The sequence below is a fragment of the Andrographis paniculata genome, unplaced genomic scaffold (genome assembly GCF_009805555.1).
Source record: "Andrographis paniculata isolate CXL003 unplaced genomic scaffold, ASM980555v1 Contig57END, whole genome shotgun sequence".
NCBI lineage: Eukaryota > Viridiplantae > Streptophyta > Magnoliopsida > Lamiales > Acanthaceae > Andrographis > Andrographis paniculata.
This window is the reverse complement of record NW_026137592.1, coordinates 5,366,605-5,438,693: the sequence shown is the minus strand read 5'-3', so window position 1 is coordinate 5,438,693 and position 72,089 is coordinate 5,366,605. Positions and strand designations below refer to the sequence as shown.

Here is a 72,089-nt window from a genome sequence, read left to right as displayed (position 1 = left end):
GTCTTTAAGTCGGGAGGTCTGCGGCTGGACCAAACAAGTCGGGTGGTCTGCAAATCGGGGGGTTGGTGGTCGGACCAATAAGGTAGAAGAGTTACGTTCGGGCCAAAAGGGCGAAAGGTCTGCGGTCGGTCCAAAGAGGCGGATACTGTTGAGAGTAAGTAAGAATGATACTTTGGTCGGTTGAGGGCACGTGTCAACAAGAGAAGGGTTAGCAGAGGGTTGAAAAAGAGACGTTGTAACCGTTCGGGCGACGGTTTCCACTACTGTTTCTCAAGGGATATTTAAGAATTTGAATTTTTTTGGAGAAATTATCTTCAATCAACTTCAACAAAGCAAAGTCAGATTTGGGGATCACCACTTTAAATTTTCAGCATTTTAATTTCCAGTTAATTTCTTTATGTACCGTACAATGTTTAGAGATTCCTAATCTCAGACGCTAATTAATCAAGTTTAAGGATATTTTCCATATCTTTGAATTTTACTTTTGTTTGTTGAAAAAATACATCAACAAATTGGCGACCACAGTGGGAGAAAGGCAAGATTGCTGATCCTACATCAACAAAAAGTTTCATACGACTGAGGTCTGGCCGAATCATCAGAAAAATCAATATGGCAGGCACACAACCTCAATCATCATCAGCACCGGTGGGAGAAAATGTTTCACCACCAGTCATGCCAAATCCAGGGGAGATCCCCCAACCACCTACCGATTGGTTGTCGTATGTTCAACAAGTGAACAATCAGCATACTTCAGTGATGTAGAACATGTTGCGCGAGCAACAGAACATCATGTTGAGCGAACAACAAAATCTTATGCAGAACATGTTAGATCAATTATTATCAAGGGTTACTCTTCAACCCACCTAGACGCCGCCAGGGGTGTCACCATCAAGAATGGAAGCAAATTTTGCAGGGCCATCATATGTGGACAACACATTTCCAAGCGCCACAACATTCAACCGAACGGATAGGGGAAAACTCCTCTGACTTTCCCAAATAATATTCATTTAGGACCAAGGGTTGAAAATGTTCAACCGAACATTACAAGAGAGGAAAGGCCAGAGGGACATGTGCAGGATCCTATTCTTATTCCTGCGCAAAATCCCATCGATGTTCTTGATCATCAACATTTTCGTTTGGATGATGAAATTGCTCACGTTTTGAGGGTTCAGTTTGGTCTAAATCCTCAGATGGCCAACCGACCTACTTATCAGAGACCGTTTCCAGAAAAGATTATTAACGAATATCCTCTCCCAAGGAATTACAGGCCATCAGATTTCATGCTTTTTCTGGAGAGGATGGGTCCTCCACTATAGAGCATGTGGAGCGTTTTACAGCACAGTTAGGAGAAATTGGTAACAATCCTTTTTACAAGTTACAACTGTTCAGATTGTCCCTAACTAGGACTGCTTTTTCATGGTTTGTAAGTCTTCCACCTGGGCAGATACAAACTTGGGAAGGTCTGGAGATGGCATTTCATGCCAGATTTTTCAATCCCTTGCCAATGGTTTCTTTGACTTACTTATTGGAAATGAAACAATATCAAGAAGAATCAGCGTCACAGTTTATTGAAAGGGTGCGATTGATGAAAGGACGGTGTCCTACAATAATCAATGAGAAAAAGATGACCAACTTAGTGGTCCGAAACATGCATGGTCGCCTGAGGGATGCGCTCACTGCACATGATGTCGAGGATTTGGCAAGTCTTGCATCCAAGGCTGGACGTTTAGAATCTCTTTTCAGGGAAAGGGATCAAAATTTCAGGCGTAATAAGGGCCAACATATGGCTAGTATGGAAACAGAGGTATACAACTTTGATTATGATCAAACAAAAGAGATGACGGCCGAAATAATTTCAGGAAAGCCTTATGTATGCTCTAAGTTAAAGCCAGCACCAGGAACAGAAGCTAAAGGGCAACCGACCTTTGACAGTTCCAAGGCCGTTGAGATATTTGACATTCTGCTAACTGATGGTCAAATCTGAATTCCAAAGGGGCAGAGGTTGGCTACCAAGGAAGAAATTAAAGGGAGACCATATTGTAAGTGGCATAATTCCTTCACGCATAATACAAGTCAATGCACTCATTTTCGAAATGAGATCCAAAAGGCTATTAAGGCAGGTCGGCTCAAATATATCACTTTGGGGGTGGAGCAGCAACCATTTCCAAAAGTAACCACAACAATGGTTAATATACAAGCAGCTTCCAGAAAAGAGAAAGGGAATTCATCAAACAATGGCCGACCAGAGGAGAAACTCAAGGTCTGTGAAAAAACAGTGGCTGAAAAATGGAACAACCAAGATGGTTCTTTTAATGTGGAATTAAAAGACCAGGCTTTAGTTCGAGACCACCCGACCAAGAGGACGGGTGCGGTCGGAAGCAAATGGACTCGAAATAAGAAACCTTTACCGATTGATGTGGATCCTCGTTTCTCAGGCATGAATCGTACTCAGATTCGGAATGCCAAACGCAGGTATGCTGTGAGATACAAAGACAAGGTCGCCTCATCAAAGCAACCGAATGACACCCGAGGCGCTGTTAAGTATTCAAAGGGAGGTTGGTCCATCAGGGTCGTTTCGTTTGAGCAGCCGAATGAGGCAGAGGAAGGTCTGCTCATCGGGGCTGCCTCATCAAAGCAACCGACCAGCATACGGGACATTGGTAATTACAATGAGGGAGGTCGGTCCATGCAAAAGAAGGGTAAAGGCTTGTCTAATGAAAGAGTTAAGGGTTTCAGGTGTCAATATTGTGAGAAGGTTAACATTAACCCATCACTGGAGGAGTTTCGTTTGGAATCTTTGACTGTTCAACCCAAAATTGAAGTTGGAGCCGAGATTCCAGAGAAAGATTCAAGGTCTGTCAAATCTCGATTAGGGCCACGTATCCCTTGCCGAATGACAGAGATTAATTGGATTGAGGAAGAGCCTTTGTGGGCAAGTCTGGTCGATGAGTCTATAGAAGAGCCAGAATGGGCAAAAATTGCGGATCCTGATTTTCAATCAGAGGTCCCTCCAATAGTGTTCCCTCACATTCCAGAAGGCATGTCGTCTCATTTGAAGCCTCTGTACATTAATGCTCATATTTTTGGAAAACCAATCACAAAGGTTTTCATAGATAATGGCGGCGTCTTCAATGCAATGCCATTAAAGACTCTCAAGAAGTTAGGAAAGGGAATTCATGATCTATCTCCTATGGATTTTGAGATGACTAGCTTTACAGGGCAGCCGACCAGACCAGAAGGCATGTTGGTCGACACCATTGAAGTCGGTCTAAAGAAGATTTCTTATGTTTTCTTTGTGGTGGATGCAGATACCACATATTCAATCTTGCTTGGACGAGACTGGATTCATGCATCTAAATGTGTACCGTCAACACTGCATCAACAATTGATGTTCTGGGAAGGCAACCAGGTCTTCAAAATAGAGGCAAATGACAATCCTTTTGGAGCATCATAACAAGTTGAAGAATCAGTTTTCTATTCTGGTCATGTACCTGCAATGTATCAGTATTTTATGGCTAATGACTACCCAAAGAAGGGTTTTAAATTCATTGGCCAGAATTCAATGTTCTTTTAAAAGAACAGTTGTACTATATGGCTCTTTAGTTAGCCAAACTTACTTTATATAATACATTTCTTATGGAGGGTGCAGATTTACAAAATTGTAGTTTACTTATTAATCAATATTATTTAGACCAGCTCTTGAAAAAAGTAGAAAAAATAAAAAAGATACATGATGTTCATTTCCAAAAAGATGAACAATTTCGTTGGCCTGATCTTTTAGAGAAAATAGAGCCAACTTTCTCAGCACAAAATCCTCTACTGGATTTCAACTTAGGAACCGACCTGGTTCCAAAAGTAATCAGGATGAGTGGTTATTTGTCTAAAGAGCAACAAACATTGATGCTCGAGGTTATAAGAAACAATATTGATTGTTTAGCATGGATTATTCAAAAATGCCCGGTTTAGAGCGAAGTCTGATAGAACATCGATTGCCCATTAAGAAGGATTTCAAGCCTTGTAAGCAATCTCCAAGACGTATGAGTCCTGACTTGATGCCTCAGATCAAAGAAGAGATTCAGAAGCTTCTCAAAGTGGGTTTCATCCGACCTTGTCGTTATGCAGATTGGTTGGCCAATATTGTACCAGTGGTTAAGAAAAATGGTAAGATCAGGATATGCATCGATTTTAGAGATCTTAATATGGCCACTTCTAAATATGAGTATGTGATGCCTATGGCCGACATGGTAATTGACTCAGCAGCAGGGCACAGAATTCTCAGTTTGATGGATGGTTATGCAGGATATAACCAAATCTTTTTGGCAGAGGAGGACATTCACAAGACGGCATTTAGATGTCCAGGAGCATTAGGCATTTATGAGTTGACAGTTATGCCTTTTGGCTTGAAGAATGCTGGGGCGACTTATCAGAGAGCCATGAACTCAATTTTTCATGATCTCATTGGTAGGTCTACGGAAGTCTATATCGATGATGTTATTGTCAAGTCTTCTAGTTTTGAGGAACACTTGAGGGATCTTAAGGACGCTTTCAGTCGAATGAAGAAGTACAAATTGAAAATGAACCCGACTAAGTGTGCTTTTGGTATATCGGCTGGGAGCTTTTTAAGGTTCTTGGTTCATGAGAGGGGCATTGAGATCGACGCTAACAAAGCCAAGGAAATTCTTACCAGCCGACCACCTCAGACGATTAAGGAAATTCAAAGTCTGTTGGGGAAGGTGAATTATCTCAGGCGGTTCATTTCCAATGCTGCTGGCAAGGTCAGACCGATTACTAAATTATTGAAGGCAGGAGGAAGCGCCTTTGAGTGGGGACCTGACCAACAGATGGCTTTGGAGGCTATAAAGCAAGCACTGGCTCAACCACCTGTGTTGATGCCTCCCAAGGAGGGTCGGCCCCTCAAACTGTATTTGGTAAATACTCATGAAGTGATCAGTTGCTTATTAGCTCAAGATGAAAATGATGGAAAGGAAAGGGCAATTTATTATTTGAGCAAGACTCTCACAGGACCAGAATTAAATTATACAATGCCAGAGAAGATGTGTTATTCACTGGTGTTCGCTTGCACCATGCCCAGAAGAGTTGAGGTTATTTCAAATGTTGATCTCATCAAATTAATTTTGCAAAGGCCTACCATGCAGGGAAGAATTATGAAGTGGGCAATTAAATTAGCCCATTTTGATTTGTATCATTCTCCCTTGAGGGCGGTTAAAGGTCAGGCAATAGCAGACTTTTTGGCAGACTTCACAGGCCATGAAGAGCAACCGACTGGGTGTATATCTTATGTAAGCACCCGAAATTGTTTAATGTTTTTTGATGGTTCTACCTCAGGAAATAGATCCGGTGCAGGCATCTTGTTGGAAGGACCAGACGGTCAAAGGGTCAATTTGTAGTTGCAATTGGAAGATATGACCCATAATTCAGCAGAATATGAAGCTTTGATCTTGGGATTGGAGGCTTTGATAGCCGAAAAGTTCAGTCGGTTATTATAAAAGGGGATTCTCAATTGGTGATCAACCAAGTAAACAAACAGTATGTTTGCAATTATCCCCACTTACGGAGGTACAGGGATTTGGTAGGTCGGTTGCTATCAAAGATCTCCGAAGTGATAATTGAGTTCGTCCCTAGAAATGAGAATCATTTTGCAGATGATTTAGCTCAAAAAGCTTGCAAGAGAATTCTAAAAGATATGTGCGCAGAGATCGGCCCTGAGACTGAAATAGGAGCCGACTGGAGGACTAAAACAGGAACCGACTGGAGGGTAGAACTCGTTATGTATTTGCAAGATCCAAGAGCAAATGTGCCAATTGGAATTCGATTGAAAGCTTTGCGATTTCAATTGGTAGAAGGAGTATTATATAAAAGAACATTCGAAGGATTGCTCTTGAAATGTTTGGGTCCCAAGCAAGCTTTGGAGGTGATGACAAAAGTACACAGTGGAATATGTGGAGCTCATCGAGCAGGTTTGAACAGAAGATGGGCCACTCATCGCTTAGGTTTCGTTTGGCCAAATATTTTTGAATACTGCATACAATTTGCTAAGGGCCGCCAAGAATGTCAGAGGCATGGACAATTAATTCATTTACTAGTCACAGAATTGCAACCTATGGTAAAACCATGGCCCTTTAAATCTTGGGCTATGGACATCATTGGTAAAATCCATCCTCCCTCATCCAAGAATCATTGTTTTATTTTGATTGCAACAGACTATTTCACCAAATGGGTGGAGGCGGTTGCTTTGAAAAATGTGGATCAGAAGGAGGTGATTGATTTTGTGCTGAATAAGATCATATATAGGTATGAGATTCCTTATTCAGTAACAACCGACCAAGGATTGGTTTTTACTGGGGAGAAGTTTTTAAGCTTCTTGGCAGAGTTTGGTATTCGTCTGAATCACTCTTCGCCTTATTATCCCCAAGCTAATGGGCAGGCAGAAGCAGCTAACAAGATTATCATTGGGATCATCAAGAAAACGATTGAAGGGAACTCGAGGAAATGGCATTTGTTGTTATCTCGAGCCCTATGGGCACATAGGAATAACAGAAGTTCCGCCACAGGGTTTTCACCATATCAACTCACTTTTGGACAAGATGTTGTGCTGCCAGCCGAAGTGCAAGTCTCATCTGGACGCACAAGTTTTACCAATGACGAATTTACTGAGGAATATCAACAAATGATGTTGCAGCAATTGGAAAGTTTACTGAGGAATATCAACCGACTTCATGCAATTGATCAGATTGTGAAGCAAAATGAGATTAGGGCCAAGACTTATGGAAAGAAAATCTTTTACAGAACATTCAAAGAAGGAGACTTGGTCTGGAAGACTATTCTTCCAACATATAAAAAGGATGATCAATTAGGGAAGTGGTTTCCGAATTGGGAGGGACCATTCATAATTCAAAAGGAGATTGGAAATGGTGCCTTTATTATCATAAATCAAGAAGGTAAAAGGGTACACGACTGTATTAATGCTAGATATCTGAAGAGGTATTTTCCTGCCTTTTCAGATTACAAGAAAAGCATGAAACAGTAAGTTTTCAGAACCCATTTTCCAAGGGTTCGAACCTAACAAGGGTTCATTCATTATCAGATGTTGAGTCGTGCAGAGGATTGTTTTCTTCTGAGTCAGAAGCTTCATTCCAGTTATTAGGGATTACTTCTGGGTCTTCATCAATAAGGTCCTCTAAACTAGGTCGGTACTTCTCCCACTGATCTTGCATCTTCTCAAGATCATAGTAAATTCGGGCTTTCATGTCTGTTATGGCTTGGCGTTCACGATCAACAAGAGTGCGTAATCTTGAAAAGACCACACGTTGGTTGGAGAAGGTGTGATCCCAGCCAAGGTCTGGAAGTATGGCTGCCACATGGTGTTCAATCAAATCCATGTGATGATCAATGTCGGGAAGGCGACTTTGAATATCCCGAAGGGTCTCATATCCTTCTAGCACGTTTTCCATCAGGCGAATGACACGATGAATGGTCTTTCTACCTCATTGGGAAAATCTGAATTTGAAATCTAATTGTTTAAGGATGCATAGCAGGTCTTCAGCATGACCTCCAACTGGATGATTACCCACGAAAAAGGGTTGAATGATACCTTGCCAATTGTTTACAGGAACATGAGGACGGTGGGGTGGCATTTTAATTTCTGTTGGCAAGTGTGTTCAAGGTTTGATTTGTGAGTAAATATTTATCTGCTGATTTGTAAGGACTGCACATATTTATAAGGATGATGGATGGATTGGTTCCCCGGAAGGTTGGAATCTTGGAAGGTGATCCTTAATAAAAGGAGAGAAATTTTATTTACCAAGTCAAAATTTAGAAAAGAGACTCTAAAACAAGTTTTATTTGGGACCATTTATCCTCTGTCCTGGAGAGTCATCTGTTATTAGCAGCCGACTGGTACTGCTTTATGAGTTGGGATCGGGCGTGAATCTTCAACTCCTGGTCCAGGTCGGTTGCATTGCTTTGGTACCGATCAATTAGGCGTTGCTCGTTGTTGATATGTCCTTCCAGGACAGACCTTTCTTGATGAAGTACCCTCAGCTCTGCCTCTTTTTACTGAATTGACCCCTCTAGTTGTGCCTTGGCATTATTCAGGCCTTCTAGTCGGCCAAGTGTTTGTTGAATGGATTCCTTGGTTTTGGTCAAGGAAGCCTCTAGACTTATTCGATCCAAGTCAGGCAAGGGTGTCTCAGCCGTCAAAAGTTGGGCGAACAGAACTTCATTCCGGAGCTCGGATAGTCGCTCCATTAGTTGGTGAAGAATAGGGGCAGCAGCCGACTCTGAAGACATTTGGAACAAGAGACCACCAATGGCTTGAAGAAGCCTGTCAAGCAAGCCTGACCCCAGGTCGGGGAAAGATTGGTCAACAGCCTCTGCAATTACAGCTCGGACGTCCGTCGGAATGGGGACAGTTGGCAAGAGGGCTAGATCAGAATATCCCTGAAATGAAAAATGTTTATCTCAGACCGAATGGAGAATAAATGTTAAGAATCAATTGTGAAAGATTCCACGTACCTCTGGACGGATGGTGGTCGTGGAAGGTGCCAAAATAGCCATAAGTCTGGAGGGTTAGGCGGCTGGTACCTCGATAGCTGATTCGTTGGCTGCTTCGAGTGGATGTTGAGGTATGGATCTGGGTCCCTGAATGGTAGAAATATAGTGTGTCAAAGGTCATGTTAATATTAGCTTGTATTTTGGTACTCTGGAAGAAGGGATCTCAAGGGTTTACCAGATTGACAGAGGTCTCTGATTCAGAAGAGGGAATCTCTTGTAACTCCTGTAAGAGTCCCCTTGGTTGAACAGGTGCAGGTTCTCCGTCCTGTCTGTCCGCCTCTGGTAGAGGGTCGGCTGCCCCTGGGTCGGCAACCTCCAAATCGGCTGCTCTTGGGTCGGCAACCTCCAAGTCGGCTGCCCTTGGGTCGGCAACCTCCAAGTCGGCTGCCCTTGGGTCGGCAACCGCCAAGTCGGCTGCTCTTTGGTTTGATGTCTCTGGGGCGGTTGCATCAGAGGCAGCAGAAACGGACATGGGTGTGGCCACCGGTGCCATAGTAGGCATAGATGGGTCTGAAACAACATAAGGTAATCTTCCCATCTCTGAAGCAGTCGCCTCACTAGGAGATGAGACCCTTGTTGTCGTCTGCTTGGCGGATGAAGGTATTTTATTCGAGGCCCGGCGCTTGGTCGGGGGCTCAGGTTCTGGTAGCTGGTCGGTTGGTGGCTTCACTGTTTTAGTTGGTCTGGAAGCAGGTTGGGTGGTTGCTCGAGCCGAAGCCACACCTGAGTATAAAAATAAGGATTAATACCATGGTAAGGAAAGGATCAAGTTAAATTGAGAGTATGAGATTATACCTAGACGGGGTCGGGTCCTCATAGGGGGCCGACCTGATGGACATTTTGTTAAGGATGGTTGTTGATTGTCCTCAGAGGGAGGAATAGTTTGAGTCTGAGGGGCTCTTCTCTTCCTCTGTGGAGTATCCGACTCAGTACCTTGAGTAATCAAGTTCCTTCGGGTGTTGGTCAGAGGGGTCGCTCCTAATGCTATTGCAGGTGGGGGAAGAAGGATGCCCAGCAGACGATCCTTGTCAGGAGCAATCAAGGCCCAAGTAACCGACCACCACTCGCGAAAGGATTCAACTGAGGTTGGAGAAGATTTGTAAGGAATGTAAGAGTTGGAAGTGATGTAATTTGTGAGTTGGGATATGTATGGGACGATTGCATCAGGAATAGCTCTCCCATCTGGACTTTGAATTATTAAATAGGGATGAGCAATGGGACCAGGCAAGCCTTGTTGGCAGCCGAATTGGCGTGCCACAAATTGAGGCTGATAGTTGAAGGTATAAAATATTTTGGGACCTTTTTTTATCGATTTTCTTGCTAGCAAATAAAGACCTGGGCTTAAGAACAACATCCCAGGAGAAGGGGTAAGTCGGATGTGAAAGTGGATTTGGTTGAGACAAAGGTGATGGAACAGGGAATGGCCAAAACAAGCCAGATGCATAACCAATATACCTTTTGTGTGGGTAAAAATGGCTATCATTTCAATTATCAGTAAGGATGACAGTTATGATCAGATCAGACACTTGGAGGTTATTACAACCTAAACAAAGTCGGTTTAGGGCTACTCCTAGAGACTTCTCGAGTGTGGGGCAATGGGAGGATGGCCGAGTTGGAAGGCGTCGGGAAAATAGCGACGGAACCATAGTTCCAGGAACCAAAAAGGACCCAACGCAGCAGTGTCTAATTTTTTACCATCTTTATCAGTAAGGCGAGCACTGACCCTGGATAGCCCTTCAAAGAGATTGGCAAGGAAAAGGGTGCCTAATGAAAAGAACCGACCCGAGGCTATGTGTATAGCAAGATCAAGGACACATTTCGAAGGGGAAACTACTACATACTTACAGAGCCAAAAGAGCAGGAAGGCTGTGTGTTCTCGGTCGGTTACAGGGGTCCCATCTGCTCCTTGTTGGTCGATTAGAAATTTAGTCCAACCCCATTCTTTCACGTCTGTCAGAGACCAGCCCAAGTGGTCTGAGTTGGGCTCTTGCCCATCTAGGGCACCCATTACAGGGTCTTCCCCAACGATTGGCAGATGCGCGATCATGGCCACATCCATGAGGGTAGAGCCGATAGGGGCTATTGGAAGAAGGAAGGTACAAACCTCAGGGTGCCAGAACGCCGCCATGGCCAGGAGGACTTTCTCATGTAAATGACATGGGAGAGTCGACAGACGTATGGCTTGATCGATTTGTTGGGTTTTCCATTGACCCTGGCAATGCTCTACTACTCTCTGGTACCAGGTGCGGTATGGATCCTTGGGGTCCGTCAAGTGCGTTTTTATGTTGTCATGGAGACGGGTTGCGTGGTAGTTGGGGTTGTTGATCGCCAGCAGATTTCTTGCCTCTAGGACTTCTGTCATACGGTTGGAGTCTTCAGCAGTTGTGCAATATTAACGAACAGTTGGCGTGCGCATTTTCGTCGACACGAGAGTGGTTTCAGGGATTGATCCGTCGACAGGGAGTGCAGGGATGTATTGATTCGCCATGATTAGAGTTGTAGAGATTATGATTCACAAAGGGTCGTATTGAAGAAAGGAAAGTTTTGTGGAATCAGGAGTGTTTGCAGTAACTGATGCAGTTGCAGAAGCGATTTCTTAGTGAGGTTGTGATTTGTGAACTTCCAAACGACGATTGAGAGATGGCGTTTGAAAGTCCCTTGGCGGCGGGCAAGTTGTTACGTATGAAATTTAGAATTAGGTTAAAAAGCCCAAGGTAAAAAGAAAAATGGGCCTAGCAATCGAGTTGATTGAACTGGCCGAGGGGCACCGTGCGAAACTCAGGAAAAATAGATATATTTTTAAGAAAATAGCGGGTCGGAAGGTCCGCAGGTTGGAAGGTCCTCGGGTCGGAAAGTCCGCAGGTCGGAAGGTCCTCAAGTCGGGAGGTCCGCAGGTCGGAAAGTCCTCAGGACGGGAGGTCCGTAGGTCGGAAAGTCCTCGGGTCGGAAAGTCCACAGGACAGAAAGTCCGCAAGTCGGAAGGTCCTTAGGTCGGGAGGTCCGCAGGTCGGAAGGTCCTCAGGTCGGGAGGTCCGCAGGTCGGAAAGTTCTCAAGACGGAAAGTCTGCAGGTCGGATGGTCTTTAGGTCGGGAGGTCTGCGGCTGGACCAATAAGTCGGATGGTCTTTAGGTCGGGAGGTCTGCGGCTGGACCAATAAGTCGGATTGGTCTTTAAGTCGGGAGGTCTGCGACTGGACCAGCAAGTCGGATGGTCTTTAGGTCGGGAGGTCTGTGGCTGGACCAAACAAGTCGGGTGGTCTGCAAATCGGGAGGTTGGTGGTCGGACCAATAAGGTAGAAGAGTTACGTTCGGGCCAAAAGGGCGGAAGGTCTGCGGTCGGTCCAAAGAGGCGGATACTGTTGAGAGTAAGTAAGAATGATACTTTGGTCGGTTGAGGGCACGTGTCAACAAGAGAAGGGTTAGCAAACAGTTGAAAAAGAGACGTTGTAACCGTTCGGACGACGGTTTCCAGTACTGTTTCTCAAGGGATATTTAAGGATTTGGATTTTTCTGGAGAAATTATCTTCAATCAACTTCAACAAAGCAAAGTCAGATTCGGGGATTACCACTTTAAATTTCCAGCATTTTAATTTCCAGTTAATTTCTTTATGTACCGTACAGTGCTTAGAGATTCCTAATCTGAGACGCTAATTAATCAAATTTAAGGATATTTTTCATATTTTTGAATTTTACTTTTTATTTGTTGAAAAAATACATCAACAAGAATAAACCACTTTTAGAGAATTTGTTTATAATATATATATATATATATTCTCCTCTAACGGAGGATTTAACAACTCTTCATAAAATATTTGAGAAAATTAAAATTGAAAGGACAATTATCAACTTAAATATGATCAAGTCAACGTTAATAGAGTCAAGATAAACTTGATAGGGCAGAGATCTACTCTAGTCTTTATTAGCATAAAAAAACATCATCAAGTATCAAGATCTCGAGGTCAAAGATAGTCTTTAGCATAAAAAAACATCATCAAGTATCAAGATCTCGAGGTCAAAGAAGTAAACATTCGAACAATCAAATGTCCCACATGATCCACTTGCATTCATTGATCCAAAAATTCTTCCTGAATACCTTCAGAAAGCATTCTCACAATTGAAGCATGATAAATGGCCAGTATCCAAAAGACAATACATATCCTTAATAACGAAGAATATGTTATCTATATATTATATATATTCGATCAAAACTTTTTTCTTATTTTTCTAATTTTTTAATAAAAATAATTATATTAATTAATATAATTAATAGGTTACCATTAATATTATATAGTTATTATTGGTATAATTAATGAAATTATAGCTAATAAATATATTTATTAAAATTCAAAATTTATTATTATTATTATTATTATCTATATATTATATAATAGAATCTCTTTATTCAACTGACTTATCTAAATATATTAACGATATGAATAAAATTTATGTATTCTCTTAATTATTTTTTTCCTATTTTATTTATGATTTAAATTTATTTGAATATATATTTATTATAATATAACTATGGGGTTTAAATGAATTTTATACATATTTTTATTACAATATTCATAATTAATAAAACTATAACTAACCAAATTTATAAAAATAAAAAATTTGATATAAATTTTATGATATTGTATAAAGAATAGAATATTATTTTCTTTATTTTTCAATTAAATTATTTATTTTAGTTTAAAAAAATACGTATATACTATGTTATATATTTATATATTCAAATAAACATATATGAATTTTGAGTAATTTGTACAAATTTATTTGATTAAATTTTAAATTACTACTACTAAAAAACAACAATTATTTTAATATGAACAAATTGTTAAATATAAAGGTATATTTTGAACCTCATAACGAATTTTTTTTTTTTTTAATTTCTTAAATTTATTTGGGAAAAAATCAATTTTGGTCACAATATAAAAAATTCATCAATTTTAGTCCTATTATAAACAATTTCAATAAATTTTGGTCCCGTTATAAATAATTTCAATCAATTTTGGTTCCACCATTAAAAAATTAACGGAATTGCTGATGTGGACACGACGGAAGTGACATGGCGGCTGACTTGGAAACTACACGGTCATGTACAATTATACACGGTCATGTAACAACATGGCCATGTATATTTCAGTGTATAATTATACATGGTTATGTTGTTACACGCTACACGGCCGTGTACCTTTCTGTTTTGGTCTAAAATTTTATTTTTTTTTATTTTTTATTTTTTTTTATTTTTTTGAATTTAGAATAATTGATATAATTAAAATGAAAAAAAAAATAATCATAATATAATTAAAATGTATCAATTTTAGTTCAAATATAAACATTTATCGAGTATATTTTTTTGGAAGATTTTATCTAAAATTATACTATTTACCAAAATAAATTCTCTTACAAATATCCAATTATTGTATTGAAATAATAAATTAATTTTTAATACTACTATAATACAAAATTTAAAAATAGTTGTGTAATTGAATGTTTGTAAGAAGAAATTTTTTTATGAGTAATAGAATTTTAGACAATATTTCAAAATAATATATCTTATAAATTTTTATATTTGAATTAAAATTGATAAATTTTAATTATATTATGATTACTATTTATTTTGTCCATTTTAACTATATTGGCTATTTTAAATTCAAAATAGTTTTTTTTTTAAAAAAATACAACAAAAAATAAAATTTTATAATTATACACTTAAATATACATGGCCGTGTATAATTGTACATGGCCGTGTAGTTTTCAGGTCAGCTGCCACGTCACCTCCGTTATGTCCACGTCAGCAATTTCCGTTAATTTTTTAATGGTGAGACTAAAATTGATTAAAATTGTTTATAATGGAACCAAAATTGATTGAAATTATTTATAATGGGACTAAATTTGATGAGTTTTTTTTTATTAAGACCAAAATTGATAAAATTTTGTTATATTGGGACTAAAATTAATTTTTTCCCAATTTATTTATATATATTTTTTCTTTAATTATGAATTATGATTTGAGTTTAGTTTTGAATAAGATTAATTTCGAATATATAAAATTTTATAAGTTTTATAAGTTTTGAATTAAAATTTTATCTTGATTATATAATAATTCTTTATGTTCGCCTAATTTTTTCTATTTTATTTATGGTTTATATTTGTTTGATATATATTTAAAGAAAATATGATATCTATTTTTATAGTAATAATATAGTAAATAAAGATTAATAGTTAAATATTTTTTTTCTACACAAATTAAATAGAATAAATTGAACGAAAAAATAAAAAAGAAAAATATAAAAAAATTAATAGATAAAAAAATAAAATATAAAAAGGTCGTGCGTCGCACGGTTTCCCACTAGTTACCATATAAATAAAACTTTCAAATTTTATGGATAAAAAGAGCACAATAAGGATGAAAAGTCTTTAGTAACCTCAGTGAATGAATGGTCAGTATTCAAAATATTTAAAGAATTCTAAACTATTGAACTTGTGTAGATCCAAATTTATTCTTGTTCAAATTTGAGGCTAACTGAAGGGAAGAAAATGAGAATATTATTTTTACCTTTGATGTATCTATGAATGAAAAATAATCATTGATTTAAGGACAAACAAGTAAATCTTTAATGTGGTCATAAGATCTCGAGCAATGAATATTGGAAGAGACATCTAAAATTGCAAGTGGAATGGGTCATATACCCATAAAATAAAATAATGCAATCATTCTTCAGAACATCATTCAAAAGGCTTTGGATAAATAATTTCTCAAGTTTATTGGGAAAGTAGTACAAGTACATATAAATCATTTCCATCACCACTGGCCACACAATATCCACAAAAGAGAATGGTGGATGGTCTGGAAAAAAACATCTCAAAGGGAATAAATTGATGTTGTCATATTTGCATTGGATAGGACCCAAGATTCATAAGATGAAGTCAGACTTTCATAATTTAATCTGTGCAAAGCACACATGGAAATCCAAGGTAGAACTATCCAATAAGGTGCTTAGAAGAGAAAATAGGACCAAGATTAGCTTGCCTCCATAGGTAGACTTTCTAGCAAAGAATACTAAGAAACAAGTGTGTAGGAAGAGTCTGCATGGGGATAGGATTGGTGGATGATGATTACTAATGGACACGGGACATACAGAATATCCTTGGCGGATTAGGTGAGTATTACCCAAACGACGATCAAGAAGCTTCTATAGACTAAGGTGAAGGATTGATGGAATGTAAATATAAGAGACAATCCAAATGCTTCACTCAGTGGATTATATTATACTTAGAAACAAAAATCATATAAATGAAACTATAGGTCATGATAGAAAATAAGGAAAAAAAGAAAACCATAGAGGTTATATCTTTCAACAAAAATGATTTAAAAGTGATGGCAAAAGGTTAAATGAAATCGAAGTGGATGTAGTTGGAATTCACCAAGCAAAATTCTAGGAACCATAAGAAATACACATTGATAAAAGTACATAAGTGGATGAAGAGCCAATCTTCGAATAAAACAACCAAGTGTCTTTTATCGGATGCAAATGTTTGGAGAGTAGATAGAATAACCATGTGAAGCCTATGTACATTTGATGGTCATTGATAGTTGAGTCTTTGCTAATGTGATTGTATTAAAAAATCTCTACAAAATTAGTTAGAATAAAGATGATCTAATCCTAACTTTAGTTAAGGTTACGAACTTCAAGAGGAATTTGCACAGGTCTGCAGAGATTTTGATGTGGGAATTATATTAAAAAAGTTGAAGAAAACTCCATCACTCTTCATAGTTATTGACAACAAGTTGTCCAACACTACTCTTTTGGGATGAGAATAAATCCACTTTCTACTAAAAGCTTTTTTTTTTGAATGAAAATAATGTTCGAAAAATAAAAGTTTATAATGATTCATTCTTTATTGAAGTGTTGGATATGGACATAACGTTTTACCATCCGAAAACATCATTTCTCTGTCTAGGGTGATGGTGGAAGTGTTAGTCAACAGAAAATATAAATGTGTATTTGTGAGCATGGATATGAGATCCGGACCATTGCTGATCCACAGCCGGACAAGGACACAAAATATGGCTAAGGCCAAGTAGATTGATGTGCCAAAATATAGACATATCGGTTGTCTTTGAAGATAGTCCAGATTGTGGAGAAAGTACATCCATTTTTGATAAAGATATGAAAAACATGCCATCAATGGAGACGAAAAAATAAAAATTAGAGAAATTGTGATCGTCTACATAGTCTGGTTAGATGGAGAAAGTGAGATTGTCCATATGAGATACTTATATAAAAGTTAATAAAATGAATTGGCTGTCTGGAATGGCAAACTTCGATGTAGTTAATTTCTCATTTTCTATTCAGAGAAGTGTTACTTAGATTTTGTGCACAAGATCCTATGGAGAACATTGAATTTGGCATGAAGAATGATCGATCAAGATTAGCAATTTATTATCAACAAAACCTAGGTTGGTGAATGTTGTAAAAAAACTTAGGGACTATTTTGCATAGAATTATGAAGGGTCTCTAGGTTAAAGAAGCTCAAGAGTTTATTATGAGGGAAGAGCACCATAAGGTTTTCGATGAGATAAAGGGAGATAATGTACTCTTTCCGTCCTAATTCAAAGTACCATTTTTATCATTTTCATCCGTCTCATTTTAAAGTATATCTTTCATATTTTAGAAAAAGTAATCATACACTAATACCAAAATACCCTTAACTTTTACTTAAATTACAAATATATCATTACACACAAAATTACTTTATACAAAAATTCAAAGGAAAAAAAATGTCAAAATCTCTTACACACTTTCACTAATCAATAAAATACTATTATTTCTTAATCTACTACAAAACCTCAATGGGTCTTTTTCAAAAGGGACAGAGGGAGTATTATTCATAGAAAAAATATATTTGTATTTTTTTTTTGCATGTATAAATTTGAAATATTATTTGGCTCTAAAAGAGACTAAAATGGTTTGTCAAATCTATCTTTTGAGATATTTATTGAACATGTCAAATCTTAAAAACCTTTAGAATATTTTTATAAAAGCAATAAAAGATCATACCATTTTAAAGTTTCTAGTGGACCATCTATGTTTTAGCTTGAGGGGATCTCAAAATCCCTATATTCTTAGTATGCAAGTAGCAATGGGTGCTTCAATTTGATGGATCCAATAATTTGAAATGTTCTAGAGCAAAGATAGTAGTGATTAATTCAAATTGTAAAATGTAGGAGTGTGTTTCTTTGGTATTAGTTTGGGAAGATTTGGTTTGAGTTTGGGTTCGATTTGAATTTTTTTGTAGTTTCAGGAAGATGTGTTCGTTTGAGTAAATAAGTTTTGTTTTGGTTTGAGGTGTTTTGATAGATATTATTTTATAGATAATAATTGTGTTAGATTGAATAAATTAAATTTTTTATTAATAATAATATTATTTTAATTTATAATATTAATATATTAATTTTAATTACAAATATATTACTATCTCTGTCCCAAATAAGGTGCAACATTTGTTTTGGGCACGAGTTTTTAGGTGGGTAGTATTAAGTAAGATAATTTAGAAATTAGGTGATGTGATGGAGAAATGTATATTTTATTTTTTTTATTTGGGTGATTTGATGGGATAAAGTGTGAGGTAGAGATTAAGTATAATTAATTATTTCCTATTTTGGAAATGTTGCAGGGTGTTTAGTATATACCAAAAAGGAAATGTTGCACGGTGTTTGGGACGGAGGGAGTATTAATAAGATTAAAAAAACTATAGCGGTTGTCATACCCATCTTCTTCCTCATCCATCCCTTTCTCTGTACCAGTACAACCGATCAGTGCCCACCATTTTTTTCTTTTTCCCTATATTTTACTAGAGCAACCGCCCCTATTTTTCTTTTATTCTTCATTCTTTTCCTTTCTCTTCATAATTAAAACTAAAAATTAGAGGTAAGAAACATATTGGAAATAAGTTTTGTTAACGGAAAAACTCACGTCCTAGCTGTTGCTCTGGTGAAATTGCTTTCACCCGTTGTCATGGAGTCGATTTTAAAGCTAGGTGGAAAAGATTGGATGAATAGGGAGACGTTAATTTGTTGCCCGATTGAAGGTAAGTGGAGTATATATATCAAAAATTATAAAGATGCTCAAATCTATGTGGTAGAACAGCAGGGTAAGGTGCAGAAATTGCCTACATATGAGAAGTTTCGCGTGACCCCAACAGTGTTTCTACAATAAAACTGGAAAGCCATAATCCAAAGGAATACACCCTAGATGTTTGTAAGGCAGCAACTTCTGGATGGATATACTAACTATCATGCCAAGTATGAGGCACTAATAGCATACCTTCAAAATTTGAAAGAATGAGAAGTCAATACTATCTTATATGATTTGGCCCAAGTTGCCTTTGAACATAAACCTTAAAAATTTGATAACATTATTCTAGGCTAAATTGAGCTATGCTTAGTGTCTCCAAATTCAAATGGAAGGATAGTGGTAAAAAAAAATAAATGGAAAGATTCAAGTTGTCCAAATGAGTTGGACAGGCTCATAATTGTTTGAACTCGGCCTGATTCAGCTTGGAACCCTTTGAAATATTGTTGTAATGTGCCACTCTGGGCCGGGCCATAAAAATATACACATAATCCAGTCTGGCCCGTAACCCGCCACGTGGTGGTCCAGGCCGGTCCAACTTTGCACATTTATAATGCATTTATAAATAATGCACAATAAATGCAATTAATGTATTTATTGTGTATTTATTATTAATGTATTTATAGTTATTTATGGTTATTTATATATGTAATATTTATTTTTATATTTTAATAAAAAAATTATCTATTGTGGGTTATCTGGTTTGAGCCGATTTAGACAAATTTCGGGCTGAGGCGGGCCTAGTCCAGACCTAATTCTATTCTAAACTATTTGGCTTAGAAGTGGCCCACTTAATGACCTAGGACCAAGCCTAAGACCGCATATTTTTAATTGGTCTCAGTCCTTGACTGGGTTAAAATGGGCCTGTCTAGTTCGGGTTTAGGCTGCTCCGGCCACATTGGACAACTCAAGGAAAGATTATTAGCTAAGACGTCTAAAAAATCTAGAAGAATACATTAAGCTCATTTCGAGGCAATAACATAAGATCAAGATGTGTTAGTGGGTTAAAGTCATACACAATTTCAAACTGTAAATAATTTGTAGCTTTATGAAATGTACGATTGTAATTAAACTCAGCATGTGGTAAGCATTTTTCCCAAAATTTCAAGTGCTCTTAAACTAAGATATGCAGTAAACTACCTACAGTCCTATTCACAGATTTAGTTGGGCCATCCGTTTATGGGTAATGTAAAGTTGAAAATAGCAATTTTATTCCCAGTTTAGCCCACAAAGTTTTCCAAAAGTAACTAAGAAATCTAGAGTTATGATCAGAAACAATGGTTTTAGGAATCTCATGCAACCTAAGGACTTATTTGAAAAATAAATTTGCTACATGTGAAGCATCATTGATTTTAGTGCATGGTATAAAATAAGTCATCTTTGAAAATCGATCAACAACCACAAAAATCAGGTCTTTTCCACCTCTACTTCTAGGAAATTTTAAGATGAAATCCATAGAAATATTTACCCAAGGAGATTCAGAAATTGAGAAGGGTATATAGAAACCATGAGGTTGAGGAGTTGACTTGAAAGATAAACAAACAGTTGCATTTTGAAAAAGCCTTCTCTACATTAACTTTCATTTTTGGCTAAAAAAAGTGTTCTATTAACAAAGTCAAAGTCTTTGTAATCCCAAAATGACCCATCTATCCATCCGAATGTGCTCCAGAAATCAACAAACGCCTTAGTGAACATCTAAGAATGCATAACCGATTTTCACACATTAGGTACCCATTATGCAAAAGATACTTATCGTAAGCATGCTTAAGGCATTTAGCATAAATCTCAGAAAAGTCCAAATCATTTGCATATAAATATTTCAAATAGCATAATCCTAACAATTTAGATTCAAGGATAGCAACAAGAGTGTACCTTCGGGAGAGTGCATCAACTACCACATTATCTTTACCTTTCTTGTACTTGACAATGTATGAGAGGTGTCGATGAAAGAGATCCACCGGATGTATCTTGGACTCAACTTTTTTTGGGATTTGATGTGCTTCAAGGACTCGTGTCGGTATGGAAAACAAACTTATGTGGGGCAAGTAATGTTGCCATGTTTGGAGAGCACGAACCAAGGAGTAGAGATCATTGTCGTATGTGGAATTGTTAAGGCTGCACCATGTAACTACTCACTAAAGTAGGCCACAAGTCTTTTGTCTGTAGTTAGAACAGCTCCAACCCCTACATAAGAAACATCATATTTAACCTCAAAAGATTTTGAAAAATCACGTAAAACAATGATAGATGCTTGTGTGCGCTTTTGTTTCAATGTATCAAAAGCATCTTGTTGAATACGTCCCCATTCAAACTTATCATCCTTCTTCGTGATGCCGGTTAATGGGGCGGCAATGGTGCTGAAGTTTTGCACAAATCGTCGGTAGAAGCTCGAAAGGCCATAGAAGCTCCGAAAATCCTTCACACTAGTCAGTGTAGGCCATTCTTGAATTGCCTTCACTTTGCTTTCATCCACACTAATCCAATATTTTCCTACAATATAACCAAGGAAATTGCACTTTTCGACACAAAATTCGCAGTTCTTGCAGTTAGCAAACAACTTTTCATTTTGAAGAACATCAAGTACATCATTAACATATTTTGTGTGTGCATTAATAGATTGACTATAAATGAGTATACCATCAAAATATATAACAAATTAGTTAATAAAATTCCTCAAAATATGGTTCATCAACCTCATAAAAGTGATCGGGGCATTTGTGAGTCCAAATGGCATAACAAGCCATTCACACAAACCAAAAATGGTTTTTAAGGTTGTTTTCCACTCACCACATTGATTCATACGAATTTGGTGATACCCACTCTTCAAATCAATTTTGGAAAAGATCGTTGAACTACTCAAATGATCTAACATATCATCTAATTGAGAAATTGGGTGACGATACTTTACCGTGATTGCATTGACAGACCAATAATCACATCCTCCAACCTCCTATCTTTCTTTGGCACCAAAAGTATGGGTACCGCACAAGGATTGAGACTCTCGCGAACCCATCATTTGTTCAAAAATTCATCACCTTGCTTTTTGATTTCCTTTACCTTATCCGAATTGGCTCTATATGTTGGTCGGTTTGGAAGAGAACATCCCGGAATAAAGTCAATTTGATACTCAATTCCTCGAATTGGAGGCAACCCACAAGGTACTTCTTCTGGAAACACATCTTCATAATTCTGCAACAAGTTAGCAATGCTAGAACGAATAACATTAGTATCTTGATGAGACAAATATGAAGGCTTAGTGAATATTAACAAACAATGTACTCCCTTTTCCAGTTGGTTGATCTCTTTCCTACTAACAAATAAGTTAGTCATGACACTCTCGTATATAGAAGATATGTCGGAATCTCCTTTACTCACTCCACTCGTGTTTTTGGAATTTGAGTATTTGACTTTTGAAGAAGAGGGATTTGAAGAGTTTTTAAAATAACCTGCTCAACAATTTTATGTGGGTCAAGGGTATTTGACATGCACTTACTTGTCTCATCATCTTTTCTTACAAGGACTTTCTTGTCATTCCTTTGAGCTCTCTTCTCGCTTTGTTCCGCCGCAAGTTGTTTGTACAAATACTTTTGATCCTCGTTGACCTCCCTCGGACTCAGTGGCTTTAAAGTAATAGATTTCCCAATATGGGAGAAAGTGTACCTATTACAATATTCATCAAGAAGTACCTTTTGGTCAAATTGCCAAGGTCGTCCTAGTAACACATGGCAAGCTTGCATCGAGGCTACGTCACACCTTACTTTATCTTTGTAGCTATAATGCCCCAATTTTTTGGAGTATATAAAATAATATTATTATAGCAAATAAATATTTTTATAATATTTGGGATCAAAAAATTAATATTTTGGAATAAATTTTATTCCTATTCTATTTATTGATTAAGATTAAAAAGATTGTTAAACAGATAAATGTCGATGGAGATAAATATAAAATATAATATATATAATAATATAATAATAATAATAATAAGGTGATGATAACGATGATATTAATAATATACCAATATAAGTATATATATAAAATAATAACATTAATAATAATAATAATAATAATAATAATATAATATATAATAATAATAATATAATTATATATATATAAATCAAACAACCTTACCTGCGAAGGAAAGAAAAGAAACGCAAAGGAAAGAAGAAGAATATTAATAATATATAAATATAAGTATATATATAAAATAATAACATTAATAATAATAATATAATATATAATAATAATAATAATAATAATAATATAATTATATATATATATATAAATCAAACAACCTTACCTACGAAGGAAGGAAGAAAACGAAACGCAGGGAAAGAAGAAGAGAAGAAGAAAAAGAAAAGAAGAAAGAAAAAGATTTAGCTGTCCGGTTTTGATTTCGACTTCGGTGTTGTTCCACTCATTAGATTTGCATCTGGTGAGGTCTACCAGTAGTCTAGGATCATTTGCCAAACTCCAAACGTGATTCCGTTAGGGCGCGCGAGGAGGAGTGGAATTTCCGGGTTTCCCTTAGGTGATTCCAGGTTGTGCGGATTCTACTACATTACACGGGATAGGGCTAGTCATTGGGGGTCCTATCTTCGCTATCACAGACTATGGGGCGTCTTGTGGTTAATGGTGACAACGTTCGGCTATCCATGTATTGATTGTGGGAGTCGTATGGTGGGTATATGGAAGTGACCGGATGACCGTTATATTATTATGAGTTTATCAAGTCCTTCCTTGAGCCAAGGATTTTCCGGCTATTTATTGATGATGTTCTAGTGAGTTTGTTATTACGAGGCCTAGGTTATTCCGGCTGCTCACTTAGACAGATGTAGTGAGCCTATTATTATTGAGCCGAGGTTATTCCGGCTGCTCACTTCGGCGAATGTATATATATATGTGGATGTGCATTGTTGTCGAGTTTGATATCTTTGTTGCATAATTTCACTATTAGCATACATGACACGTATTTTATGATTAACGAGAATTAGACTCTATTTTAAAAGGTATGACATGACATATTTAACGTTAGTTCTTAAAATGGATTTAATTCTAGACTACTTTTAAGAAAAATATTTGTTTCAGGTATGCATGGCACATCCGAGACAAGGGACGTCTCGGGATATAGAAAGACGGGCTGAGTGAGTGAACTTACATCTATTGTATTATATGTAAATTTTTAACCGGAAAAACCTTTTGTTTAGGAGTGTGTTTTGTAAATATTCATAATTCAGATTTTTTTATATTATAATGCGTTTTTATGGTTAATTTTAGCCTTAACACTGTATTGTGGGGCCTGAAGTAGAAGATGACGACCTCATGATGCAGTGTGGTGGTAGCATTTCCAGTCTGAGCCAACCGGAGGTGCTACAAGTTGGTATCAGAGCATAGGTTTGGTAGATTTTGGCTCTTTGGATTAAAAAGGTTTTGAAAATAATTATGATATTGAATTGGTTTGGCGAGGTTTGGTTTTTGTGGGTGCATTCATGTTAATGTGGTTTATGTTTTAATGTTATACCTGGTTTAGTTGTGTTGCTGAGTTGATATTGAATCAGGGAAGTCGAGAGGCAGTATGTCGAATTCTCGAGGTGATGGTTTACGTAGGGCTATTCGAGGCCCAAAGCTAGATCCTTCGTCTGATGAGTCACAATATCCTGTGCCAGAGCATGTACCAATAGAGGCACCTAGTCAGGATTTCTTCCGGAAGTTTATGGCTGCGATGATGCCTTAACAGAGGAGTTTTATTAATGTTGTGATGCGGCATAACCCACCAACATATTATGGTTCCGTAGAGCCTGGAGTTCTTGAGTTCTGGGTTGAGAAGATGGAAAAGATTATTCGTGTTGTTCAGGTTCCACCAGATCAACGAGCCAATATCGGGGCTTATTTCTTGGAAGGTCGAGCAAATCGGTGGTGGTTAGGTGAGGAAGTTGTGGGAGTGGACCAAGTGGATATGACTTGGGATGAGTTCAAAGAAAAATTAAAGCTAGGTTTATACCGTCACATGTTCGAAAAGCAAAGAAGCAAGAGCTGCTGGACTTGAAGCAGGGTTCGATGTCAGTCGAGGACTATTTTGTAAAGTTCAATGAGCTGGAGATGTATGTTCCTAACTACTTTTCCTGTGAGCGAGATAGAGTTGATCATTTTGTAGATGGGTTGCAGCAGAGGATTCATGAAGCTTTAGCTATGTTGGATATCAGTTTGTTGTATGAGGCTTACGAGCGTGCTGCTTGATTCTATCAGAAGCAGGAAGTCAGGCAGAAGAACAGTGAGAAGGAAATGGGGTATCAACATCAGTTTCGAGATAAAGGAAAAGCTAAGGTGAAGGACGAACCAAAGGGTAAAAATAAATGGTGGCAAATATTCTGGTCTGGGCCATCGTATAAGGGGATTTCGATAAAGAACTGAGTCAAGAGAGGTTTCAACAATCGGGGGTTGTTTGTCGACGTTGTGGAACAAGTCATTCAGGTATCCTTTGTGATAAAGTTCCATTAACATGTTTTAAGTGTGGTGGTAGTGGTCGTATTGCCAGGCTATGCCTAAGTGTGGTAACTGCAAAGGAGTTTCCAGAACCGGGATTTAGGCCATGGCAGCAGCCGTCTTCGCAGTCATAGGGGAGAGGATTAGGACCACCATGGCGAGGTGGTCGAAGTCAGTCACGTCCGTCATCTAGGCAGCCAGGCAAAGGACCTGACCAGCGTGGCAGAATAAATGTTGTTACCCAAACAGAGGCTGATCATCACCCAAGTGAGGTTCTAACGGGTAGATTTCTTATTTGCGGTTTTTCAGCTCTTGTGTTATTTGATTCAGGTGCAACATTCTCGTTCATATCTAAACATTTGGTTAAAAGATTGGGTCTGAATTCATCGGTAGAAGTGGTAGTGGAAGTTTTACTTCCATCAAGAGAAGTACTTGAGTGCCGAGAACTCTATATGCAAATTCCGGTTAGTATTGAGGGAGTTCATTTTGTTACTAACTTGTTGAGTATGAAGTTATCCGAGTTTGATGTGATATTGGGGATGGATTGGTTAATGGCATATCAAGCTCAATTTGATTGTCGAAAAAGATCAATTTTGCTGGTTGGAGCGATGGGTGAACAAGTGAACTATGCAGGATCTACAAGACAACCTTCTCTGAAGGTAATTTCATCCCTATCATTTCAATCACTTATTCGTAAGGGGTATCCTGTGTATCTGTGTGAGGTAAGAGATTTGAAGGAAGGGGAGCAGCGATTGCAAAATATTCCTATGGTTCGAGATTTTCCTGATGTATTTCCTGATGATATTCCTGGTATGCCACCAGCTCGTGAGGTGAATTTTACTATTGATATTGTGTCAGGTGCCGAACCAGTATCAAGAGCCCCATATCGCATGGCACCGTTAGAACTCGCTGAACTTAAGTTGCAACTACAGGAATTACTGGATAAAGGTTACATTCGTCCTAGTACGTCGACTTGGGGAGCTCCAGTTTTATTTGTGAAAAGAAAGATGGAAGCTTGAGGTTGTGTATTGACTACCGTGGGCTGAATAAAGTAACGGTAAAGAACAAATATCCTCTTCCGAGGATTGATGATCTATTTGATCAACTGAGAGGTGCAAGTATATTCTCCAAGATTGAGGTCTGGATATTATCAACTAAGGGTTGTAGAGCATGATATTCCTAAGACAGCTTTCTCACTTGATAGGGTCATTATGAATTTACGGTTATGTCCTTTGGCTTGACCAACGCCCCGGCTGCGTTTATGGAATTGATGAATCGAATATTTCAACCATACCTCGATCAGTTTGTGGTGATATTTATCGATGATATCTTGGTATATTTTCCAGATAAAAAGACACATGCAAAACATTTGCGTGCGACACTAAATACACTACGTGCGAGGAAGTTATATGCGAAGTTATCCAAATGTGAGTTTTGGTTGAAAAAATGTTGCTTTCTTGGGCCATGTAGTTTCTGGTAAGGGTATCTCAGTAGATCATTCTAAAGTTGCGGCAATCTCGGATTGGCCAAGACCTACCAATCAATCAGAAGTAAGAAGCTTTTTGGGTTTAGCAGGGTATTACCGAAGATTCGTTTTTGATTTTTCGAAGGTTGCGAAGCCATTAACTAATTTGATGAAGAGAAACACAATGATTAATTGGGATCGTGAGTGTGAGTCCTCTTTCTTAGAATTGAAACATCGATTAACTTCAGCTCCAGTCTTGGCTTTACCAGTAGAGGGTGAGGATTTTGAAGTTTATAGTGATGCTTCAAAAAAGGGATTGGGATGCGTCTTAATGCAGAATCAAAGAGTTATTGCTTATGCGTCACGACAACTAAAACCTCACGAAGGAAATTATCCTACACATGACTTGGAAATGGCAGCAACTGTTTGCTTTGAAGATTTGGAGGCACTATCTTTATGGTGCCCATTGTAGAATGTTTACTGACCATCAGAGTCTGAAATATATCTTTACCCAAAGAGAATTAGACAAAGAAGATGGTTAGAATTGGTGAAGGATTATGATCTCGAAATTGTATATCATGAAGGCAAAGCAAATGTTGTAGATGATGCCTTGAGTCGAAAACCAAGGCATAAGTTAGGTTCTATGTCAGTTGACGATGAACTGTGTCAAAATTTAGCACGGATGGAAATTGAAGTACTTGGACGGGGCATGACGCGGGGATATTTGCAAATGATGCAAGTTGAGCCTGAAATGTATGATCATATTAGAGCGGCTCAAATGGAAGATAATAAGATGGTCGAGCTGGCTATAAAAGTTCAGTGCGGTCAAACTCAAAAGTTTAATATTACTTCAGATGGGAGTCTTCGATTCCATGGGAGGTGGTGTATCCCAAAGGACTGAAGCAATTTGAAGGAGAAAATTATGAGTGAGGCTCATAATACACCATATTCAGTGCATCCATGAGGGATTAAAATGTATCAAGACTTACGTCAACATTTTTTGTGGAAGGGCATGAAGAAGGATATAGCCAAATTTGTTGCACAATGTTTAAACTGCCAAAAGGTGAAAGCAGAACATCATAGACCGATGGGGTTGCTACAACCTTTAGAAGTTCCGCTCTGGAAATGAGATTCTATTGCAATGGATTTTGTGACAGGACTTCCAAGGGCAAAGTTAGGAACATATGTAATTTGGGTGATTATAGATAAATTGACTAAGTCAGCAGTGTTCATCTCAGTATGTATGACTTGGAGCATGCAAAAGTTGGCCAAATTATATGTTCATCATATGGTTAAATGACATGGTATTCCTGAGGTAATCATATCGGATCGTGATCCACGTTTTCAATCTCGATTTTGGCAAAAATTGCAAGAAGCCTTTGGTACTCAGTTGCATATGAGTACTGCATTCCATCCAATGACTGATGGTCAATCAGAGAGAACTATCCGTATTCTGGAAGATATACTAAGAGCTTGTGCAATAGAGTTTCAAGGAAGTTGGGAGGACTACTTGGATTTAGTGGAAATCTCATATAATAATAGTTATCAAACAAGTATTGGAATGGCTCCTTTTGAAGCTCTTTATGGACGAAGATGCAGGACTCCTTTAAGTTGGGATGACATGAGCGATCGACTGATATTAGGTCCAAAAATGATCGAAGAATCAAAAATAAAGATTCGAGTTATCAGGGAGAAGATGAAGATAGCTCAAGATCGTCAAAAAAGTTATGTCGATAAAGCCCGAAGTGAAGGTCAATTTCAAAGTGGAGATTTCGTCCTGGTAAAAGTATCTCCAATGAAAGGTATTAGAAGGTTTGGGATTAAAGGAAAATTAAGTCCGAGTTATGTTGGACCCTATGGAATCCTCGATCGAGTTGGGGATTGGGCTTATCGGTTAGCACTTCCTAATTCCATGGAACAAATTCATAATGTGTTCCATGTATCACACTTTTCATATTTTATCTCCGGATGAGTTAGAGCTAAATGAGGATCTTTCGTATGAGGAAATGCCTCTTTGGATCATGGACACAAAGGTTCGAACTATGAGGAACCGAGATATTCGTATGGTGAACGTAATGTGGTCCCGGCATGGAGCGGAAGAGGCCACGTGGGAAGTAGAACAAGAGATGTTCAAAGCATACCCGCATTTGTTTAATTTAGTAGTGTTGTTAAGCGTTTGAGTTTAGATTTCGGGGACGAAATCTTTTAAGGGGGAGTGAATTGTAATGCCCCGATTTTGGAGTGTATAAAATAATATTATTATAGCAAATAAATATTTTTATAATATTTTGGGATCAAGAAATTAATATTTTGAAATAAATTTTATTCCTATTTTATTTATTGATTATGATTAAAAAACTGTTAAACAGATAAATATCGATGAAGATAAATATAAAATATTATATATATAACAATATAATAGTAATAATAAGGTGATATAACGATGATATTAATAATATATAAATATAAGTATATATATAAAATAATAACATTAATAATAATAATAATAATAATAATAATAATAATATAATATAATAATAATAATAATAATAATAATATAATTATATATATATATATCAAACAACCTTACCTGCGAAGGAAGGAAGCAAAAGAAACGCAGGGAAAGAAGAAGAAAAGAAGGAAGAAAAAGAAAAGAAAAAAGAAAAAGATTTAGCTGTTCGATTTCGATTCCGATATTGTATTCTTTGTTATACGTATAATTTAATTATAGATTTTAATATGAATTTCGATATTGGGGATATTAAATTAGAAATTCTTTAAAAAATTCATAAATGACTATTTGGCTATTTAATCGACGAATTTCCTTAGCTAATAGCCTATTCGTAGTCCTAGCATTATATTCTGAGAATTTCGTATCGATTCGAGCCGAATTGAAAACGGCAGTGTACTGCACCTGCCTGTTTATTTATATCTTTAAGTATTTTTATTTAATAATCGGGCGATATAAATATTATGAGGTATAAGAGTTTTATAGCTAGAATATCGTAGTCTACTAAATATAAAAGTTTGAAACCCAACGAGCTAATTATAGAAATTAGCTTTTGAATAAGCAGGTAACTCCTATGAATAAGCATATAGCTCAGCTGATTTGAGTAAATAATAGGGCAGGTGTATGTTGGAGGAGATTTGGGTGAGCTTGCAAAAGCTAGGGAGTGTCGATAAGAGGTAAGCAGTAAGGAATTAAATCTAATTTTAAGAAATTAGGTATGCATGTTGCATGTGATTCTGATTAATATGTGAATGTGATATTATGTGAATCATTTTTCAGTGCATGTATATATTTATATATATATATATGTGTGTGCGTATGCATGTGGGAGATTTCACTGTTTATAATATTTGATATACGTATTTGATCGCATGGGTGAATTTATGAAAAAGAGGATAGGTGAGCTGTCTCACCAGCCCTTTTCAATAAATTCACTTATTTTACATGTTGCACACATATTGCACGGTTTATCGGATATGTTTTTATGGATCTATCGTTCAGTCGCCGTGTGCGGTAGTGCTAGGCGACGGCATCATCTGGGGTTAAGATATTCAACCCCGATGTACCGTAACACTTTGGCGATAGTGGACGATAGTAGTCGGACAACTGGGTGACTTAGTCGCACGCTCATTCAAGGATTAGACCCATTGTAGTTGAGACATATTTGGTCTAATCATTCGTGTTCGGTGTTGTTCCACTCATTAGATTTGCACCTGGTGAGGTCTACCGGTAGTTTAGGATCATTTGCCAAACTCCAAACGTGATCCCGTTAGGGCGCGCGAGGAGGAGTAGAGTTTCCGGGTTTCCCTTGGGTGATTCCAGGTTGCATGGATTCTACTACATTACACAGGATATGGCTAGTCATTGGGGGTCCTATCTTTGCTATCACAGACTATGGGGCGTCTTGTGGTTAATGGTGACAACGTTCGGCTATCCATGTATTGATTGTGGGAGTCGTATGGTGGGTATATGAAAGTGACCGGATGACCGTTATATTATTGTTGAGTAAGAAAAAAACCAATGTGCAGGGTTTTTGAGAATGAGCCTATTAATGGCAGTGGGATCCTAAATGGGTCTGAATATAAGCCAAACGGCCCAAGTATTATTAAGAAATGGGTTTTTTTGGGAGAAACCTGTGATTAGGATATTGGTGAATACAGAGGTCGGTTCAAAAGGAAGTCGGACAAAGTAAGATGAGACGGCCGATACGGGGGTCAGTCAAAAGGAAGTCCGCGAAGAAATATGAGTCGGCCGATACGGAGGTTGGTCAAAAGGAAGTCGGGCAAAGTAAGATGAGATGGCCGATGTGGGGGTCGGTCAAAAGGATGTCGGGCGAAGAAAGGTCTGTTAATTGGCGACCCGTTAATCGCCTGATTGATTGGCCGGTCATTTGGTCAAACAGTAGTTCAGTCGCTTGAAAGGGCGGTCAGTTGGTTCGCTTGATTGGGCGATCGATTAAATCGTCTGGACAGATAGTTGCAGCCGTTTGAAGGGACTAGATGGTGGTCGCTTGATTGGGCGACCAATGAATCGTCTGGACGAATGGTTGTTCAGCCATTTGCAGGGACTGGATGGTGGTCGTTTGATTGGGCGACCGATGAATTGTCTGGACGAATGGTTGTTCAACCGTTTGAAGGGACTCTATGGTGGTCGCTTAATTGGGCGACTGATTTGTCGTTTGGTCTAGCGACCAGTTAGCATCTGGATTGGTTGGCTGGTCAATCGACAAGAGGAGACGTAGCAGCAGGTGTGCCGGTCGGACAAAAAGCAGTTCTAAGACGGTTGAGAGAAGTTACAACCGGCGAACGGATCGGACAAGCGGAAGACGGGCAAGAAGAGACGTAGCAGTGGATATGCAGGTCTGGTGAAAAGCAGTTCTATGGTGGCTAGAAGAAGTTACAACTGGCAAGCGGATACGAAGGCACGACCTGATCGTGGCGGTTGACATGGGTTTTAAATAGGTTCTTTCATGGCCTAAAGAAACCATCTTCAATCGACATCAAATTCAATGAATTGCTTTTAGGGATCACCATTTTACTTTTACAGTTTGTAGCATTTATTTTTCCTATTTTATTTGTATCGTACGGTGTCTAGGGATTCTTAATCTCATACATTTATTTTATCAAATTCCAAGATAATTTCTATTTTTTGGATTTTATTTTTTTATTGTTGAAAATCGGCATTAACAATTTGGCGACCACAGTGGGAGAAAGGCAAGATTGTTGATCCTACGTCAAGAGAAAATTTTATATGAGTGAGGTCCGGCCGAATCATCAGAAGGATCCATATGGCAGGCTCACAGCCCCAAGTATCCTCAACACCGGTGGGAGAAACAATTTTACCACCCGCCATGCCAAATGCAGGGGAAGCACCACAAGCACCTGCAGATTGGGTGTCTTATGTTCAACAATTGAACAATCAGCAAACTTTGGTCATGCAGAATATGTTGCGTGAGCAACAAAACCTCATGCAAAACATGCTAGATCAGGCTTTGTCACGGATTACTCTTCAACCCACTCATTCACCACCAGGGATGTCACCATCCAAGTTACTCTTCCACCAGGACAGTTGTTTGGATTATCTCTCACGAGAACAGCTTTTTCCTGGTTTGCTAATCTTCCACCAGGACAGTTGCAAACCTGGGAAGGCTAGGAGGCAGCTTTTCATGTAAGGTTCTTTAACCCTCTCCCGACGGTCTCACTCACAGACCTCTTGGAAATCAGGCAAATGCCGGAGTAGACCGCCTACCAATTCATAGAGCGGATACGACTAATGAAGGGACGTAGCCCAACAGTCATTGAGGAGAGCGAGATGACCAATTTGGTGGTCAGGAATATGCATACCAGATTACGGGAGGCTTTAACAGCCCACGATGTTCGAGATCTAGCCAGTTTAGCATCCAAGGCAGGAAGGTTAGAATCTCTTTTTAGACAAAAAGATCACAGTTTCCGGCGGGACAAGGTCCAGCAGATGGCCAATATCGATACAGAAATGTATGCGCCAGATGATGAGCAGGGAAGTAGCGTTGAAGAAATGGCGGCTGAAATTGTAAACGGCAAGCCTTATGTGTGTTCCAAACTGAAGCCCCTTCCAGGGGCAGAAGAGCGGGAACAACCGACCTTTGACGCGTCTAAAGCACATGAAATCTTCGATATTCTACTAGCGGATGGGCAAATTCGCATCCCTAAAGGACAACGGTTAGCAACAAAGGAGGAAATAAAGGGAAGGCCATAATGTAAGTGGCATAATTCTTTTACGCATAACACTAACCAGTGTACGCATTTCCGAAAGGAAATTCAGAGGTCTATCAAAGCGGGGAGATTCAAATACGTGACGATGGGAGTAGAGCAGCAGCCCTTCCTAAAGGTAACTACTGCTGTAATCTCTATGCGATCTTCACAAGACACACAAAAAGATGATAAAGAAGATACCAAGCAAAAGGAGCGTAAGCCAAAGGAGCGGGAGCTTGATCAGGAGGAAAAGTTCAAGGTTTGTGAAACCAGAGTGGCAGAGAAATGGGATAAAAAGGATGGCTCCTTCGAAGTGGAGTTGAAAGATAAAGTGGTAGTGCGAGATCGACCAACGCGCAAGCCACAACCAATCCATGACAAATGGAGTCGGAACAGAAAGTCGTTACCCATAGATATGGATCCACAATTTCCAGGTATGAATTGTACGCAAATCCGTAATGCTAAACGCAGGTATGCAGCTCGGCACGGGAGACGAGTAGATAAAGGGAAGGAGAATAAGGATGAGTCACCTAAAAGGAAAAATGCGAGGGACCAATTGCAGGAGCACGGGGAGATGGAAAGGCCTATCAAGAAGGCTAGGTGTTTTCGGTATCAGTTCTGTAGACGGATCAAAATCGATCCCGAAATATAAGCTGTTCTAGAAGAAGTTCCTAAGATAATCTTTGGGACGTTCGCTCCAGAGGAAACGAGGGCTTCGCACAGCAAGATAGTGAAGATTGATAAAGCCGGGTTCAAAGTCAGGATGACGGGTATGTGATGGTTCGAGGAAGAAGAAGAGCCCATATGGGCAAAGCTGGAGGAAGAGGAACCAGAATGGGCGGCAATGACTGGCAGTCCCGGATATACACACGGCAGTCCCCCACCTATGGTTTTTCCACCTATTCCAGAAGGAGCGATCCTACACTTGAAACCATTATATGTTAACGCTCACATCTGTGGTAAGCCGATTAACAAGGTTTTCATTGATAATGGAGCCATCTTCGATGTCATGCCTCTCAAAACTTTGAAGAAGTTGGGCAAAGGAATTGGTGATCTGTCTCCAGTAGATATCGAGATGACAAGCTTCACAAGGCAACCAACGAAACCAGAAGGGATGGTGGTAGCCCCTATTGAAGTCGGACCAAAGGTGATTTCAACGGTATTCTTTGTGGTAGATGCCAATACTACTTATTCGGTCTTGCTAAGGCGAGATTGGATTCACGCTTCCAAATGCGTACCTTCTTCTCTCCATCAGCATATTATGTTTTGGAAAGGAGATAAAGTGTTCAGAATGGATGTCAACACTAATCCGTTCGGCTCCACAGAAGTTGTGGAAGAGTCCGTACTTTATTCTTAGTATGTACCTCCAATTTAACAAACAGGTGTAGTAGACGAATATCCATGGAAGGGCTGTAAGCTCACTGCGCAGGGTTATGTGTTTCATTAAAAACATTCTTCTGTCTTATGGCTCTGTTGTTAGCCAAAAAAATTTACATTTATTAAAGTTTAATTACGGAAGAAATAAGTAAATGTGACGAGTTGATTAGCCAGTTTTATTTAAACCAAATAATGGTTAGACTACATGGTACGGAAGGTTCCAACAATAATGTTGATGAGGGAGAAGGTTTTCGCTGGCCTGATCTCTTGGAAAAGACAGAACCTTCCTTGTCAACTCAGGATCCTCTCATTGAATACAATATAGAAACCAAACAGATATCCAAGATGGTCAGGGTAAGTGGTTTGTTATCTAAAAACCAGCATGAGCAAATGGTAGCGCTAATTCGGGACCACATGGAGTGTCTGGCATGGGATTACTCCGAGATGCCCGGGTTGGCACGCGATTTAATTGAGCATAGGTTGCCTATTAAGAAAGGGTTCAGGCCATATAGGCAACCACCAAGAAGAGTTAGTCCAGAATTGCTGCCACAGATCAAAGAAGAAATTGAGAAATTGCAGAAACTAGGTTCATTCGACCCTGTCGGTATGCAGAATGGTTAGCCAATATTGTTCCGGTAACCAAAAAGAATGGAAAGATTCGGATCTGCATTTATTTCAGAGATCTCAATTTAGCCACTCCTAAAGATGAGTATGTAATGCCCGTAGCTAACATGTTGATCGATTTGGCAGCAGGATACCGGATTCTAAGCCTGATGGACAGTTATGTGGGGTATAATCAGATTTCACTAGCAGAGGAAGATATACCCAAAACTGCGTTCAGGTGTCCAGGAGCTTTGGGGATATACGATGGACAGTTATGCCATTCGGTTTAAAGAATGCTAGAGCAACCTATCAACAGGCAATGAATTCCATCTTTCACGATTTGATCGGGCAGTCCATGGAGGTATATATTGATGATGTAATCATTAAGTCTACTGACTTTGATACACATCTGGTTGATTTAAAAAATGCTTTTCTACGGATGAAGCAGTACAACCTGAAAATGAACCCAACAAAATGTGCTTTTGGAGTTTCGGCAGGAAACTTCCTAGGTTTTCTGGTACATGAAAAGGGGATAGAGGTCGATGCGAACAAAACTAAAGCTGTTCTAACAATGTGACCGCCCCGGTCGGTCAAAGAAGTGCAAAGTTTGTTGGGAAAGGTAAATTACCTGAGGTGTTTCATATCAAATGTCACAGGAAAGTTAAAATCCATCACAAAGCTTTTAGAGAATAAAGCAACCGATTTTTCTTGGGGTCCGGAACAGCAGGAAGCGTTAGAAGAAATTAAGCAGGCACTAACAAAACCACCCGTGTTGGTTCCTCCAAAAGGAGATCGACCTCTTCGACTGTATATAGCGAACAATTTCGATGTGGTGAGTAGTCTGCTAGCGCAAGAATGGGAGGATGGTAAGGAAAATGGCTATTTATTATTTAAGCAAAACTCTGGCAGGACCAGAGTTGAATTATACTATGCCCGAGAAAATGTGCTATTCTCTAGTCTTCGCATATACTCGGTTGGAGCACTATATTCTGCCAAGAGAAACCGAGGTAGTTTTCAAAGTGGATCTGATCAGATTAATTCTGCACAGACCAACCATGCAAGGAAGGTTAATGAAATGGGCAATTAGACTGGCTCCCTTTGCGTTACTACATCGGCCTATCATGGCAGTAAAAGGGCAGGTAGTGGATGATTTATTGGCTAAATTACGAGCAACGAACCAACAGAAAACAAGGTAGTACCATATATAGGTACTAGTCCCTGGAAAATATTTTTTGATGGTTCTCGTTCGAAAGGAAGATCAGGAGCATAAGTGATATTAGAAGGACCAGGAGCCCGGAAAATCAGTCTGCAGCTTCAAATAGAAGAGATGACTCATCACTCTGCGGAATACGAAGCACTGATTTTGGGTCTGGAAGCACTTATCGCTAAAGGAGAGCAGTCGGTTATGATTTGTGGAGATTCTCAATTGGTCATCAATCAAGTGTTAAGACGGTACGCTTGTAATTATCCTCATTTGCGTCAATATCGAGATTTGGTATATCGCCTATTATATAGAATTGCGGAGGTGGTTATCGAGCATGTACCGAGAATAGAGAATCGACAAGCAGATAATCTGGCTCAGAATGCCTGCCAGCAAATGATCGGTAGCATCGATACCGATACTGATTGGAGAACTGAAATTCTATCTGGAATCACCAAATTCTGTGACTCATGTGAGCGTTCGACTGAAAGCATTAATTTTCCGGCTTATTGAAGGAGTTTTGTATAAGAGAACCTTTGAAAGAGTATTATTGAGGTGTTTGGGGCCAGAAGAATCCATCAAAGTAATGGAAGAAGTTCATGGTGGAATTTGTGGGGCACACCGCGCAGGACTAAATATGCGATGGGCTATTCATCGTATGGGATTTTATTCGCCAAAGATATTTGATGATTGCATCAGATTTGCTAAAGGGTGTCAGGAGTGCCAGAGGCATGGTCAATTAAACCATCTGCCAACAGTAGAATTTCAGGCGGTTAAGCCATGGCCATTCAAGGCTTGGGCGTTGGATGTAATAGGAAAAATTCATCCGACGTCATCAAAGCAACATCATTCATTCTGGTAAGAACTGATTACTTCACCAAATGGGTAGAGGCAGTCCCTTTGAAGAATGCGACGCAAAAAGAGGTGATTGAGTTCGTACTCAATCACATTATTTATCGATTTGGGATTCCTCATACCCTTACAACCGATCAGGGTTTGATGTTTAACGGGGAGATATTTTTTGAATTTTTGGCCGAATTTAACATCAAATTGCATCACTCTTCACCATATTACCCATAGGCTAATGGATTGGCCGAAGCAGCAAATAAAATTGTCATCGGCATTATCCAGAAAATGGTTGAAGAAAATCCAAGGAAATGGCACGCGTTGCTACCTCAAGCATTGTGGGCCCACCGAAATAGTAGAAATACTTCTACTGGATTCTCCCCTTACCAATTAACATTCAGGCAAGATGCTGTGCTCCCTGCTGAATTTGTTGTGTCTTCACCCAGAGTGACAAATACAATAGTGAGTAATGATGAGGCATGTATACAAGCAATATGGCAACAATTGGAGGAGGTAGACACTGATCAGTTAAATGCTCTAGATCGAGTAGTTAGACAAAATGAGATTAGGGCAAAATATTATGGAAAAAGAGTGTACCCAAAGAGTTTTGCAGAAGGGGATTTGGTGTGGAAAACAATTTTGCCCACGTATAAAAAGGGGGACCAGTTAAGGAAATGGTCCCCTAATTGGGAAGGTCCTTTCATTATTCACAAAGCAATTGGAAATAGAGCTTTCATTATTGTAAATCAGGAAGGAAAGCTGGTACATGAAAATTTTAATGCTAAGTATCTGAAGAGGTATTTTCTTGCCTTTTCAGAACATTGTCATTAATTCTTATTACAAAAATCTAGGAACCCCTTTAAAGGGTTCGAACCTGCAGGAAAAGGTTCTTTAATCATCATCCGAAAGGGTGACACAAGGGTGATTGCCTTCTGGTTCAGAGGTTTCATCCCAACTCGTAGAAAACATTTCAGGTTCTTCATCCAAGAGGTCGTCTAAATTGAGACAATAACGATCTCATTGATCTTGCATTTCTTGAAGGTCTTGTTCTGTGCGGACTTTCATGTCTTGTAAAGATTGGCTTTCTCGTTCAACAAGAACACGCAGCTTGGAGAGTGTTGATGGTCGAGATCAGAAATGCGGGTAAGTATATCAATAAAGGGTTCATAACTGGTGGATACGCGTTCCATTAAATGGATTGTGCGATGTATGGTTCTTCTTCCTCTGCCAGAAAATTTAAATTTAAAAGTCCAGTTTTTTGAGCACCTGTATCATGTCCTCGGCATGATGACCTATGGGGTGTTTACCTACAAGGAATGGTTGAAAAGAACCTTCCTAGTTGGAAGAAGGGACGCGAATGCAAGGAGAAACCATTTTTGAGTGTGATGTGGTGAGTATTGATAGTATTTGCCGTAAAAGGAGTGGAGTATATATAGGTGTTGTGATGTTTGATTCCTAACTTAGTAAAAATACAAAGAACATGGATCTGTGTTCTAAAAAGTAGGATGCATATATAGACTGAGTTTAGGAGTTATATACATATTACATGTGAAATTACAAGGAAAGCAGGGCCTTAAGGGCAGTTCGGAGATCGGCCCATTTATGTTCCGAGCGAGTTGTCCGCCGACACTGGTAAGCCTCATCTGGAGTTGCTCGCAGAGACTCATCTGGGTCTGGTAATGTGCCTCCACCAGGCGACTCCCTTCCTGGATGTTGTCATCCAGGGACTTCAACTGTTCCTGAAAACGTCTGAGTTCTTCCGTCTTTCGGGAGAGCCAGCGTTTGTCGTGCTTGACGGAGTTCGTCCAGCGTAGCCTTGGCAAGGTCAAGGTCTTTGTAGAACTTCTTCAAGGATGCTTCAAGACTGGCTGGATCAGCGTTCAGTTGAGATGATGTGGCCTCGGATAATGGAGGTCGGATCAGAGGTAGATTAGTTTGAAGTTCGGTGATCCTCGCCATCATCCGATCGAGGACGGGGGGGCTTCTGACTCCAGTATGGGCTACACCAACAAGTCTATCGCGACCTGAGCTAAAGCCTCGAGGTTGGCTAAACTCAGGTCGGCGAAGGACAGGTCGGCGCAGCGTTCTATGATGAATCTGATGGGAGTCGGAATGTTCACTCGGGCCAATATATTCATCTCTTGGGCAATCTGAAACGAAGTTGTTAGAATATGGGGGAGCAGAATGAATCAGTCACAATATAAAGATGAAGTTTACCTGATCTAGAGCGGCCGTGGCTTTAGAAGGGGCCATGTCCCGGTTGCAGACGGTGAGCGACGGCCAGTTCCATACCCTGAAAGGAGAATGTTAAGTAAGGAAGAAGAAGTGAAAGTTAGAAAATGGATGAGAGAAAATACTAACCGAACCCCTTGGTGCAAAATTGACCGAAGCCTCGCCCGACTTTGAGGAAGAAATCTCCTCTATGTCGTGAGGCGGCGGGATCGGTTGTACTGGTTGGAGAGCAACCAAAGGATCCTCGCCCATAGGTAGGGCAGCTGGCTGCAAGGGCAGCGCAGCAGCGTGGTCGGGTGGTGCCACGACTAGGTCGGGCAATTCCGCGACCTAGTCGGGTTCGGGCACCACTGCGACCGCATGAGGTTCCCAGTTGAAATAATAATACAAGAGTCAGAGATTTATAAAAGAATCATATGGAAATTTCTTGGCAGTTACCTGTGATGGTTGCGGGGCAGGCGAAGGCAAAATCGGAGGAGAGGCCTGCCTCCCTGACGGCTCATATGGCTAACGGATCATTGGCAGCTCCTCTTCTGCAGGAAGAGGAGTCGGTTGAAGGACAGCCGATGGAGACCCGGGGTTGCGTAAATATGGAAGGGTAAGAGAAGGGTTTTACATAAACCCCACGATGTGACATGAAACAGTGTAATGATAGCACTTTGTACTGCAAACTCCTAAACGTCACGAGAAGTGACGCTTAGGAGTCGGGCGGGAGGAGCCAAGTTGTTCAGTAAGAAAAAAACCAATGTGCAGGGTTTTCGAGAATGGGCCTATTAATGGCAGTGGGATCCTAAATGGGTCTAAATATAAGCTAAACGGCCCAAGTATTATTAAGAAATGGGTTTTTTCGGGAGAAACCTGTGATTCGGATATCGGTGAATACAGAGGTCGAGTCAAAAGGAAGTCGGGCGAAGTAAGATGAGGCGGCCGATACGGGGGTCGGTCAAAAGGAAGTCGGGCGGAGAAAGATGAGTCGGCCGATACGGAGGTCGGTCAAAAGGAAGTCGGGCAAAGTAAGATGAGACGGCCGATACGGGGGTCAGTCAAAAGGAGGTCAGGCGAAGAAATGTCTATTAATTGGTCACTTAATTAAGCGACCCGTTAATCTCCTGATCGATTGGCCGGTCATTTGGTCAAACAGTAGTTCAGTCGCTTGAAAGGGCGGTCAATTGGTCGCTTGATTGGGCGATCGATTAAATCGTTTGGACAGATGGTTGTTTAGCAGTTTGAAGGGACTGGATGGTGGTCGCTTGATTGGGCGACCGATGAATCGTCTGGATGAATGGTTGTTCAGCCATTTGCAGGGACTGGATGGTGGTCGCTTGATAGGGCGACCGATGAATCGTCTGGACGAATGGTTGTTCAACCGTTTGAAGGGACTGGATGGTGGTCGCTTGATTGGGCGACTGATTGGTCGTTTGGTCTAGCGACCAGTTAGCATCTGGATTGGTCAGCTGGTCAATCAAAAAGAGGAGACGTAGCTACAGGTGTGCCGGTCGGACGAAAAGCAGTTCTAAGATGGTTAAGAGAAGTTACAACCGGTGAACGGATCGGACAAGTGGAAGGCGGGCAAGAAGAGACGTAGCAGTGGATATGCAGGTCGGGTGAGAAGCAGTTCTAAGGCGGTTAGAAGAAGTTACAACTGGAAAGCGGATACGAAGGCACGACCTGGTCGTGGCAGTTGACATGGGTTTTAAATAGGTCCTTTCATGGCATAAAGAAACCATCTTCAATCGAAATCAAATTCAGTGAATTGCTTTTGGGGATCACCATTTTACTTTTACAGTCTGTAGCATTTATTTTTCCTATTTTATTTATATATCGTACGGTGTCTAGGGATTCTTAATCTCACGCATTTATTTTATCAAATTCAAAGATAATTTCTATTTTTTGGATTTTACTTTTTATTGTTGAAAATCGGCATCAACAATTATTATAGGTTTATCAGGTCCTTCCTTAAGCCAAGGATTTTCCGGCTATTTATTGATGATGGTCTAGTGATCTTGTTATTACAAGGCCGAGGTTATTCCGGCTGCTAACTTAGACAGATGTAATGAGCCTATTATTATAGAGCCGAGGTTATTCCGGCTGCGCAGTTTGGCAGATGTATATATATATGTGGATGTGCATTGTTGTCAAGTTTGATATCTTTGTTGCATAATTTCCCTATTAGCATGACATGACACGTATTTTATGATTAACGGGAATTAGACTCTATTTTAAAAGGTATGACATGACATATTTCATAAATCAGATTTGTTATGTTATAATGCGTTTTTATGGTTAATTTTAGCCTTAACACTGTATTGTGGGGACCGAAGTAGGAGATGACGACCTCATGATGCAGTGTGGCGGTAGCATTTTCAGTATGAGCCAACTGGGGGTGTTACAATAGTCTTGAATCTCAAACTCCAAATTCACTTGTTTACGAATATTGATCTCACCACATTTATTTAACCATTCACTACAAAAAAATTAAAATTTAGCTACAAAAAAAAAAAAAAATCGTAGCAAAAGGTAATAATTCATAGCAAAAATATTTTTTGCGACAAAATTCATTTCGCCACCTATACCGCGTTAGTAAAGGTCTTTACCGACAAATATAGCTTTCATAACAAAAAAATAATAAGTTTTTTTGCAATGAAAGTTAATAAAAGATACATAGCTACGAAAATATGATTTCGTAGCTAAAGCTCTTTTGCTATAAAATTAAAATTCATACAAAAGAGTTTTAGTAACAAAATATGTATGATTTGTTTAGAAAAATTATTTTAGCTATGAAAAATAATTTTATAGCTAAAACCTTTTTGTTATGATAATAGAATCATAGCAAAAACATTTTAGCGATGAAATTAATTTTATAGTACATAATTTAATTTTAGCGATAAAATTAGTTTTTGTAGCTAAATGACACGTTTTAACTACAAAAAAATTTTAGTAGTTCAAAATATTGTAGCTACTTAGATACTTTTTTGTAGTGTTATACGGCTTTGGATGAACAAGGATTTTTAAACCCAACTTCTTCACTGCAAGGTCACTCATAATATTAGTACAACTACCTCCATCAATGATCAAGCTACATGCATTTTCTCCCACTTTCCATCTCCCATGGAATAAATTATCCCTTTGTTCCGTGTCCTCGACACTTTTGGGCAAAGTACTTAGAGCTTGCAAAGTCACTAACGTCGGTCTATTATTGGTTATGGACTCATCCTCCTCTGGATTGATCTCTTCGGCCTCCTCCCTATCCTCATTGGATTCGAATACATAATCTATAGTGGAAGTGATGATCATGGTCCTCTTTTTAGGACATTGATTGGCAAAATGTCCTCGTCCTTGACACTTAAAACAAAATAAATCCCGAGTGCGAGTAGTGGATCCATTATTTGGAGAAGATGCCGTACCCTTTGAGTGTGATGATGCAGGAATGCCGCATTCTTTCCCCTTACTTGTTGTTGAGGGAGTTTGCGGCTTTGACATGTTTTTCGGTTGCAGTGTCCTTTGATGTATGTGCATTTTATTTTTTTTCTTCAATTGTGTTTACAATTTAATGGCTTGGTGTACCATCTCCTCAAAGTCCACGTAATAATACATCTCTAAACTATCAGCAATTCCTTGATTAAGCCCATTGAAGAAAAGGGCCGTAATACATTCAGAATCATCGTCAACATTAGGTTGTTTCAGCAACATTTCCAACTCCTTGTGGTATTCATCCACCGTTCTTGATCCTTGCTTCAAACCTTCCAACCTTCTTAGTACCTCACAGTGATGATGTGGTGGTACGAATTTCCTCCGCATGAGTCCTCGCAACTCATTCCAAGTGCGGGGGAAGGCTCTTAATGTCTAGATCGTAAGAGGTTGGTCTAGTCCCACCATGATAAAACATAGTCAGAGAACTCCATGACAACAACACGTAATTTTTTTTTGCTCTGAAAGTTGTTGCACGTCGAAAATCAACTTCATCTTACGCTCCCATTCTAGAAACGCCTCAAGATCATATTTTCCATTAAAGTGCAGAAATTGGAAGTTAACGGGTGGTGCAACCTCATCATCATACCTTTTTCGGGGTTATGTGGCCTCCGTCATGGGAGTTCATCATTTAACTCTTCTTCTTCATCCTCATATTCATATTCGTGCCTCCTTGGTTCACGAAGATTACATCGGAGATCTGGGACTTCTCTTCGAATGGTGTTATTTTTAACTCCCCCTTTATGAACACCTTCCTCGTCAATGACTTCGGAACCATGTGGAGTACCTTGTCGTTGTTGGTTGAACTCTAACTTATACATGCAGTCATTAAGCACTTCGAGTGTAATATAGTGTAATTTCTTCTAATCACCAAGTTCAAGAGGCTTTGAGCATCTACATTTTGAATATGTGTGCCATCCTCTCCTGCCATTAGAAAAAATAATATGGAAATATATGTATAGATTAGTTAGAAAATAAGCCCTCATAACTCTTGTGTTTCACTCATTACGTATTATACCTCTCTGTCTTGCATAAAGAACAAATTAGATCGGTGAAATATTTCCAAAAATGTGACAAAAAAATCAAGAGAGTGAAAGCAACTACAAATAACTAGAATGAAATGGGAAAAAAAGAAAACAAAAAATACTTGTGATGGAAAATACATAAGCTATAATAGAACAAACAAGCAAGTGTGCTGCTTTTTTATTAGTACAAACTTTTGTAATTTTTTTTTTCATTATTTTTTCTTATGCAGATTTTTTTTTTTTGAGAAGAAAAAGAATAACACTAAGTGTAGAAGCTCGAGCTAACTAGCTCAAATACCAAAATGACATAACCCGTGTGGGTTCGTATATTTTTCCCAGGTTAAAGAAGAATAACCTTAATCAATGTAAAAAAATCGATAAAGAAAATAAATAAGATAGAACATAAAATTGATACCCAACCTAGTTGATTAAGAACCTCAAGAATTTAATCTTGGACCTAAAATCCTAATTATGGGAAAAGAACAAACTGATAGGCTTAATTCATCTACAAGAATTTAGAAGCCACGAACCAATGGATAATTCCAAAGACCCGATTTGAAAATATTGTGCAAGAAATCACTCACTCACACTCTGAAAGTAAACACAATGAAAAACACAAGTTTTCAAAAGGAACAAAAAGATATCATAACAAAAGTTGATATGGAAATGAATATAAGGGCTTTTATATAGAGGCCAAAGGGAAAGGGACAAAACACTTACTATAATTGAATTGACAATACATTTTCATGGAGAATATATTCCAATATACATAATTGCTACATGTTTTCAAAAATATATTACCAATATCACAATAATGACAACATATTCCTAAAATAATATATTTTCAAGATTGCAGTTAATGGTAGTACATTCCCAAAAAACATTTACGTAAGCAATTATGTCAATGCTTATGATGTAAGAAATGACATCATCACATGTGATGTAAGCAATGATATCAATGCTTATGATATAAGCAATGACATTATCATATTTGAGCTTGTATAACTGTTAGGTTCGGGCCGATAGGTCTTCATGCTTCATCTTTGTTTATATTTTTCAGATCGAGCTCTCGAGTTAAGCCGGAAAATTGATCTTGAAGTTTACGAGCTCGGCTTCGGATAATTGGTCAAGTGGTTCAGAAGGCCTTTGTACGTCCGCGTCTTGAAAACACATTATTGTTAAAAAATTTCTTCACAAGAGTTTTAATACAAAATTTTGAAAATATGAATGCAATTTACTTTTAAAATGCTAACAAAAGTATTTTCAATAAAAAAAAATCTCATAAAGGATGGCCTGGTGGTGTGGGGATGGACTCATGACCGTGAGGTCATGGGTTTAAATCCCGACACTTTCAAGTCTTGCCTATCACACACGGTTCGCCTAGTGTGACTTGTCTTGTCGAGTCTAGTTTGCAGGCTATTAAGCTCGGTCAAAGGTTTATCTCGGGTCTAGTTTACAGGTTGTAGGCTCGGCCGAAAGTTTACCCAGAGCACATCTAAAGGATAGCGACTGCGGATTCCCAAATTATCCCAGAAAAAAAAATGGTATGGCTTTAAACCACACAAACCACACCAATCCCTTACAAGTTAAATACTAGCATTTAAGAACAAGAGTGCATATGCTCTTGGTTCCGGTATGGTGCTAAACTTATATTTCAGCACCATGTTGAATTAATTATAATCATTCGATCATAAAATAGATCAATAGTTCATATTAATTTAATGGATAAAATTGTCATTTTGTCACCATAATTAATTATGAGATTAATTTCATTATTTATAAAGATAAAATCAAGCCCTGTAATTAAGGAAAACATATAAAATATATAGATCATTTCCAATTTTGTAGGATAAATCATTTATATGTTGAGATATGTCTCAGTCTTTACACTTTTTATTAGTCTTTACATTCTTTATTAGCTTTACACTCATTTATTGGCTTTGTCCATGTTAACTCATTTTCAGTTTTGTAGGATAAGCCCTGTAATTAAGGAAAACATATAAAATATATATATCATTTCCAATTTTGTAGGATAACATATAGATCATTTATATATTAATGGATAACTAATGAGATATGTCTCAGTCTTTACAGTTTTTATTGGCTTTGTCGATGTTAGCATTTTGTAAACTGGAAAAAATATCCCAACGAACAAATTTTTTAAAAGGTATGCGAAGTAAATATTATATATGAGACATATTATAACTATCCATACTATAGGTAAGTATTTGTCATTAAAGTGTACATTGAATGTGCCCATCGATGCTTTCAGGATAGTATGGTGATTACATGTCTTTTTACTACATGTCAAATATGTACATAGTTACTTATAAAACCTATTCTTCAATAAGAGCACATGAAATCGTATCAGAAGTATGTAAATAATTTAAATAAGGAAATATGTCTTTGCGGGGGGTATATTGTTCAAATTTAAGGGTTTCTCCACGTTTAACTATGAAATTTTGCGCACCAAAGTATATTTTTTAATTCATTATGTACGTATCTCTAATTAAACGTTCATACTTATAGAGAACCACACATATCATATGTTAAATTATAAACTACGATGATTCTTAAAGTGTTTGGCAAAATATAATATCAATGACTAATGACTCCAATTTGACAATCATATGCTTCAAACCTCAATTATTTTCAATTCTTGCATGTAAATTAACATACAAATCCGATAATGATACTAGAAAATCCCTCCAGAGTCTCCTGATGAAATTTTTACAATAAATTTTGTTCAACATGTTTTGATATCATCAAATTCGATAGCTCGTCTGCTAGGCGGATACGTTTTTGTGTTGCATAAGTATAACTCTCAGGCAATATACATATAGTGGCCTACAATCTTGGCTATCACATTCGGTGTGACAATATTTAAAACACATACATAAGCCTACAAGAGTATATACAAATTCAAGTTTATGACATAACTATATAGGTATGTAATTTTCTTATAGAGGAATGCCAATTGAAAATCATGATACACATTATATATTATTTGTTGTAACTAAAAGTTTTTGGAAGCATTAACGCACAATAATAATAATGAACAAAATTTTTATAAGTCGAAAAAATAAATATATGAACAACCAACAATGTGATAGAGAAATCATCAAACATATTCAATAGTTAAAAAATTCATTTTGCATGATAAATCGGTCACAACCGATGCTAATGTAGCTTTTTTTTTGGACAATTTAAAAAATACCCAAACGGTGCGAGTTGTAGATCTTTCAATGGTTTATCGTTCATCACAACTTTAAATTTAGCAATATTTGTATAGACGAAATGTATAAAGAATTTGAAGATAAGCCATTTGTATTCTTTTTTTAGTCTGCCATCATTTCAAAACAAAGACATGTCTTCATGAGTATACCCAAAACAAATACAAGTTTATGACATAACTACGAAGGTAATTAATATTTTATTTGAGACATTAATTAACAACTAAGGCATAACAAAGACACTGGAAGACACTCACATAAATAAAAAATTTGAGTACATTACTTGGAAATTATATTTGTACAACGGAATAATTTTAGAATATATAATTAGAAAACGTAAGTTTATATAAAAATCAACCGAAGTCTATAAAATTTTCGTTACACTAACTCATTATTTCAGGGACAAATTGAATAGTAGGAAGTTGAGTGTAATTATTATGCAAAAGTAGGAAGTGCAGCCACTGTTAGTCTGTAGGGAGTGAATTAGCTTATACGAATATAAATCAAAGTTACCATAAAAAAAAAAAAAAAAAATTAATAGAACAAATTAATTTAATATGGTATTGAACTTAATAGTTGATCAGCAGCATACCAAGAGCCCGTCTGCTCTACTCTAGTGTACAGCACCCATTTTGCAATCACCATGAATAGTTAATGATAGCTAGCAATGGCGAATTGAAGAGTAAGAAAATACCGAGCACATAAATAGTCTAGTAGACAACCCCTGTTGTGTTGTGTTGTGTTGATTAATGAAAAGCATTGACAAAAATCGTCCGTCAAATATAGAAATAGAATGGAAAGAGACAAAAGAGAAGAATATCCGTCCGACCCATGACGTGCAGTCGCCACATTCCCATACGGCCATACCATTCCCGGAACCGCCGCGCGAATACCGCAGCAAATCGTGATTTTAAAAAAACAGGCAAGCAAATAATTCAACTCACTCCTTTGTCTCTTCCTCCATAACACTTCCACAATTCAAAGATATTATTTTCCAATTTATAAATAAAATAAATAAATAATAAAAAAAATCTGCTGTCCCCACCACCAACACTACACTTACACGAATCAGAATCGGTGCTAATTTTTCTCTCTATAATCAGGCGTTGCGTTTTTGTGAGTCTGATTTCGAATTTAGAGCAACACAGAAAGGTAAGGTATGGGAAGGTAAGGTAAGGTGGCTTTTCTGAGAGAGAGAGAGAGAGAGAGAAGGGGGGTTTCTCGTTGGTGCTGTGAATTATTTGTATCTGCGGGTCTTGTAATTCTGGGGAAGATAAAGGTAATGATTACGTGGGTCACGCTTTTTATGTAAGGGAAGGGACGTAAGGGGGAGGGAGGGGGGTTATTTATAGGGGCCGTGCCTGTGCCCAAAATTTCCCCGGAGCTTTAAAGGAACAGTAGACCGTCCCCCAACCCAACACCTTCAATCATTTTCGATCAGTGACGACGATGGTGGGGGAATTGAGAGGTGCCCATCACCGTAGCTGTCCGAATTGCTTTCTCTGCCTTCACAATGAATGAATGAATGCCTTATGGCCCCGACCCCCAATCGATTTGTTTTACTTTAATCCCCTCCTATTTCATTTCATGGTATGCTTACTCTTTTCAGGGTTATTCAAACGTGCTCTGCTTTTTGATTGATTGATTGATCCATCCATCCATCGATTGAGGTGAAGTGGATTGGGTTGGGTTTGGTGTATCGGATTAGATTCTAAGCAAAGATTGAGCTGACCCTTGGCCAGAATTCGATTCTACTACCCTTTATTTTATCGGTGGGCTGAGCTTCACTGCAGTCCCTTCATCTCTCAGGTTGGAATTTTTTATGATGTGAATTCCCTGTTCGTCGTTGTTTTGTTCGTTCCTTCAGTTTTCGTTCCGTTGTCTGAATTCCGTGGAGTAATTACGTCGCCCGCCCTCTAGATGGACAGGAGGAGTTGGCTGTGGCGGCGGAAGTCTTTGGAGAAGAGCGGTGGCGGTGGCGAAACGGAGAGCTCCGGATCATTGTCGTCCCACTCGGAGAGATTCTCTGATGATCAGGTATTTCTGATCTACGCTGCCATTGAAATTCCATCTGATCACTGTTCGGATTCCTCTTATGATGCGTTATCATAGACAGCAGGATCATAGAAAAACATTACATTTGTTGATTCATTAGATCTCTAACGTCTGATCCTCCAACTATGTTATGTAAGTGTAAAAAGTTAAGATGAATTTGATGAAAGATCGATGAATCTTGTAGATTGAGCAAGCATTCCATTATCACTCTTTGTTTGGTTTATCCTGAACCTGATTAACATGGACCACGTTATGTGGATGTCCGCTGGCTGCCTGCCATTGCCATGGCCATAGATAGGTCCACAGCTGACAATTTCTTACTTTTTCCCCGTAAGTCTTTTTTTTTCTCCAGCTACAACATCAAGTGTGTGTGGTTGTATTCATTCAATTATTGAGAATTGATGTGGGTGCTCTTTCTATGACACAAAGATGCATATGTATGTATGTATGTATGTATGTATGTATTTATGTATGTATGTCTTTCGTGTGCCTCGACTGGACACACTTTTTCTTCCACTCGCACATCTTTGATGCATAACAGATAGCCTTATCCCATGTTGGTTGGTTTAGTAGTAAAATGCTGTAGTATTTTCTGCTTTAAGTTTGTAAATGGAAGAATACATGATAGGAAGAAGTGATATATGATTGACTGATTCTATAGCATCTGTTGCAAACAATTGTTCTGAGAAGAATATGAGTTTTGATGGGGATGTTTTTGCAATGTAAGGTTAATTGCTTTATGGTTCATTGCGGCACAGACTCTGTCCAATGTTAACACTCACTCTCCTGAAGTCACATCTAAAGGAGATGACCAAGAACTCGATGAAAGTCTGAAGACCCTCTCCGAGAAACTATCAGAAGCACTTGAGAACTTACGGGCTAAGGAAGAGTTGGTCAACCAGCATGCTAAAGTTGCCGAGGAAGCTGTTTCGGGTATTCTTTGTTTTGCCTTCATTCATGTGACATAGGCTTAGTGTTGAACGTTTGTCTACTCTCAATATTGTAGGATGGGAAAGGGCTGAGAATGAAGTTTCGGCCCTGAAGAAACAAATCGATGCCTTAACTCAGAAGAACTCAATCCTTGAGGAGCGTGTAGGCCATCTCGATGGAGCCCTCAAGGAGTGCTTGAGGCAGCTCCGTCAGGCGAGGGAGGAGCAAGAAGAGAAGATATATGATGTTGTCAAGAAAAGCAACGAATGGGATGTGAACAAGTCCGAGCTTGAAAATGAGCTTGTTGAGCTGCGTAATAAACTCGAATCTGCCAAAACCGAAGCTGGAAACCCTGTGCTTGCTGATGCCCTTTATCGGCTACATGTTTCTGAGAAAGAGAACTCCATCCTTAAGCTTGAGCTCGCTAAAAAAGCTGATAAGTTGGAATTAGTGGCCCGTGAGAAAGAGTTGAGCATTCTTGCTGCTGAAAATGCTAGCAAGCAACATCTCGAGAGCATCAAGAAAGTTGCGAGACTTGAAGCAGAATGCCGCAGGTTACAGGCAGTGGCTCGTAAAGCAGCAGGTACTGATGATTACCGGTCAACTGCTGCCTCTTCTGTTTATGTCGAATCCTTCACCGACAGTCAGTCGGATAGTGGGGAAAGGGCACAAGTTGTCGCAAATGACAGCCGTAAAAATGGTGGGTTCAGGTCATTTGTTGATCCATGCCATGCCCACTTAGGACAATGTAAGTCCGACATTAGCGTTGAACATGGTTCAGTTATTCCTTCCATGGGGATCGATTTGATGCATGATTTTCTTGAGATGGAGAGGCTTGCATCCTTATACGAGACCGGGAATCACAGCACTTGTGGAGATCAACAAAATTGTTTGAAAGATGATATGGAACCTTTGATTAACAGGGTAGCCGAACTGGAAGATAACTTGAGGAAGATAACCGGGGAGAAAGAGAGCCTCGAGATTGCTCTGGACGAGTGCCGAACTCGACTCCAATCTTCAGAAGATCAACGCAAGCAAACAGAGGTGGAGTTGAATAAACAGCTGGCTCTGGAGGTTGAAGCAAAGCGAAATGCAGAAGCAAACCTGATACAAATCAAGGACCTGTTGGAGAAAGCGAACAAAATGAAGGACATTGTCAGCATAGAACTCGACAATGCCAATCGAAGGAAGGAGAAGGCAGAGTCGCAACTCGAATCAACACAAGTTGAATTAGATCGCTTGAAGAAAGAAATTGAAGAAGAGAGAATTGTTTACAGGGAAGCCGTCGAAAAGTGCAACAAACTAGAAGCCGAACTGTCAAGGACAAAAGTCGAGTACGATTCCCAGAGATCATCCATATTGGAGGAGTTCAGAATCAACCAGGTTTGTCTTTGGTCAGAGATCGGTTTAGTTTTAAGCTGGCGCCCTTTTTTGTGTGATTTTGAGATATGAATTGCCATTGCAGGATAAAGAAATGGCCATAGCTTCCCGTAAATTCTTCGAGTGCCAACAGACGATCGCATCGCTTGGCCGCCAGCTGAATTCGCTAGCGGCGTTGGAAGATTTATTGATTGACGAGGAGGGGCTGGACGTCTCCGGCCGCTGCTGAATGAATGGGCAGAGTGGCACTGGTTAGTTAGCTACTCACTGCAGTTTTGTGCTTCAAAAACTATACAATTTTTCGACTACATTATTTATTCGCGGGGGAAGATATAAATTTATTTATATATATTGTTAGCATGTGTAAAATAATACTTGTACAAATTACATGATTCGTTTAATATAATTATGAATCACAAGTTTTGTCTACCGCCTCCATTTCTGAAATTTTAGATTAATTGTATATTTTATGTAGGTCTTGTAAATGCCATAATCATAGTTTTAGAATATGGGGGTTTTGTATTAATAACAGCTTCCAAGTGTATACTAGGTTGCTTAAATTTCTCTATGCCATTATATCTTGATGGTGTTCAATTAAGTATGGTTCGATTTAGATGTCCCCTTTTTTTATTATTAAATTTTTGCCTTATTCATTTATATTAATTTTTTTTAAATTATATTCCATTGTCATAAAAAGAAATTGGTTTATTTCTCATTTTTATGTTTATCTATCATAAAAAAGTGTATTCCTTTTGCTAAAAACATATTTTCCAAAAAAATACATTCTCTGAGACAATATTAATATAATATTTAATGACATTTTGAATTATAAAAGTTCATAAGTAAATTTTATTGTCAATGGTCACCAATATAGTATAAAGTATTATCTTATGAATGAAATATATCTTTCATAGGCTACATTTATTCAATCTATTTGTTTGCCTAAAAACTTAAGATGCAATTATTTGTATAACATCAAGAAGTTGCTCGAAATGATGTAGAACACGCTTTTAGTGTTTTACAAGCTCGATTTACTATTATTCGACGTCTGTCACTCATTTGACATATTGATTCAATTGGTAATATAATGAGGACATGCATCATTTTGCATAATATGGTCATCGAAGATGAAAGAGATTTATATTAGCATTATTATGATGTATTCCAATTTAAATAAGTGGAGATAGATAACATCAGTGGTTCAAGTCAGTCATATTATGCGGATAGACATGCCACAATATTCATTATTTTTATATTACTTACATAATTTTTTATTCCTCACATAAAATAATTTGTTCCCTTGGTGTTTTTGGATGAATCTATTTTTTTACGTTAGGTATGATAAATCGTATCGATAATATAAAAAATAATATCTTGTGCTGACTTATTAATTTTTATAAGAATAATATATATATTACATATAATGTGTTAATATGAATATATATTGTATTTTTTATACTCCCTCTGTCCCATTTAAATGTTGTCATTTTCCATTTTTGTCCGGCAATCTTGCACCGGGACAGAGGAAGTAGGATTTACGAGAACTTGTGCCACCAAAAAACATTGGGTGAACAAATTCATTAATTTTTACAATAAAAGACAAAAAAAAATAATAAAAATTATACATCACATTAAAATTGTGCTATAGCCTATAAGTATACGAGTCTATTTTTCTTTTGGAAAAATTGCTCATATTTCCCTTATGGTTTCGAAACTCAACGTAAATCCCCCTATACATGACGCCCCTTTATATTTTAAAAATTGTTGCATGAAACCCCAATGTGGTTTTAAAACTTGCGTAAATTTCCATTCTACTTTAAAAAATTACCTAGTGCCCCTTTATACTTTTAAAAATATTGCATGAAATCCTCCGTCATGCAAAACATACGTTAGGAAATCATCTTTTCATCGTACAAGAGAGTTATAATGGTGGTGGGGTTTCATGCAATGTTTTTGAAAGTATAATAAGGTGTTATGCAATTTTTTAAGTATAAGGAGATTTTATGCTGAATTTCAAAACCACGGGAGAATTATAAGAATTTTTACCGTATTTTTTGACAGAGGTGGTATCATATACTCCCTCCGTCCCAAAAGAGTTGTCTTATTTTTCTATTTTCGTCCGTCTCAAAACAATTGTCATGTTTCCTTATTTAGTAACCGTGCTATATAGTAAAAAAAGAACAAAAAAAAAACAAAAATATTCTTATTTTTCCAAACTACCCCTGATGATTATTGTAACATACTTTTTAAAATTATTCAAAAAGTAAGGGCAGTTTAGTTTTTTACATTCTATTGTATATCCACTTTTAATTAAATAATATTATTCTTTAATTCTCGTGTCAACTCCCAACAAGATATCTTTTCTGGGACCGTGGGAGTATCTATTTTTATTTAAAAGAAAGGAAAATTGTCTAAAACTCTCTTGTGGTTTCGAAACACAGCGTAAATCTTCCATTTACTTTAAAAATTGCATGAAACACCCTTATACTTTTAAAAACGTTGCATGAAACCCCTCTTGCATTAAGGGGGCGCTATGCACTTTTTAAAATAAAAGTGGAGATTTATACTAAGTTTTGAAATCATAAACGGATTTTATGCAACTTTTTTAAAGTATAAGGGGGTGTCACACAATTTTTAAAGGAAACGAGATATTTACGTTGAATTTCGAAACCACAAGAGAGTTATGACAATTTTTCCTTATTATTATACAAACATCACTAATTTTTCCGTTGGATTAAAGATTAATCATATCATTTAGGACAAAAATGTCATTTAAAGAGAAATAATAAAGACACGATAAGAAGCCGAGATAAACAACTGCCAGAAGATATGAATAAATCAAAGATGAAGAGCAAATGAGATATGGAGGAAGATTAAGGAAGATGGAGGAATATGAAGATGAAGATGTTCAAATATGAAACAAATATTTGAAGAATAATTGACAGTAAATATGGAAAAGAAAATAGAGATTTAAAGAACATTTGAAAGAAGACAAAAAAATAAATAGATAAACAAATGAGAGGAAAACAAATGAAGATGAAAATGTTTTAGTATAAATCAGAAATTTGAGTAATAAAGGGAGAAGACAGAAAGAATAAGTAGTGAGGAGAAACCTAGTAAAATTGAGTGTAAATATATTTAAATAGATACAAATAACACATAATTTATATTCAAATGACAGGTCATATAAATATAAATATAAATTCGTTTGTAAATTCAATGAATGAATAACAATATGAATACAAACATTTTAACGTTCATTTAGCACTATATAGGGCAAATAACTAGAATATATTTGAACAGTCTTATATTTATATACAAATAGTGACGAGGATGTCCAATTTTCAAGGATTCAAATGCCCGTGGGACCCATCACTCGAAGTCAAGCTCGTTAGTTTCAAGAATCCATCACTAGGTTGACCTGACGATTTTTCATGGAGAATCAATTTAAAGATGATGCTTGAAGACCACTTAGCTCTCATCTGACACTCCTTTAATGGGACCCGTAAGAATCGAAATTGAAAGATCAAGAGAATCGCTAATTATGAAAGATTATTAAGAGAATTACAAATTATGAAAGATTATCAAGAGAATTATCACTTATGAAAGCTTCTAAAAGTTACCTTAATATAAATTTTCTTTTCTTATAAGTTTTCATATAGTATAATTTCATATTTAGAACTTTCCTTATTATTTATTTCATTATAGTCATACTTACCTTTTGATTTGTTTCATTTATGATTTGTTATCTTTTATTATCTCAAGGACCTCTATATAAGGTCCTTGTCTGTCTTTGTAATAAGAATATTTTTTACATCTTGAATCAAATTTAACATTTATAATTTTCTAGTATTAGGGAGTGACTTACCGATTCATGGTTTCCGATCATTTGCAATGGGATTTAGCCTATTGTTTGTGTTTTAGCTTACGGTTTGATTTCAGGTCCGAGACTTATTCTCGTGCTTGGTTATCATCCACACTAATTCACATTCTCTGCACTATCTTTCTTCTTTCTTCTTCATTCTTTTTTCTTTTATCCATATTCTTAATTCATTGTTCTATTGAACTTTGTGGATAAGAAAAAATACATTGAGTATAATTATACACGGTCGGGCCGTGTCATATGGTATCTGATAACTAAAATTTGTAATTAGTATTTTATGCAAATTCACAGGGAATTTATATACGAAAAATCAGTGGGTGAATGTTTATAGAAAAACGATCAGATATAGTAATATTTGTGGTTGTAGACCCTGAGTAGTTATCACAATTATTTATACTCTTTTTACTGGTGAGTTTCCAGGTCGAACACAAGGATTTGAAGTCAAGAATTTCAAAATGTGAAGATCTCGAAAAAGCGACGAAAACTGCAGGAAAGGATCCGTTTTGCAGCTGATCTAAATTCCTAATCCTATCGAAAGCGGTAAAAAGGGGTGAGCGGAAGCGAGCGAAGCGGAGGCGTAAGGTGAAGTGCCAGCGGTAACCGAGTGAATGGGGCATGAGCGGAAGCGGAAATCGAGTGATCGGGACATGAATGGAGGCGGAACTCTAGTGATCGGGACATGGATGAATGGCGGTTACCGAGTGAACAGGACATGAGCGAATGGCACAATTGTTTCTATATATATATAAGTTAGCGACAGAGAATGAAGGAGAGGTGTTGTGTCTGACTTGTGTGTTACTAAATGGATAGATTCCCCTGGATATAATGAGCGAATGGTGTAAGTGTGTTAACGAAGATATATATATATTACGGAAACGGTTAGAGAGAGAGATGATGTAATTATATAAACTGAAATATAAAGAATTCTTAACACTAGATTTTGACCTTAAGGTATTTACAATAAGACTTCAATGACAGCCAGAATCGCCATATTATAAGAAAGAAACCCTACTGTCACTAGGAATCTCTGTGACCTAATAGACCACCGTCTATGCCCTATTAATTATCCCAATTTCTGTCTCATTAGTGGCTTTACCCTTCTGCTACATCTTTTTAATCAGAATTGAATTCAGAACAGTAGTTAAGCAGGTCGACAAGGCTCCCGCATACTTAACTACGTTGAACTACCTTGAAACCGCTTTTGGCAAAAGACAGGCTCAATTAGCCAATTCTTCTCGAGCTCTAAACCAGTGAAAGGAAATCTTTAAATTCAAGGTTTATATAAATATGAATAAAGTGTGGAGGAGATGTAGATGAAGAACTGAAGGACATTTCATTACTTACTACTAAAGCTGGAAAGACTAGAACTACAAAGCTGTAATTGAAAACAGTAATCTAATCTAAGAAAGCAGTAAAGATTTGGCCAAGGGAGGAGGGAAATCCCTACTCCCTTGGCCATTCTTGTGGAGAACTCCCTTACAGGGTTGGAGCTCTCGGAGACAGGAAGACAACTGGACTCCGTAGAAAGTAATGGCAAAAATACTCCAAAATCGAAGTTATTTACATAGAGATATCTGACCCTATTTATAGTAGGTGAATTGGGATGGTTGCAAGCAGTTGCTGGGCGGTTCCAACCGCTGGACAGTTAGGCGATTGCTGGTAGTTATTCTGTTGAAACAGTTGCTTGCTATAACTCCCAAAGCGCCCGCTTCGCTTGCATTGGATTGTAAGGGCACAGATCTTCCCCGATTGCTAGAGAGCTGAAGGGCATCAGCGCAGCTTAGCTCGCTTGTGCTGGCTAGCAATGAAATGGTTGTACTGCTGTAGTTGGAACATTTAGTCGAATTCTAGTGACATTCTACAGTGGTGGGCGTCTGGACTGTCACTTGCAAGCAGTAGAGGCTATCGCTTGTGAGCGGTGGAAGCTACCGCTTGCCCCTCGTGCCTTAGTCTTTATTTCCAAGAGATACTCTGAGCGGTTGTGAGCGGAGGTGGCTACCGCTTGTGGCGCATGCCTTAGTTTTTCTGGCACAGACTACCGCTTAAAAAGGGCAAAATTCATTAATAATCTCAACAATGAACTCTGGATCATGCCAAGCGATATAGATCAATAATGTATGCCATTAACGAGTTATTGTGATGGTTTTTATACAGAAATTCGAGTAATACACACTTTTGTCAAGCTAAGGATATGCTCATATTTGGAGTCATCAAACGTCCTCACACTAAACCTTTATTCGTCCTCGAACAAACTAGATTAAAAGACCGCAGAGTTATTATGTTAACTGCAATCAAGAATTGTTAACAATCAGTGCCATGATTTGGAGCAATGTGAACCTCAAATAGAAACAAAGGAGCCATAAGTATTCAGCTTGCCATTTGATTTAACACGATTGGAGTTATTCCGGTATCGTCTACTTTGTTTGCTCAGCTGGGAATATTCTTTTGATCAAGGAAACCTTCAGCTGAAGGGTGCGGAGAATCATTTTTTTTTTTATTGGATCAAGAGTTTTAAACAAACATTGTGTCTGCTCAAGATCTTATTTGATTCTCACGTGCCTAGGCCTTTTCAGTTCCTTTGTAATGATAGGTCCTCCCTGCTTCCCTCACCTTGTGTCTTAAACCATATTTAAGGACTTCTTTTTTCAAGTTTTTTCTTATGAATAAAGTCGAAAAACATAGGTCCGCTTGCCCTACCGAGTATGGAAGAGTTTGAAATGAAGGGGGCACTAATCTTCACAAGCCTTATTCGCTGTTACTTAGTCTAACGCTAATGTTCGAGTTATTGTGAAATTCGAAGGACAATTACTTGGTCTGATGTGTTTAAGTCATCTAAATTTAATCTAAAAAATTTCACATAGTTAACTCAGCAGGATATCACATGCATTTCACATAAGAACACATACTTCAGATTATGTTAGGCATACAGTAGAGAAAAATGTCACTTGTTACCAAAAATTGTTGTTTCGTTCATCAATGTTATGTACAGCCCTTGCCATTTCTGAGTTATGTACATGAGGGAGGACCTTTCTTCATTTTCTCTTCTCGCTCGAAAGTACTAGATCTTCCATTCGTTGGAGACTTCTAGCTGTGTCAAGCTGTTGTTCCATAAGAATGGAGTTTTGTTGGGTGAGGGCAGCGAGCGCCTTTAAAATCTCTGTTAGAGTTGTACCCATGCTTGCAGCTTTAGTCTCCATCGCCTCTACACGCGCTTCTAGTGCGGCATTTGCCTTCTTGCCAGTGGCCAGTTCATCAGCCAGACTCCTTGCGTATGTATCGATTAAGGTTTGGGTCATCATGTATTGGCTGAATATGGCTGAGTCGAGTTCCTCCAGTCTTCTCTCAATGTTTTCAAGTGACGAGCGGGGAGCTGATGGTCCTGCTTCCGCCGCTGCTGGTGACTGTCTCTCGGACTCAGCCGAACTAATCTCCAGTGGCACTTCTTCCTTTTGGGAATTGGGTGCTGGTTCAGGGGTGACATTCCTGAGGAATACTAGTTGCCTCGCTGCCTCATACTCCAGCTGCTCTACTTTCTTTCGCTCTAAGTATCTCCTGAATCGCAGCTGGAGTTGGGTCAGCGGCTTCCAATACTTGAGCAACTTGACCAGCACCTTCATCTTCCTCTTCTTCTGTCGCTCGAGCTGCCGAAGTTGTTCAAGGCGTTGTATTTCGGCGAATAGCTGAGCTTGTCTCTCTTGGAACTTCTTATCCTCTTCATCCTCCTCCTCATCGATGATTGTTTTGTCTGATTTGGTTGAGGCCAGAGTCAGAGTTTCTGCAGGTGTCCCAGTCGTGGTTGGTGTTTTTGGGCTGCGTGGGGACACTTGCAGAAGTGGAAGATTTGTGATTACTGTCTCCACCTCTTCGGCTTCATTGGCAGCTTCAGCGGTTGTGGCAGCGGGGACCTCGGCGGGATATTCCTTGTAGGACTCTACTGTGACATCGATCCCGCCGATGGTTTCTTCAGTAAGCACAGTCTCCCACTCCTCCTCTAATCCAGCAGCAGTAGGCTCCACCGCTCTCGGCTGGTTAACGGGTGCGGTTTCCTTGCCTGTTCCAGCAGTAGTTGGCTCACCTGCCCCCTGCTGGTCGAAGGGAACAGGTTCATTGCCCAGGAGACTAGGTACTTCGGGTGATACCTCTACCATCGCTGGCTTCACTGGCGAAAGTCTTTCGGGTTGAGCGGTGGGTTCTCTGATGACAATCCCCTTCTGTAACCTGGAAAGAAGGATTGTGTCTTCGCTTGCTTCCACATCCACCGCTTTCCCCTTCTCTTTCTCCTTCCTCGTCGCTCGCCGAGGGGGTGTTGGATTTTTTCGGAGTGCTTCCTTGACCCTCGGTTTCTTGACAGGCGCTGGAGTAGGGTCTTCTTTTTCCTTTGACCTTTTCTCGCCAGCGGCTGCTTTCGGCGCTTTTCCTCCCTTATCACTACTGGTCACCTCTGCGCCAAAATGATCCTCCTCTATCTCCCGAGCGAAGCGGAGGGCTTCCTCTTCCTCATCACTGGGAGTTTTATTGGAGATTGTCCTCTTAGAATCGGGCTCAGTTTGAGGTGTTATCTCCTCTCTTATTATTCCCCCCCCCCCTTCCACAACCTTCATTTTCCTTTTTGGTGGAGGGGGCGCTGCCGCTTGTGCATTCCTCTTTTTCTGCTTAGGGTTAAGAGTGAACTCCTTGGACTCCAGCCAATTTTTGTGGAAGGCTGCTGGAAACAGTGGCTTCATTTGAAATTCTGGGGCTGAAGTGGGCAGATTGACGCCTGCACATCGGCATAGCTCTGTGATTAAGGTCCCGTGACCAAGAGTTCTATCTCCACTTCTTCTATCCCAGATGTCTATGCCGATGATTGCGCCCAAATCCACGTTAGCAGTTTCCTCCAAAATCGAGCGTAGGGCAAGGAGGAAGTCAGGACGGATGTCAGTGGTGTGTGTGGTGATCATCATTCTGCTCAGCGACCACTTCACCCATTTCTTTTTCTCTTCATCCACCGACCCAAACTTCAAATTTCTTTTCTCGTATGCAGGGGTGGTGGCGAAGGTCCTGTAAAGTGTCTGCGGCTCCATTGCGCTGCAGATTGCCCTTAACTTGTCCCTCATTTCCTAGGTGGGGTAGTGGTATTCCCAACTCAGGAGTCGGTTGATCTTCCTGGCTGAGCAGTCTACCCATCTTCCTCGAATGTATACATTCTTTAGACTCTCAGCCTGGTTCAGATTAGCATAAAATTCCCCCACCAGCGATACATCCACTGGATCACTGGGATTTTTGATCAACCACGACAGGCCCCGCTCCTCCAGCCAGTCAGCGAGCGGGCCTGTGATCTTTTTGGGGTCAAATCCTCTCTCATAGAGGATCCCCATCGCCTTCATCTTCTCATAGGTCGCTGCTGCCTCAATGTTGATGAAGTGGAGGCTATCAAATTACTTGGACCTCAACACATCCTTGGCAGCATCGGCCGCGTTCTTTTTGGAGGTGTCGCTCCTGAACGCTTTCATTCTCCTAGGCGGTGCCCCCTGGAAAGCAAGTTTCTCCTTGAGCTCTTTTAGTTGGTACTCTCTCAGCTTTTCGTAATCTAACCACCAGTTGCTCACCGGATACATCTGCTATGTTTCCTTAGTATAATCGAATCTAAGGTAGTCCTCCGGGAACTTTGGGATAAAACTTCTTAAGGGAAATGACTTCAGCTGTCTGAGCTTCCCCCAGTCTTCTGTTAGCTCTAACACCCTCCTCCTTCGATAGTATGCCTCAGGCGATGCTGGCTCCACAAATTCAGCCCCTGAGGTTGTTGTCACCATCTTTCGACCGTCCATGGATTTGATCCTTTGGACTCTCTTTTCAACCTTCTCCTCAACCTTCTCGAACTCCTTTCTTAACGCTTCTCGCTTGGCTGGATCTATTTTGTCAAGCGTATCCTGAATCTAGGGTTTCCAAAATTATTGTTTAATATAAGAAATATATGAATCTTGCATTACTACTTTAAAATGTTAACAACATTTATGTACAGGCAATCATTTCCAAATTTCATTGATTTTAACCCTAGTTCCTCCCCCTCACAATGAAACAGAACACTACTGTAAGTGTTACGTTGTGAAAAAGGAAGAAAATCACAAAACAACATATAACATACATATTATTGTAAAATTCATCCATACGAAGCAAGTATATCAGTTATTATATCTAAATCTAACAGGTAATAGATCTAGATTCACAGAAATCAAACATATAAACATTTTCGCAAAAATGAAGAACAGACTGTTATCGCGAAAATAATTTGTGATTATGTGTTTTTGAACGTTAAATCAGGGAAAATCAACCATAATATCAAGTTTATGGACTAAGGTTAACCCATATCTTACCTTAGATGAAGTGATTATCGGTTGAATAGTCGAGATTTTGAAAAATTTTGGTGTGGAGAAGTGGCGGTTACTGAAGCTTCTTGAGGAAGTTACTGTAGGACAAAAGTGGAAAATGACTGTTGACTGGGGTATTTATAGATTTTTCTATCGCTTGTCTGGAGGGCAAGCGGAGCGCTGCCTAGTCCATTATCTTTATTTATAAAGGTATAAGGGTGGGTTTTCAGGCCGGGTGAGCGGGTAAAACAACACTTCTATTTACCTAAGGGTAACACTCAAACGGCGATGAAAGCGGTACTGGGTGAGCGATACTGCTCCCCCAGTGAGTATCAGGGTGAGACAAATGAAGTGATGGGTGGCTTGGGTCAGGCTCAGATTAGAAGTTAAAATTCTAACATTAAACTACTCATAGAAAGCAATAATCCTAACTATTTAAAGCGATAACACTACTCTAATGAAAACGATAAGAAAAACTGTAAACTTAACTACGAAAGCAGTAAAAATTATAAAATCCATCTACGAAAGCGATAAAAGAAAGTTTGTAAATTTTAACTATGAAAGCGGTAAATTTTAACTAGGAAAGCAATAAAATAAAGCTGTAAAGTTGATGGATATAAGATTAGGCTTCTGGATTTCTTCTTGTAATTCTACCTTCGAACGAGATTATGAACCTCCACCAGATTAATATCTGCATTGGCCTGCTGCAAAATAGGCCCTTCTATATAGGGTTTCAGCCTCGCTCCATTGACAAGGAAAGAATCACGTTCTTTAGAATTATCCACATTACTTATTCTTATAGCTCCACTTGATAGCACTTGTCTGGCTATATACAACCCAGTCCACTGTGATTTCAATTTCCCTGGGAACAAGTGGAGCCTACTGTCATATAAAAGCACTTTGGATCCTTCGACGAATTCTTTCTTCTTCAAATTCTTGTCATGATAGAACTTCATCATTTCCTTGTAGAGTTTTGCGCTCTCATAGGCAAGATAACGGAACTCAGTTAGATTGAGCAATCTCTTAGCGCGCTTCTCCTGCGCGGGGAGAAGATCAAAATTTAGATATTTGATAGCCCAATACGCGCGATGCTCGAATTCCAGAGGTAAGTGGCAGGCTTTTCCATATACAAGTCGGTATGGGGACATTCCAATTGGAGTCTTGAAGGCTGTTTTGTATGCCCACAGCGCATCATCCAATTTCTCCGCCCAATTCTTGCGACTTTTATTTACTGTGGTCTGGAGGATGTGTTTGATTTCTCAATTCGAAACTTCCACCTGACCGCTCGCTTGCGGATGATACGGGGTAGTCAGATGCTGACGAACACCATATTGTTGAAGACAAGATTGCAGCGCCTTGTTCACAAAATGGGTGCCTCCATCGGTTATTATCGTTCTTGGGACCCCGAACCTTGGGAATATAGTATATTTCAGGAAGTGGATCACAGATAGAGCATCATTAGTGGAGAGCGCCTGCGCTTCAACCCACTTGCTCACGTAATCCACCGCCATCAAAATGTATAGTTTCCCATTGAAATTCGGAAAGGGACCCATAAAGTCATACCCCATACATCAAATATATCCACAAACAAGACTCCAGTTTGGGGCATCTCATATCTCTTTGAGATAGATCCCAATCTTTGGCACTTGTCGCAAGATTTGGCAAAGACATCTGCATCTTTCTGTAGGGTAGGCCAAAAGAAGCCTGACTGCAAAACTTTGGCCATTGTGCGCAAGCCAGCGAAATGCCCTCCTACATGGGACTCATGACATTCATTTAAGATCAGCGTGATCTCATATTCCGCTACACAGTGGCGGATTATCCCATCTGAGCCGATATTAAACAAATAGGGTTCATCTCAAAAATAATCCTTTGCCAAACTGAGCAATCTCTTCTTTTTCCGTTGTACAGTATGTGCTGGAAACTGTCCTGTAGTTAAGAAATTGGCCAGGTCAGCAAACCATGGCTCATTCGCTTGTACCAGGAACAGTTTCTCATCTGGGAAATATTCATTGATTCCAGGAGATATGTCCTCTTCTTGCCTTAGCCTACTGAGGTGATCTGCCACATGATGTTCTTTCCCTTTCTTATCCTTGATCTCTATGTCAAATTCTTGGAGCAATAGGACCCATCTGATCAATCGAGCCTTTGTCTCCTTCTTCTCCATCAAATACTTGATAGCTGCATGATCAGTGTGAACAATGGTCTTGCTTCCGATAAGATACTGTCTGAACTTCTCGAAAGCGAAGACAATAGCTAGCAGCTCATTCTTGGTTGTAGTGTAATTCTTTTGAGCGGAATCTAGCGATTTGCTTGCATAGTAGATAACATTCAACTTGGACTCCACTCTCTGTCCTAGTATAGTGCCTACGGCAAAGTCGCTTGCGTCCGTCATCAACTCGAATGGCTCGCTCCACACTGGTGCTGAAATTAAAGGAGCAGAGGTCAGCTTCTCTTTTAGAACGAGGAAAGCCTCCTCACACTCGCTTGACCAGTGAAAATGAGAATCCTTGCACAGCAATGCGGTAGGCGGTTGTGTGATTTGACTGAAGCCCTTGATGAAACGACGGTAGAACCCCACGTGTCCAAGGAAACTTCGCACTCCTTTCTCATTCGAGGGCGTTGGCATCTTTTCGATTACACTAATTTTCGATCTATCTACCTCAATACCGGCATGAGAGATCTTATGGCCTAAGACAATTCCTTCATTTACCATCAGATGACACTTCTCCCAGTTCAACACGAGATCAATCTCAATGCAGCAGAGAAGCACTTTTTCCAGGTTATTTAGGCATCTGGAAAATGTCTTGCCATAGACCGAGAAGTCATCCATGAATACTTCTGTGCAGGAGTCCAGGAGATCACTGAAGATATGGTACATACACCGCTGGAAGGTGGCTGGGGCATTGCAGAGCCCGAATGGCATCCTCCTGTAAGTGAACGTCCCATATGGACAAGTGACTGTAGTTTTCTCACAGTCCTCCGGCTTGATGGGAATTTGGTGGTAGCCTCAGTAGCCATCGAGGAAATAGTAGTATTTGTTCCTGCGAGCTTCTCAAGGCATTGATCAAGGAAGGGAAACGGGAAATAATCCTTCTTCGTGGCTGCATTCAATCTTCTGTAGTCGATAGAGACCCTCCATCCAGTGACAGGTCTTGTCATGAAGACCTCCCCCTCGTCGCTTGTTTTTTCAACAAAGCCTCCTTTCTTGGGAACCACCTGGGTTGGGCTGACCCACTGGCTGTCACTAATAGGGTATATGATTCTTGCATCGAACAGCTTGATCACCTCTTTCTTTAGCACTCTTGCATATTTTCATTTAGTCGCCGCTGAGGTTGTCTGCATCGCTTAGAGTTAGCATCCAGCCTAATATAGTGCATGCACACCGCTGGGCTAATTCCTTTGATGTCTGTGATCTTCCATGCAAACGCCGTTTTCCTTCTTTTGAGAAGTGAGATGAGTTGAGCCTCTTGGTCCGGCAACAATTAGGTGGAGATTATCAGCGGGTAACTCTCCTCCGGGCCAAGGAATATGTACTTGAGGTGCTCAGGTTATTTCTTCAACTCATCCTTCTTGTTGGTGTCGCTTGCTTGTTCTCTCATCGCTTGCTCTATGGGCTCAGTGCGCGCTGGTCTCTCATCGCTTGCCTCACATGAGTCCTCTTCAACTCTCAGCTCAAGCGACCCATTATCGGAAATTCCTTCCAGATTTTCAAGGGTTACACAGTTCTCAAAAGTTATTAGTTCATTTAACTCATTGATAAAATCACAGTTTTCTTACTGAGGTTGACGAAGTGCTTGGTTTATGGCAAAAGTGACTTTATCGCCACCGAAGCTTAATGAGATTTTTCCTTGGGCGAAATTTATCGTAGCTTGAGCGGTGGCTAGGAAAGGCCTCCCTAGTATAATTGGAATTTCGCGATCTTCGCTCATTTTCATTATAATGAAATCTGCAGGGAAAATAAATTTGTTTACTTGCATGAGTACATCACGAAAAATTCCTTTAGAAAGTCTTATTGATTTATAAGCAAGCTGAATGACAGTTCTGCATGCTTCTAATTCATAAAGCCCTAATTTAGAGAAAAACGAAAAAGGCATAAGATTGATACTTGCTCCTAGATCACATAATGCCCTAATCGGCTCTAAATTTCCTATTGTACAAATAATAATAAAACTCCTAGGATCACTGAGTTTCTTTGGGAGGTCCTCCTTAAATATGGCGCTGCACACACTCTCCAGTTGCACCACTGCCGCTTCATCAGGGAATGTCCGCTTTCGATTGATTATATCCTTGATAAGCTTAGCATAATATGGCATCTGTGACAAAGCATCAGCAAACGGTATAGTAATTTGAAGACTACGGAAAGTATGTACAAACTTATCAAATTCCTTGGAATTGTACTTCTTCCCAAGTCGTGTAGGGAAGGGGGCTCGAGCCAAAGGCTGAGCGGAACCCTTTTTCTTTGGTTCAGGCACCCGAGCAACTGGTATCGCTCGAGGTTGAGATGGACCTTCTTCCTCAGCTGGAATCTGTATAATTTCATCCTGCATAGGTGTGTTAGCAACAATAGGGGTAGGAGAATTATTAATACCACTGTCTGGCAGCGATGGTGATTGCGTCCGCTTCCCACCCCTTGTTTCGATGGCCTTCGCTTGGTTCAGGACAGTCGAAACTGTCCCAAGCAACGCTCCTTTTTGCTTCAGCTTCATAGCTTCAGCTATCTGCCTGATTTGAATTTCCAGCATTTTAATCGAGGCAGATGTGTTTCTTTGGAACTTCTTATTTGCCCGCTCTGTGTTCCTCCAGAGCTCCTCCAGACTCAGCGGTGCTTGGGCCGCTGTGGGAAGTTGGGCAAATGCAGGTGCCTGCTACGGAAAGTGGGGGCCTTGATAATATTGTTGTTGAGGTGGATAAAATCCCGCTTGATGATATTGTTGCGCAGCGAACTGTTGTGGCCTTTGAAATTGTTGCTGAGGACGCGGTCCACCGAGGCCTTGAGCCTGCCCCTTGTGGAACTACTGGAATTGAGGGGCATTCCTGCCAGCCATATAATAGACCTCTGCTGGGTTCTGAGCCTCTTCCGTCGAGCACTCAGCAACCTGCGGACCTTGGTTGTCTACAAAGACATCCTCTTTGATTTCCGCGGCCTTATGCAGCGCCTGTTTTCCTTTGTCACGCAGGTCCTGCTTCATGAGCTTAGACAGCTCTTTGACTTGGATAGACAGACTGTCTATCCGTGCATCGTGAGAAATGGAAGCAGGAACCTGGTACAGAGCCCTCGATGGCTCGGGCCTGATGGACTCTGGCCAACTTGTCTGATTAGCCGCCATCTTCTCGATCAAAGCCCTCAATTTTGAGGCACAGCGCCCCATCAACGAGTTTCCTACCGCTGCATCAAGCAACATCCTCAGTTCAGGAGTGATTCCTGAGTAGAAAATTTGAAGCTCCACGAAGTCCGGAATTTCATAATGCGGGCAGTTGGCGGAGCAATTGCTTGTATCGGCTCCAGGCTTTGGGAAAGGTCTCGTCATTCGCCATCTTGAAAGTTAGTATTTCATTCCTTTGGCGAATGGTCTTCGATACAGGATGGTATTTGCTCACGAAGGCCTACGCTGCTTCCTTGAAAGAGACAGGAATGGGATAAAGATTATCGAACCATTTCCTGGCTTCTCCTGATAAAGAAAATGGAAACAAAATAAGTTTTGCAGCTTCCTCCGTGATGCCGTGTGATTTGGAGTTGGCAACAATCCTGTTGAAGTTCTGCAGATGCTTGTATGGGCTTTCGTTGATCAGCCCATGAAATTGGCTCTGGCTCGCCAGGCTGACGAGCGCTGGTTTCACCTCATAATGGCCAGAGCCTCTGGGCACAGAACTAGTAATTAATGTATTATCCAGAAAGGACTGGTAGTGAACGTTCATGGGGACTTCGGCAAGCGGGCGTTCAGCAGCCCTGTGTCCCTCAGCCCTCTGGTTAGGCTCAGCAGTAGGTGATGGGGGAGTGATGGCAGCGGGTGTCGCAGCAGTGTTGGCAGCTTGAGCCACTAGGGAAGGGATAAACGCCCCCTGCGCGGCTTGAGCCTTCTCCACTTGAGCGAGGTGCGCTTGCAGCCCCACCATTCTCTGCTGGATACTACTGAGGGCTCTCATGAGCTGCTCCTCAGTTGGTGTCAGCACATGGGGAATCACAGTAGAGACCACAGTGGGGATATGGAGCGGCAACTCCTGCGAAGATGCAGATGTGGCAGAATTTGATGAGGTCCCAGTGGCAGTCTGGAAAGCTGGGACAACAGTAGAAGGAGCGATGGCATTTCCTTGGTTAGCCATGAGCTTTTCTCGCACTTGCTCTCAGAACAGACGTCTCTGTGATCGAGCGGGAGTAGGAGTAGTGGGACGCTGAAAAAGCTTCGGACCCCTACATAATGATAGCCACACCAGAGTAAAAGTTAGAAAAAATCAGTAAAACACAAAATGAAGTTACAACGATTTAAGAGTAAATTATGGCGCTTCAAAAGATCTTTAACCAAGATGCTTTTCATGAGTTTAAAATCCACAGCAACGGCGCCAAATTATGATAATATAAAATTTGTAATTAGTATTTGATGCAAATTCACAGGGAATTTATATACGAAAAATCAGTGGGTGAATTTTTATAGAAAAACGATTAGATATAGTAATATTTGTGGTTGTAGACCCTGAGTAGTTAGCACAATTATTTATACTCTTTTTACTGGTGAGTTTCCAGGTCGAACACAAGGATTTTAAGTTATGAATTTCAAAATGTGAAGATCTTGAAAAAGCGACGAAAACTGCAGGAAAGGATCCGTTTTGCAGCGGATCTAAATTCCTAATCTATCGAAAGTGATAAGGAAATCGGTAAAAAGGGGTGAGCAGAAGCGAGCGAAGCGGAGGCGTAAGGTGAAATGCCAGCAGTAACCGAGTGAATGGGACATGAGTGGAACCGGAAATCGAGTGATCGGGACGTGAATGGAGGCTGAACTCGAGTGATCGGGACATGATTGAATGGCGGTTACCGAGTGAATGGGACATGAGCGAATGGCACAATTGTTTCCATATATATATATAAGTAAGCGACAGAGAGTGAAGGAGAGGTGTTGTGTCTGACATGTGCGTTACTAAATGGATAGATTCCCCTGGATGTAATGAGCGAATGATGTAAGTATGTTAACGAAGATATATGTATATTATGGAAATGGTTAGAGAGAGAGATGATGTAATCATATAAACTGCAATGTAAAGAATTCTTAACACTGGATTTTGACCTTAAGAGATTTACAACAAGACTTCAATGACACTCAGAATCGTGATATTATAAGAAAGAAACCCTACTGTCACTAGGAATCTCTATGACCTAATAGACCACCGCCTACGCCCCATTAATTATCCCAATTTTTGCCTCATTTGTGGCTTTACCCTTTTGTTACCTCTTTTTAATCAGAATTGAATTTAGAACAGTAGTTAAGCAGGTCGACAAGGCTCCCGCGTACTTAACTACATTGAACTACCTTGAAACCGCTTTTGGCAAAAAACAAGGTTCAATTAGTCAATTCTTCTCGAGCTCTAAACCAGTGAAAGGAAATCTTTAAATTCAAGGTTTATATAAGTATGAATAAAGTGTGGAGGAGATGTAGATGAAGAACTGAAAGATATTTCATTACTTACTACTAAAGCTGGAAAGACTAGAACTACAAAGTTGTAATTGAAAATAGTAATCTAATCTAAGAAAGCAGTAAAGACTCTGCCAAGGGACATTCCTGTGGAGACCTCCCTTACAGGGTTGGAGCTCTCGGAGACAGGAAGACAACTGGACTGCGTAGAAAGTAATTGGAAAAATACTCCAAAATCGAAGTTATTTACATAAAGATATCTGACTCTATTTATAGTAGGTGAATTGGGACGGTTGCAAGAAGTTGCTGGGCGGTTCCAACCGCTGGGCAGTTAGGCGGTTGCTGGTAGTTATTCTATTGAAACAGTTGCTGGCCATAACTCCGAAGGCGCCCGCTTCGCTTGCATTGGATTGTAAGGGCACAGATCTTCCTCGCTTGCTGAAGAGCTGGATGGCATCAGCGCAGTTTGGCTCGCTTGTGCTGGCTGGCAATGAAATGGTTGTACCGCTGTAGTTGGAACACTTAGTCGAATTGTGGTGACATTCTACAGCGGTGGGCGTTTGGACTGTCGCTTGCAAGCGGATGAGGCTATCCTTGTGAGCAATGAAATGCCTCTCGTGCCTTAGTCTTTTTTTCCAGGAGATACTCCGGGCGCTTGTGAGCGGAGATGGCTACCGCTTGTGGCGCATGCCTTAGTTTTTCTGGCACATACTACCGGTTAAAAAGGGCAAAATTCGTTAAAAATCTCAACAATGAACTCTGGATCATGCCAAACGATATAGATCAATAATGTATGCCATTAATGAGTTATTGTGATGGTTTTTATACAGAAATTCAAGTAATACACACTTTTGTCAAGCTAAAGATATGCTCATATTTGGAGTCATCAGTATCAGAGCCTTTCGATCAAGTTTTCTATCAACTTGAGTCATCCTTAGTCGATTTTGTTCAAAACAAAATTACTTTGTGGTATTTGTCAACCAACTTGTCTCTAGAATATTTTCTTTCTCTACTTTATTTTATATTTTTCTAGTTATTTTCTTTGAAAAAATTGAGTCTTCTTGTGAGCCGTAAAGTCAAGAAATATCGTGTTCGGGAGAACAAGAGTACTTTCCAAGGAAGGGATGACAAGGACATCCAATCTTCAAGGATTCAAATGCCCGTGGAAACCATAACTCAAGGCTAAGCTTGTCAGTTTCAAGAATCCATCGACCCGACAATTTTTCATGGAGAATCAATTTAAAGATGATGCTTGGAGATCACTTAGTCTTCATCTGACACTCTTTCAATGGGACCGCAAGAATGGGAATTGAAAGATCAAGTGAATCGCTAATTATGGAAGATTATCAAGAGAATCATCACTTATGAAAGCTTCTATAAATTACCTTAATATAGATTTCATTTTATTATAAGTTTGCATATAGTATAATTTTATATCTAGAACTTTTCTTATTATTTATTTCCGTATAGTCAGACTTACCTTTTGGTTTGTTTCCTTTATTATTTATTGCCTTTTATTTTCTCAAGGACCTCTATATAAAGTCCTTACCTATCATTGTAATAGAGTATAGTGAATCTTGAATAAAATTTCTTTAGTGTTCTTTCTCAATATTTTATCTAGTGCTAGGATGTGATTTTCTCCTAGTTAGACATTTCAAATCGGGTCCTTGGAGTGATTCCATCGATTCATGACTTCCAATCCTTTGCAGTGGGATTTAGACTAATGTTTGTATTTTAGCCTATGGTTTGATTTTAGGTCCGAGACTTATTCTCGTGGTTGGTTTGTCATCCATACTAATTGGCATTCTCCAGACTATCTTTTTTCTTCATTCTCTTTTCTTTTATCCATATTCTTAATCCATTGGTTCTATTAAACTTTATGGGTAAGAAAAATACATTGTGTATAATTAATTATACACGGTTGGGCCGTGTCATCTAGTATCAGAGCCTTGCGCTCAAGCTCTCTATCAACTTGAGTCATCCTTAGTCGATTTTGTTAAAAAAACAAATCAATTTGTGGTATTTGTCAACCATCTCGTTCTCTACATTATTTTCTTTCTCTACTTTATTTCAAAATTTTCTCGGTATTGTCTTTGGGAAAATTGGGTCATCTTATGAGCCGTAGAGTTGAGGAATATCATGTTCGGGAAAACAAAAGTACTTTTCAAAGAGGGAATGACGAGGACATCCAATCTTCAAGAATTCAAATGCCCATGGGACCCATCACTTGAAGCCGAGCTCGCCAGTTTCACGAATCCATCACTGCGTTGACCCGACAATTTTTCATGGAGAATCAATTTAAAGATGATGCTTGGAGGCTACTTAGCCCTCATTTGACACTCTTTCAATGGGACCCACAAGAATCGGAATTGAAAAATCAAGAGAATTGCTAATTATCGAAGATTATCAAGAGAATTACAAATTACGGAAAATTATCAAGTGAATCATCACTTATGGAAGCTTCTAAAAGTTACCTTAATATAGATTTTCTTTCATTATAAGTTTCCATATAATATAATTTTATATCTAGAACTTTCCTTATTATTTATTTCCTTATAGCCAGACATAGCTTTTGGTTTGTTTATTTATTATTGTCATTTTCATAGATGATTATTCAAGTAAAGTCTAGTTGTACTTTCTGAAGACTAAAGATGAGCTGTTTGGGTAGTTCAAGGAGTGGAAGACCATGTTTGAAAAACAGACGGATAATGACGCAGCCCAGGTAACTAAACAATACTAGTCAAAACTCAAAATTAAATTCGAATGGATACTAAGTAAATAAAGAGATATTACCGGTGTCCGATTCGTCGATCGATAGGATATGAACCCAAGGGTTGCCTAGACCCAACATATGTAAACAAATGGAGACTCGAACGATATGGCTAGAAACTCCGGTCGGTTTCGGAAGCCACGAATCCAAGGAATCAACCCAAGGACCCGATTTGAGAATGATACGCGTATGCAAGGGTAACCCTCACTC

General features: G+C 39.1%; 4 protein-coding genes across 6 annotated transcripts; 3 read left to right on the top strand and 1 right to left on the bottom strand.

Annotated features, from left to right (window-relative positions):
* Positions 1-33,748: 33,748 nt before the first annotated feature.
* LOC127256893 (uncharacterized) lies at positions 33,749-34,261 on the top strand. The gene has a single exon (XM_051283119.1). It carries the CDS (start codon positions 33,749-33,751, stop codon positions 34,259-34,261), a length of 513 nt encoding a protein of 170 aa, XP_051139076.1.
* Positions 34,262-36,865: 2,604 nt separating this feature from the next.
* LOC127256892 (uncharacterized) lies at positions 36,866-38,124 on the top strand. The gene is made up of 4 exons (XM_051283118.1): positions 36,866-37,009; positions 37,166-37,728; positions 37,783-37,874; positions 37,973-38,124. The coding sequence occupies exons 1-4, from the start codon at positions 36,866-36,868 to the stop codon at positions 38,122-38,124; spliced, it is 951 nt and encodes a 316-aa protein (XP_051139075.1).
* A 9,838-nt stretch (positions 38,125-47,962) lies between these two features.
* Positions 47,963-51,681, top strand: LOC127257210 (filament-like plant protein). 3 transcript variants are annotated; one of them, XM_051283591.1, is made up of 6 exons: positions 47,963-48,168; positions 48,499-48,698; positions 48,810-48,926; positions 49,703-49,877; positions 49,951-51,257; positions 51,340-51,681. In XM_051283591.1, exons 3-6 carry the CDS (start codon positions 48,810-48,812, stop codon positions 51,481-51,483), a joined length of 1,743 nt encoding a protein of 580 aa, XP_051139548.1. In that variant the 5' UTR covers positions 47,963-48,168; positions 48,499-48,698; the 3' UTR covers positions 51,484-51,681. The 3 variants fall into 3 exon arrangements, with proteins under 3 accessions (XP_051139548.1, XP_051139547.1, XP_051139546.1); XM_051283590.1 differs by lacking the exon at positions 47,963-48,168 and adding an exon at positions 48,206-48,357; XM_051283589.1 differs by lacking the exon at positions 47,963-48,168 and having other exon boundaries at positions 48,208-48,698.
* A 6,488-nt stretch (positions 51,682-58,169) lies between these two features.
* On the bottom strand, positions 58,170-60,233 carry LOC127256891 (uncharacterized). Its single transcript, XM_051283117.1, has one exon. It carries the CDS (start codon positions 60,231-60,233, stop codon positions 58,170-58,172), a length of 2,064 nt encoding a protein of 687 aa, XP_051139074.1.
* Positions 60,234-72,089: the final 11,856 nt, after the last annotated feature.

Coding starts and splice junctions, on each gene's coding strand:
- LOC127256893 (XM_051283119.1), top strand. CDS start 33,749: ATGACTGGCAGTCCCGGATATACACACGGCAGTCCCCCACCTATGGTT.
- LOC127256892 (XM_051283118.1), top strand. CDS start 36,866: ATGGCCATTCAAGGCTTGGGCGTTGGATGTAATAGGAAAAATTCATCC. Junction 37,010..37,165: donor AGAATGCGACGCAAAAAGAG/GTGATTGAGTTC, acceptor TATTACCCATAG/GCTAATGGATTGGCCGAAGC. Junction 37,729..37,782: donor AATGCTAAGTATCTGAAGAG/GTATTTTCTTGC, acceptor ACAAAAATCTAG/GAACCCCTTTAAAGGGTTCG.
- LOC127257210 (XM_051283591.1), top strand. CDS start 48,810: ATGGACAGGAGGAGTTGGCTGTGGCGGCGGAAGTCTTTGGAGAAGAGC. Junction 49,878..49,950: donor TGCCGAGGAAGCTGTTTCGG/GTATTCTTTGTT, acceptor TCAATATTGTAG/GATGGGAAAGGGCTGAGAAT. Junction 51,258..51,339: donor AGGAGTTCAGAATCAACCAG/GTTTGTCTTTGG, acceptor TTGCCATTGCAG/GATAAAGAAATGGCCATAGC.
- LOC127256891 (XM_051283117.1), bottom strand. CDS start 60,233: ATGAGGGACAAGTTAAGGGCAATCTGCAGCGCAATGGAGCCGCAGACA.